Below are 72,089 nucleotides of genomic sequence, written 5' to 3' on the forward strand. Positions count from 1 at the left end.
TTGATACCATTATTACAACCCGTCAACCCGACCAGGAGAACACTTGTTGCCCATACAACCGATGTTTGACAAGTGATCATACTTTGCAAGTTTGCAATGGTTTTAGACTTTCAGTTCGTAAGTCGTCAAAGGCGAATGATATTGAGGGCCAGGGGTGGCCCCGGCCCCTGTTTTTTCGCGCGTTAGTGTAAATTTAGCTTTTTTCGTCCGAAGTATTTTATACGTAGTGTAAATTTACCTATTTTCGACCAAAATTTTAAGCCCGCCCCCCTAGTTTGTGAAATTTTTTATACATTTTGAGTCCCCCCCCCCACCGTTCACGATCAAGCTTCGCCACTGCTTCAAATACTTAACCCGTAACGTTTTGTCTTAATATTCAACACTTGTTTGATCATCTACCATGGAATGTTTGTGTGATTTTATACCGTTTATGTGATCTTATGTTTTACTATTACATTTATATCATAAAAAGTAATCATACAAAAAATGTAAAATATGGTACAACGTGAACAAAAATGATATCATCAACTCATATGTAATTATAATCACAGAATGACAACTTTTATTAAACAAGACTAACTAACAAGAAGCTATGGATAGCCACATGACATCAACATAAATATTAATCTTTTTTAATAAAACCCAAAAACATCATGACATCATAAAAAGTAATTAATTACACACCGCATTACCAAAGTATTTACATCCCAAAACTAATATTACTCGACACCTTATAGCAACCTAAACCTGTATATAATCTTTTCATATATATTTTCCTTTTTATAATAAAAAAGGGATTATATAATAATCAACCACTGGGAAAACCAAGCTGGTTCATGTTGAGAGGCTGCCCCTCTGGAATAAACCTGCAAAGTTTTAACACTTTTAATTAAATCCAACAAAATCATAATATTTGTTTATATAAGAAATTTAGAAATTAAAAACTACAAGTATAGTATTTAAACAAAATATTAATACCTTTGGGTTACATGATCAGATGAATCCAAACCCGAGTTTTCATCGGCCTCGCTCAGTAGCTGATCATGCAGCTTCATCTCCAGTTATATCACAAGCAGTTTAATATCTATTTATATCTTAATACAACTTGAAACAAATATATAAAATTATTAATATATAAAATTCAAGAAAATGCTTACTTTTTTCTGAAGAATGTTATTTTCTTCTTGCAAAAATTTATGCTGCAACAATATATACATGCAAAAATATATAAAAATTGCATACCAAAGATTAAAAAATGTACATTAAACACTAGACATGTATAATTATAAGCTCTTAAGACTCACATTTCTCTTCAATAAACTTACGTGCTCCGATAAGAGTCGCCACTGTCCAAATTCGTTTATTAAATCTTATTAGAATGTACTCCAAAAAAAAAACTTTTACTAGCTTTAAACATAATAAAAGTACATACTTAGTTAATTATAGTAAAATTGTCCAGGTAAAATAACAGTACATACCTTTCTAGCGCGTACACGATCGACCCCAATCCTCAGTTGGCGTTCGAGTTGTTTGAGTTCTTTCATCCCTAATGTGGAAAGATCTTCCCCAGCCAAATGTCTAAAAAACAAAAACAAAAAACAAAACACCACAGTTAATATTGTTATAATATTAACTATTTATTAATAGTGTAACAAAAGTAATTACATAAGTAATCAATATAAAAAAATAATTATTTCATTTATTGTAAAATAATTCATACTTGTGTTTTGTTTCCAGTGTCTCAATTGCTTTCTTCAACTCATCCATTTCATTCTTCCACACCTACACCAAGTCAAATTCTCTTCTTTTAAAATAACTAAAACTGATAAAATAGCATTTGAACATACATATTATCATCCAGGACTATTTTAATCGAACCGATTAGCCGAGAATATAACATGGTTGATCAAAATGTTAGTAAGACCGTACCGGTTTCAGTCGGTCTGTTAATTAATCAGATTTATTTCATTGTTTAGTAAACATTTAGTGTGACAAATATTAATCAAAAGTGTATATAATACCTCCATAGTTCTAACTCCATGGTTATTTATTTTTTGTAGACCCTTTTCATTTCTGTACCTCCTGATTGTTCTATCCATGCTGAAACAATATATATATGTCATCAACTAACTTTGATCATACACACACACACACACACACACACATATATATATAGATACAAATATATATAGAGAGAAATAACATACTCATGGCTAGAGAATTGATAAGCTTTCCCAGAAGAAGAGAAAACAAGAAGTGCAACCTCAGCATCACAAAGAATAGAGAGTTCAATGGCTTTCTTGAAGAGACCATCTCTTCTCTTAGAGAAGGTGACTTGTCGGTTCGTAGGGTTTTCGATTCGCTTGAGCTCTACTTTCCCTCTTCCCATTTTGCTTAATTTTGTCTTTCTTCAATCTTCTATATATATAACTAAATCTAAATAGTGAAGTGCAAACATCACTTGTATAGTTGTATATATCTAGATATATATAATCAGATACTTATCTAGATAATCTGATACAATGGAAAGAGAAAGATAAGATATTTGTTTACATAATTATCATAAGTGTTACAATTAAAACAACTAATATATGTGTAAAATTGTTTATTAAACAATTAATACTTATCACAGACCTATTGGTCTAGTGGTATGGTGTTCTCTCTTACAAAAGGGGGATTTTGTTTAAAAAAATTAAACAATAATCTAAATCCTCACCGAGTATAACGTAAGCATTGCTAGTAAACCTTATAAGGAACCGAGCACAACATAAATCGAAGTAATATAAGAGGAATTCATATGTTTTATTCTCGCTAAAGTTTTCCATGTCGATAAAATCACATATGCATGCATATCATCATCATCATCGTCATATCGTACTCAGTAAATCCCACCAATAGCAAAGCTAGGATGAGACTCTCGACTCGATAGTAGTTTTGCATCAAGCTTTGGACATAAATCATATAACACTCAACTATCGGACATCGGCCGATTGGTGTATGTACCATTGTTTTTTGGCTATCAACGCTACCATATGATGCCTAATTAACCTTCCGCCACTTTTAAGGTTATTTTCACCAGATTAGTAAAATGACATCAAAATTAAAAATTAGTGGAATTTCATTTTAGTCCACCTGAGGGTTTACACATATATACATTATATACGCGCACAACTAGCAGGGCATAACATATGCATGCATATTGTAACTTTATGAAGTTATAAATATTTCTTGATGACAAATGTTTTAAAAACTTATTGTGTCAACTTGTACAATCCAAATTTAAAATTTAGTCATTTTGTTAAGTTATTAAAAATATCATGTTATATATACCCACTTGATGTTGTAATTGATTATGTAAGTTAGAACAGTGTATTTATCTCAGGTTAAACATTGACATGACACCAGTGTTTCTTTTTCTTGTGCCATCCTGACATGATTTAGTTTGGCACTAGATAAGTGGTTTCAGGTGTTTCATTTTACAAGGACCGTACGATTGATTCTAACCAGAATGTCTGACTTGTCATTATTGCTATATGTATATACATGTGTTTTCATAACATCATATTATTTGTAAATATCTATGCGACGTAATAAGTAAAAAGATACAAGTGTGAACTCCATGTAATACATCACTATGAAATAGGATAAGATAACAAATAAATTTAATGTAATCATATCTCATGATGGTTCATGTCTTCATGACATTAAGATAAGTCAATGATAAAACTTATGTATTTTGAGAGTAGGGGTGAGAAAAGCATGTTAACTTAACTGAAACAAAACGTAACCAATAAAATTGAACTAAAATAACTTGCCTATACTAATTATGGTTCAATTTCGATTATGCCTTGTTCCAAAACAAAACTTCACCAAGTGTAGGAACAGAACCTCAACGAACTTGTATGAATGTTTGTTATTGAATTTAAGGCTAGCTAAAATTTTTTATTTGGGCCTAAATTCAATTAGTAAGTATGACAAATACTTTAGGCCGAAAGTTTTGGCCCGAGTTCATTAATTCGGGCCTAAACATTCAAACTTAAATATAAAACTGAAAATCCACCATTAATGACCAAACCTAGTAAAACCGTAAAACAAAGATTTCAGTTTTGAATCGGTTTGAGCCTAAAACGACCCATGAATCTATCTCCTGATTTTCATGTCGCTAAAATGTGTATATATACATACATACACATGATAATAACTCTATGGTTTGTTGTATTGATATCTTATGGTTTCATACACAACATATAATTTGGGGAGTCAATCTTGGATCATATAAGGTATATCTTATTTTACTAATTAATTAATGAAAATGTAAAATAGTTTCATTAAACACTTCCATAAATGCATATATTCATTCTCATACCCACATATTTATTGTGTTGTGCCGTGCATGCATCTAAGATAATAAAATGATAATGGAAAACAAATAGATGTTAATTGTGTTGTAGTTGTATAGATTAAGGGGACATAATTGTAGTTTTATCTTGGAGCATAAGATGCTTACATGGGCCATACATAAATAGTAACATGACAGGTGTCATCCAAAGAGAGGTAACCTCAAACTTAACCTAGGAATATTCGAAGGATGGTGTACAATACCTCCACCCATGATCAAGATTCAAGAATATCTCTAGTACTAGGTTGATTTCACTCTCTTTAAATGTACAAACGCGTCCAATTTTGCCTTGTTGGGTGGGACCCTATGTCTCACACGTGTCAACCTCTTATATGTTTCTTTAATATTGCCAATATATAGCAGACGTCACCATGTTTAGTAAAACTAGCTCCCACCCACCACGTACTATTGGCTTTAAGATAAAGCCTTAAAGGTTAACTGATCCAATTGGAATTTAGGGGTGATTCTATTTTTCTTTGTTTGACAAATGAGTGAATGACCACCACTACCAAGTTGTCACTCTTACCTCATATATTATGTGGTTGAACCACAAATTTTTTTTTGAACGATCAAATAAGTAACTTCGGGTACTTCGTACGCGACCCTCAATGGGTAAAGATAGTCTAAGCCGGCCACTAGTCCGGACGGACGAAGCCTCTAGCGGTCCACCTATTAAGGGATTCACCGGATAAAACCCGACCGCCACGCCCGCCAAATGGCACGACAACGAGGAGCCGGTAAAACCGGGTGAGATCAGGACTTGAACTCTAGCAAGCCAGAGTCATCCCTCATATCTCCCATATAAATTTGTGATAGTGAGGTTGAACCACAATTTTAAACAGGAAGTATTTGTGATCACGAATATTTTTCTAAAATTATTTTTATAAGAGATTCTTGTTATTGGAATCATGGGTTAGTTTTAGACTTTTAGTCCTTAACTATGTGATTGTTTTTAGTCCTTGATTATGTGATTGTTTAGATTCAATCACAATTCAGTTGCTAAAAATTACAAGTGATTATTATAGATTTATGGGTTATAATGTCTCGTTTTCTATAAGGTGATATGTTATTCGTTTCTTTATTTAACTAATAGCCATTTTTTTTATAAAAAAATGTACTACTTAAAAACACACGTACAAATGAAATGATATAAAAAATTATTAAACAAGTTTGTTCATGTATATCTTTATTTTATAACGTATGCCAACAAACTAAAGATAAAAAACGATAAATGTTATATGGTTTATGATTTCAAAATTTTATATATCTTGAAAAAAGGTAAATGATTCCAATGTACATGATCTCGTAATAAAGTGTTACGTATGTTTGATAAATAAATAATTATTCACTGTCATTTGTTTTAACTTTGTGAGTCTCCTGCTTATTTCTGTTCCTTTTATTTCATCTTTCACTCATTTGTAAGATATATATTTTCAACTTGCATAACTAATGAAAATTGATTTCGGTTTGAAACAAATTAGCAGGGTCGCGCAACGAATGTGGAAGCCTGAATCGAAATAAGATTTTGTGGCATTTTCATGACAATTATTAACAATTTTTTTTTTTTGGCATATTACAAGTTTGGAACTCATGACCTATACTTTACTGACAACCAAGCCTACCACAATATCAATACTTTACTTTGAGTTTACTTCACACATTATATTATATCTATAAATAATGTTTTTTGGACTTAGAGCCTTAATTACATGTGGCCTAAAGCCCTAACTTGTTTTCACTGACCTACGGGCCGCCCCTACAAATTAGGTTTAAAAACATATTTGATTTTCATTTCACGGACTCACGTTCAATTATATCTTATCTCAAAATATTGTTTTATAATTTAAGTCTTATTATTAACTATTTATTTTCTTTAACTTGTGTAGTTAACATGTTGATAATCACCCTCATTGCACCAATCAATTTTTTTATTTAATTTTAATGGCATTCTCGAAGACGTTTTATTAAAAAACGTATGCGCAAGCTCTTTTTGGTGCAGACTTGGCTCATTCACTTCCGAGAGCTTCTAAGGTTTCGAGAGGGTTAAAACACCATATCCTACCAACACACACTGTCCACCACCATCCACCACCCACCATTCGCCGCCACCACCGTCCACCACCACAACCAACCCACCGTCCGCCACCACCATCGGCCACCACCCACCACCACTGTTCACCAGCCACCACCACCACCACCAACCATCATTGCCTTCTACCACCACTACCACTATCACCATCCAACACCACCATTCGTACACAACCACCAGTTTATTTCAGCAATATGCAGACGTTAAAAAACAAACAGTGTTCTTCTTGCAAACTGCAGAGTTTTGGTCAACATCTTCTTCTACAAATGTCTACAGATATGGTCCGCAGACTGCAAACATTTTACCTCTTACAAAACAAACAGCACCATAGTTGTTTGTATCTAAGAGAAGACATGACACTCATTTGGGTTAGAGCTGCACAAATCGGGTACACCTTGAAAACCCGAACCGGTTCGGAACCGGTTTTTTTCAACCCGGGTAGAGAATGACACCGGTTCCAGTCAGGAACCGGTTCGGTTCCCGACCCGAACCGGTGCCCAGATATGCGAACTTTTAAGAACCGGGTAGGGTATGAACCGGAACCGGTTTTTACGTAAAAACCGGTTCCACCGGTTTTTTTTGAAATTTAAAAATTAGAGCCGTTAGGAACCGGTTCCAACGGCTATATAGCCGTTTTTGACCGTTGGAACCGGTTTTTTAACTATAAATAGGGTATTTTCTTACTAAGAATAGCAAGTTTCAAAACTATCAAACACACTCCAATTCCAAAACCATAATACACACTACAAACCACAATTAACCTTAAACCGACCACAAATGGCATCCAATGATGACGTTGTTATGGTGATCGAAACAACAAGATGCCCCGATGTTTGGGTCCATTACGATTTGTGTCTCATGACCGACTCACATGAGTTGGCACGTTGCAAATATTGCTCGAAGTTTCTTAAAGCAGGGTCCAACTCGACATTACGAAAACATACGAATAAGTATTGTCGAGAGAAAAGAAGATTGGAAGATAAAAAAAAAGGAAGTGGGAGAGTCGTCCGGCTCTACAACCCAAAAATAAGTATTCCCGGATTAAAACGACGGACTTTGTTTTTTATGTTTTAGTTGTTATGTTTAGTATCGTTTATGTTTTAATAATGTTTGTAATAGTTAGTTTTTAAATAAATAAAATGTTCGTCGTTATTAAAAAAGTAACAAAAATTAATCGAACAAATTATAATAAAACATATAGTACAATTCTTCTTCGTCGAAACAAATAATTTTACCAAAACAAATAATTAGTCGAACAAGTTACAAATAATTTTACCAAAACAAATAATTACAACTCTTCTTCGTCTTCATTCTCTTCACCCTCGTCTTCGTTATCGGAAGAAACCCCGTCCTCCGCCTCCTCATCATGAATATGACGCTCTATTGGTATTTCGTCTTCAAAGTTCGCCTTGTGTTGTACACGATCCACCGCATCCAAATGGTCCTTTAGGCAAATGCAAACCACTAGAGACTCTGGAGTTAGTTTTGTTCTTCGCATAGATAACACCCTCCCACTAAGAGAAAAAACCGATTCGGAAGCAACCGTTGAGGCTTGTACGGCAAGCAAATCACGAGCCATGGCGGATAGAATGGGAAATTCGTTTTGTTTACCTTTCCACCAAGCCAATAAATCAATATTGCGAATTTCGTCTACCGTTGCGCCCTCAACATAGTTTGCTCCACTATATCGACCAAGTTCGCTACTTGGTGTGTTTCCTCTTTGCCTCTTAGATGCGGATTCACGAATCCCATTCATCAAGTTTATAAGTGGGTCATTGCACGGCCTACCACTTGTTGTTTTTTTCACAAAAGACGATCTCGTGCTTGGACCGTACATTTGAAAATAGTGGTCATAAAGGTCTTGAAGATTTTTGTTGAACTTGTCCTTCGCTTCCGTCGACAACTTCGGGTCAATCTCGTGCATACCTAAGTTGTCGAATATTTCCTCAATCGTTGTTTCAACCCCATTAACATTCCAATAGGGGTTTAATGCGGCGGCACAAGTAAAGACCGGCGGTATGATTTCAAAATATTTTATGAACTTTTCTTTCATCACCGCAACAATATTTTCGAAGAGTTTGTTCTTCTCCGCAAAGCTTTTAAAAACACAAGACATATAGTACAATTCTTGCAAAACCCAACAACTAGTAGGGTAATAGACTCCCGATAATTTTGTTGTTGACTTTTTGAACACGTCAAGATACTCCAACATATAACCGACTTGGACCCAAACACTTTCCGGAAACATATCGGCCTCGCGTTGTTCAACAAGATTGTTATGAAAAGCTTGTAAAGTTTGGCGTTGGGCAAAAGCACACTTTAACATATGACAAGTTGAGTTCCAACGGGTTGGAACGTCCCAATTCGGCCCCAAATACTTTATTTCCACCGACTTGCAATAGTTCTTATATTCAAGATGTCTTCTTTTACCACTTTTGAAGACATCTTGTAACATAAGTCTAAAGTATTTTAAATCATCACAAATGTGTTCATTGTCAAGACCTACTTGAACAACCAAGTTGATGATATGTGCAACACATCGGACATGAAAAAAATCCCCGAAACAAGGTGGTGAATATTTAATGATAAATTTTTCAGCCGCCTTAGTATTGTTTGAAGCGTTGTCAAACGAAATCAAAAATATTTTATTTCTCAAGTTGTAAGTCGTTATAACTTCATCAAGTAATTCAAACAATTTTTCGGCGGTATGTGGGAACGGGAAGTTTTCAAAAGCGATGGTGCGTTTCATCAATTGCCATGTCACCGGATCAACCCAATGAGCGGTGACACATATGTATGATTCGGGCAACCCGTGTGGTGCCGACCAAACATCGGTAGTTAAAGTAACCATGGCTTCTAAAGAATGAAAAGACTCGATTAACTCTTTTTTAGCACACTCCCACAACTTGACACAATGACGTCTTAAGGTAGTACGACTTACATGTGTGTATCTCGGTTGTAGAGTTTCGCGAATCAACGACGTCAACTCCGGGTCATCAAAGTGGTTAAACGGCAAACCTCGTTGAATAACGAACTTTGCCATTCTATCTTGAACTTGAGTCGTGTTGTAACGAAATAGTGTACCATCTTTACCCAAGTCAATTTGATCGGTCGTGCCAATCCCTTTCAACGCCTTGCAATATGGCTTCTCGATGTGCTTTCTCAAAGTAGAGTTGGAATCGTGCTTTAATATTGAACCACATAGTTTGCAACGAGCCTTTTGATAACCTTCGTCATCCACAATCAAATCCCAATTCTTCCATATGTCTTGGTTGCGGTTATGGTTGACTACCGTAACAACCCTTGGGTCCTCCGTAACAGGAACGGGGGCAACAAAAACACCCTTCTTAGCCTTGTTGTTAGTTTTTTTGATGGGTGCCATAATAATATTTTGTTGGATGGTCGGGTAAAGGAACGGGTTTGCTAAAGGAGTAGTATTTTAGTTTGTTTTTGAGTTTGGTGGTGAAACAAGTAATGGAAACAAGTTATATATAGGTTTGGCCCAAAAACCGGTTCCAACGGCTATATTACCGTTGGAACCGGTTCCAACGGATATTGCCTCAAAAACCGGTTCCAACGGCTATATTACCGTTGGAACCGGTTCCAACGGCTACTTGGTGTCTAAAAAACCGGTTCCAACGGCTATATTACCGTTGGAACCGGTTCCAACGGCTAGTTTGACTTTTTGTTTGACCCTTGAAAAAAAACCCGTCGGAACCGGTTTTTCCGGGTACGACCCGAACCGGTTCCAAATAAGAACCGGGTAGGAACCGGGTTGGAACCTGTACTGAAATATATATAGTAGAACCGATCCCGATTTTCGGGTACAAAAATACCCAAACCGGGTATTGTTCCAACCGGGTTGGAACTGGAACCGGTTCCGGTTCGGTTCCACCGGTTAGGTTCCGGAACCGGTTTTTTTGTGCACGTCTAATTTGGGTAGTGTGTATGGCTTCCAAACCACATGACAACACTGTCGTCACTCTATGTATGTAAGGTGTATGACTTCATTACATGGCAAATATAAAAAGGTAAGTGTAAATACTTGTAAATAATGATAAAAACCGGGTGAAGATAAGTGGATAAAATATATTACCAAACAAGACGAAGACACGTTAAGCATAACTTTATGGAAAAAGATAAAAGAGAGAGTGAAAGTGGGCCACTTATGTAAGAATAGATTACTGATTACATTAGCATGAAAGGGGCAAGTAACGTTATATCGGACATAATTAACTTAGTGGGTGGACCTTAATGCTAATGGTGGGCCTCCTGAGTTTGACGGCCCAATAGTGCCTCCATATTTCGTTTCTATAGGCCGAGCTATGACTATCACCCATCTAGAGAGTTTTTTATGGAAAATATTCACCACCTTTATGGATGAGATTTTTTTTTTCCAGAATATCAATGTTATATTCATACGGTAGGGGTGTGTATGGGTCGGTTTGGGGCGGTTTTGAGCCAAATTCATAACCATAACCGATATGTTGGTTAATGGATAACCATAATCATAACCGACCCGTTATGGCAGTTATGGTTAATTGCTTTTGTAGATTATAGTGAGTCGGTTATGGGTCGGTTAACCGTAACCAAAAAAATGTAATTTAGCTTAAAAGAGGTGCACAAAAAACCCATACCCGGAACCGGACCAGAAAAAAATACCCGGAACCGGTTTTTTTATACCCAGGTATTCTATACCCGAAACCGGAACCGACCCTACCCGTGGATGGATAGGGTATGCTTTTTGAGCTCAATACCCGTACCCGGAACCGTACCCGATTTATACCCGTAAATACCCGGACCCGGTCATACCCTATACCCGATACCCGGTTATACCCGATACCAATTTTCTAATACCCGAAATGATACATGAGTTTTTATAATATATTTTTATGTTTACTTTGCAACTTTTATGTTTAAGTTTTTGTAAAATGCATATTACTAAGTAAATAATTTGTAATAAAGTGGAATGGTTTTTATAATATGGTTTAATTATTTTTATAAATCACAAAGCAAATTTAAATTTTAAACAAATTAAAAAATGTATAAAAAAATTACAAATTCAAAACCGGGTATTAATACCCGGTCGTACCCGGTTTCAATACCCGATCCCGATCATACCCTACCCGAGTACATAGGGTTGAGTTTTTCTCCTCAATATCCTACCCGAACCCTACCCGAACCCTACCCGATTTCTCACAATACCCGATTTTCCAATACCCGATCATACCCGAAACCGGTTCCATACCCGAACCCGGGTATTAGAAAAAACCCGATTTGTGCACCTCTACCAATTATTACAAAAAAAACAACATAACATAATCTAACAAAGTGTATAATCGTTAATATTAATACCAAATATTCAAAAAAAATGACATTATATAATCCAACAATGAAGTTCAACTTAATTTGATAAAAATCGTTGAACCAAAAACATCAAAACAATATAATCCAACAACATGCTTGGTGGAAGTTAGTCTCAAGTTAATTATTGGTTAAATAAATGGATCCGTTCAGTTATGGCGGTTTTAGAATTATTTTTAACCAAAACTTACCCGTATTTGACGGTTTTAAAATTTCATTAAACCGACCCACCGGTTATGTCGGTTATCGGTTAAAATTGGTTCGGTTAAGTCGGTTATGGTTCGGTTAAACGGTTATGTCGGTTAAGTTGCTCACCCCTATCATACGGTACCGTTAAATATATAAGTGACAGATCTTGAACACATAACATAGGTGGGCCGAAGGATTTTGAACAATAATTTGAATGGGCCAGCCTCAATGCATATAAGTTTATTTTTTCGAAAAAATTGCACTATTGAACGAAAAAGCTAGGTGGGTAGTGACCCGCCTTGACCCATACTAAGATCCGCGGGTGAACCGTATCGATTTAACCTATTTGAGATTGGTATTTTTTTTGGTACTTGAGTATTAAGTACCCATTGGAAAATTTTGAAATTTTCTTGGGTGTTAGGTATCGGTACTAGAATCTTTCGTTCTTGTTTTCCTAAAAAACTGAGAATGCGATAAACGAACAATTGAGAAAACAAAAAGGGAAATACAAAGGGATTAGCGAGGATTAAACTAGATTTTAACTTTATTGTTTTTAAAACAATTTTGATGCGTTTTTTTATACATATGTATTAGTTTTTAAATTATGATTTCTTCATTACCTATGGTTACAGACGATTTTGATATGATCAATAAATATTAGAAAAAAAAAACAGTGGTATCAAAGTAGGTGTCATAACGAATATTGGCATCGATAGCGATACCATACATGTATAGAATTAATGCATTTTATACGCTATTCAATACCTAGTTTTGTTCAAATTTGATATCGGTATTTTACCGGTTGCTATCTCATCCCTCCTTTACTTAACTTTATTTATTTATATTATACTATGCTAAAACTACGTATATTAATCTTCATTCTTCAAATTTATCTACGTTATTTTAAAACTATTATATGTTTGTTTTTTTTTATAATTTATAAATTATGCCGGGATACTGATATATGTCTTGGATATAACTTTTGTTTAAAGATAGATGGTATCATGGTAAATAAATAGTTATGCCGGGTAATTTTCAGTGACGACTGTAAATGAATAAGTTGATGTGGTCTTCTAGACAAACATAAAGTTAATGTAAGTTTGAAATCGAGCAAAATGTTTGAAAATAATGCTAGAATATGTGTCTATAAGGCTATAACTTCATTTAAGATGTTCCATTTTAATGAATACGTTATTACACAGAATATTACATTACTAGTTATTTAACTGCAAATTAACCTATTCGAGATCCAAATACACTAACCACATATAGTATATTTAATATTGCTGTTACAAATATAGTTGATATAGTTGTTACAAATGACATGTAAACCCAAAGTATAGCTAAAAGGTTTTTAATGAATTGTTTATGGAAAAATATTATGAGGATTAACTCTTTACTTTCTTGGCAATTACACCATACATATCAACTTGAATAATTAGACATCACCACAACGTCAAGGATATTGGGTAATAGACTAATAGGGTACTTGAAGTCTATGAAACATCTTTTACGATCAAGTATGAGACTGAGATTAACAATAATCTACGAGAAATGTGAAAAACTTAACTTCAATGTAACTTCATTATTGTTTTGAACATACTGAATGCCAACTTTCCATTACTAATGTCAAATTTAATATATCATACTTTATTCTTATATGTCTACTAATAAATTTACTAGCAAGCAATACCTTGATTACCTTCAAATATATAAACACACACATATATATATATGACGATTTTACTAATTTCACCCGTGTGGTATACACGGGTCATTAACCTAGTATTTTAAAAATATATAAATTATTTATTTAATACAAGTAATTATCTACCAGGATTACAGAAAATTGATGAAATTGTTTTGGTCCGAATCCAATATTCAAACCAGTTTACATTATTATATTTTCCCGGTTTTACCATGTTTAATTTTCCAGCTTCAGCCCCATTCAAATTTCAACCCAATACCTAAAATAACCGAAGCCCAACAATCACGATTTCAAATCCATAATCCCTTAATATGAAATAATCCACCAATTCTGCTCAGTCTAAATTCAATCGATAAGTAGATACTTAAGGTGAATTTAATTCATATAAAACGAGTTTAGGCAATAGCTTGTGGTGTGTCCAATAGAACATTTTTTCATATACTTATTTCTCTTTCATTCACATACCATTGCAAGTTGTATAATTTATCAACTAATATTTTTAACGTAAATCCGAATCATAACTCATTAAAAACTTGGTTCTAGTAATTTACTTTGAAGATAGAAAATACATTTAAACCGACTAAATTTTTATATAAACCTAATGCATACATCGTTTTAAAACCGATTACATAATTGTTGCATCGCGAAACGGTTATTTAAACCGAATGTTTTGTCATAAACTAGTAAGTATTTTATTACACAATTATTTGTTTTTCCACATCTTTTCGTTAATCAAAACAAAGAATTTCTTGTCCTCCGATCAACTCGTTTAAGCATGTTACCAATCACACTCCCGTATTCATACCCTTCTTTTCATTTTTTAATATTTTTTTGGGTTGGGTTGGGGGGTGGGGTTAGCATGCTTACTAACATCAATTCTTCAAGTTTTATCACAATATACAATTCAAACTTCATGTTATTATGTGTTTAGATTACAATTTTTTGTGTTTATGTCTCATGATTATTTGTTTATTTGGTGTATATCTCAACCTCATGTGTATATCTCAAACTCGAGTATGCTCATACACCTACCCATATACATTTAAACTTTACGTCAAACGACAATGACAATGGGTCCACATCTATTTATTTAACATTCTCATATGTGCTTGTATTTGCACAACGACATGTGAATTGTAGTTTTTCATTATTACACATTTTGCAAACTTATGTTTACTTATCAATTACTTGTTCGTTGACCATTATTTTAATGCATGCCACAGATACACATGTTTGAAAAATTGCTCAAGTGAAGATCACCTAGTTTACACTTAGATTATTTTAATAAAAAGAGATTTAGTCTTGTATATTTGTTCATATTTCAAACTTGTTTAATGTGTGAAAATATTAAATTATATGAATATAAATACTTTCACTTTAATAGTGACAATATGCGTTATGCCCCGATGTATATAATCCATCGTCGGTGGGTGTGACATAAGTAACTATCAATATAAATTGTCCCTAATAAATTAGAAAAAACAATTACCATTATATATTGTCAATAACTAATCAATTACGATAAATAATTGTTATAAACATTGTTTCGATGAATAAGTAATGCTCCAAATTTCAGTTAATACTTTCAGTTTAAAAAAAAAAGTAAAACAAAAAACAATTCCACAAAAAATAATAATATTTGTTTACAAATATTTAGTTGATAATATATGTTGGGTTACTTGAATATATAGTCAGGTAAAGGGAGTAATGTTATCGGGTAATTATGTCAGGTAATTGGGCATATTACAAATCTCATACCCGTAACAAACCCACGCAAAATTTCAAAAGCAATCTCAAACTCGTCTCTACCATATGGAACATGTGTTACGTGTCCCAAAAGTTATGAGTTTTGAGTTCCATGAGGTACGAATTTCATTGTCATTCGTATATACTAGTTTTTATTTAAAATATCAATGTATATTATTTGAATTTTAAAATTGTAGTCGTTAGGTTAATCATTAATGTAATGGTATTAACTTATTTAAATGCTGTTAATTTTAATTTGACTATACCAATCATATTTTTTTAAATCTTTCTTTGAATCTCTAGCATATACTTATCTTTTTAATCTTGAAAACTTAGCCTTAGGTTAACATTATGATGTCAACTTATTTAAAGGTCATTAATATTGAATTTTGAATTTTGAAAATTTAGAACATTTACTATTTTGTTTTGAATTTTGAAAATTTAGCCGTCAGATTAACATAATGATAACAACTTATTTAAATGTCATTAACTTTATCCTCTTATATTTTTATTAGTTTTTATTTGAAACAACGTATACTTTTTGAATTTTGAAAAATTAGCCGTTGGTTAGCGTTAATGATATCAACTTATATAAATACCATTAACTTCATCATCCGACTTTACCACAAGTAGTATATCTTTCACTCCATTTGTACAAAAGTTTCTTGATTTTTTTTTTTATTTTCATCCTCTTTCATCTTTGTTGAATTCGAATATCCACTGTGTTCAACTGACGCTTACAACACTATAATCTAATCCCTCCTCCAAATGCAAGTTGTACGAAGAAACTTGCTGATAGAAATCAATCAATGGCCAACAAAGTCTTTAAAGAAAAACTCAATATTCATCTGAATATTGGTCATACACTGGAGTTATACGCATGGACAGAGGCGGATTTAGAGCTTTGCAATGGTGGGCAGGTGCCCACCCCATGTTTGCATCAGTATTATGCTATGCTTCCTTGGGCATCTAAATTTAGAAGAGAAGAAGAAACACATGATATTTATGAGTTTTCCGGCCATCGGAGGCGACGATGCGGTGAACGTCAAACTTCAAAATACTGATTTAAACAAGAAGAGAAGTAACTTTGTTGGGATATGTCAGTATGTTACATTCTAAATTTAATTTTTTAAAATTGATTTAGAGATAAGAGAAAATAGGCTAGTGACTACAAATGGTTCATCTATTACTTTGCTTAGATATATATTTCTTTTAAGTTTTTTTTTGTTTACTCCATGCTTAGTTAAGTAAATATAGATTTTTTTACTGGTTATCATCGGAACATTCAACATTATAAACTTGCAATCATTAATTTATTTTAAAATTTTATTATTTTAAGAAATAATTTTTCAAACATATATATTATTTTATTATTTTCATGTGTTGAAATAAATACTAATACTAATAAAAACGGAGCTCTTCAAGTTTGAGAGTCTGATGACCTAACATACAATAGAGTCATCATTTAGATATAAAAATAGAAAGTATCAAGAAGTTGTTTAATTCTTGAAAAGGGAATATCGATAATATGAACTAGTTACTTAAATCAATTAATTCTTATTTGATTAATACTCAACAACATCTAAGGAATCAATAATTAACAAACGGGTCTATTTACTTATGTCATATAATTGATGCGTATTAATGAAAGAAAAACATTTGATTTTAAAAAGTAGTATGTAAAAATACAAATTTACCCTCTCATATGCCCCGGAAGTTCATTCCGTTTTGGACCTCCAAAACGGTAGGTCGGCACTGCTCTCTATGACCTGAACCATTTTTACCCTGTCTACTTTGTGCCCACCCTAGCAAAAAATCCTGGATCCGCTACTGTGTATGGATATATTAATGGACGATCATTGGAGTTCGGCTGCATGCTTCAAAGGTGCACTGATTAACCTTCGGTATCTACTATCTGAGTCGGACCTTAGTAACACACTAGACGAAAATATAATGAGTCGTCAGTATCGCTATCTCTAGCGTTTAATTCATCTTTTAGCTTTAGGGTTTCATCACAATTGATGAAACTTAGCCTATAGAAGTTTTACATGGTTCTTAAGTTGTATCTTTATATCAATAGTAGTACTATTGTAGGTCTGTAGTTATTTTTGTTATAAATTTGTATTCGTGACTATTTCAAATCTTGCCACATCGGTGAAGATTGGGTTTTAGGTAATAATCACAACTGTAAGTTTTTCACGATTTTAATTGTTTATTTATTTTCATTTGATGAGTGCTTCGTAACATGATGTATAATTGTGGAAGAAGAACACAAAAATCAACAGTGAAGTGATAGTTATGCTAATTGTTCAGAACTATCCGATACCTATATACTTCATTACTGCCATTAATTATCTTTAAATGGAAACGTGATTATCATATTAAGTTTCATAACACATCGATAAATGATATCAATATTAATTGTTTTCAATTTCCAAATATTTTCAAATATTGCTTCACAAACTTTGTGCAAATTGCACGTATCACATATTTTTTAGAATAACGACTTTCTTTTATTTAGGTTACCGCGTTCTTCAAATTTGGATTTTTAGAACGACGACTTTCTTTTATTTAGGTTACCGCGCTCTCCAAATTTGGAGAGTCTTATGCCCCAATCTGGCCAGACTATGTTGTATTAACTAGGCCCACACTAACTTCAGAGTTTGGTTTGGGCGTTCCCCCCGGGAAACCTTACCGCCGACTGCCACTTGATAACCGTTGTGTCACCATAAGAGCAGAACTTTCTGGCGTAACACACGTTGGGACGAAAATCCCGGTGGGCTTAGGGTTCAAACTGACAACCTTTGCACAAGACCCAGTTCAAATTTTTCATTGCCAATATCCATCCAAATGTGACACAAGTAAGATTCACACTTAAGTCTCTACTGGAGAAACTAAGCCTCCTACCACTAAATCACAAGTGAGGAATGTGACTATATCACACTTGCTTTCAAATCAACTGCTTATAAACATAATTGTATATAATTATCCCAATTTTCAAACTCCTCTTTTACACACACACTCACTCACTCTCTCTCTCACACACACACATATATAGAGGTGCACAAAAAAACCAAACCCGGAACCGGACCCGAAATAAATACCCGGAACCGGTTTTTCTAATACCCAGGTTTTTTATACCCGAACCCGTACCCGACCCTACCCGTAGGGTACGGATAGGGTATGCATTTTGGCACTAAAACCCGAACCCGAACCGAACCCGATTTGTACCCGGTAATACCCGAAAACCCGATTTGTACCCGGTAATACCCGAACCCGAAATCGGGGTTTTCCAATACCCAAAACCGGGTATTTCAAATACTCGATGTATACCCGAAAAATACCTTAAAAATACCCGAATAATACCCCTAAAAAGTGTAAACTTTTAAAAAATCCAATCTATACCAAAAAAATACCGGAAAAAAACCCGTAAATAGGGTTTTTTCAATACCCGATAATAGGGTATTCAAATACCCGGTTTTAGAATACCCGGTGCTATACCCGACCCGAACCCGATACATAGGGTATGGTTTTTAGAGACAATACCCTACCCGAACCCGACCCGATTACTACCAATACCCGGTCATACCCGAACCCGGTTCTATTCCCGAACCAGGGTATTTAAAAAATCTGATTTGTGCACCTCTACATATATACTTTCTATGATTGGTATGGACGTATGGCTGCTAAAAGGGCTTATTCTTCAACAATTACTAGTGTAATGTTTAGACATTGGGTGGTTTTTTTACACGTTCACTAATGTATGTATTGTTCGATGTTCCTACTGAACCACCACAACACGCAACATCTACTCTAAACGTTTACACGTGAATATGTTTTTAAAGACGAGACTTTCTAGTTGTCATAATTTTGATTATTAAAATTCAGTTTGCCTTATAAATAATTTTGTGATTCCATGGTATATAAAAATATGGTTGAATTCTCATTACTAACACGAGTAAGCCGGGTAATCATGACTTGCTAATCAGTAGGTGATTTGATTTGCTAATGCGAAATTGCATTTGGGTTCATATGAGTCAACTTAAATTAAACGGGTCATACTGAGTCGACTCAAAGTTAACCAGTCATAATGGGTCGACTCGGATTAAACAACCGGCCAAAATGCGTCGACCTAAAACACTTGATAACTTGAACCACATATAAATAGACAATTAATACCCATGACACTGTTTGTTGTGAGTCATTACCACCTACGGGGCGTCGCCTCCACCTCCTAACATCGGCCACTGTCACCACCGCCGCCACCACCACTAACACAACCACCAACGCATTGCCCTAAGCCCGAAAACTTTTCTTACGAGCCCATGACCCAATCCAACCCGCTCGTTTTAATTGACATATAAGGCTATAAACGAACTGAATGAACACGAACAGGACCTTATTCATGTTCGTTTGTTAAGGAAATAATGTATTCATGAACGGTTCAAGAACACTTACCGAACGAGATTTTATGTTCATGTTCGTTCATTAAGAAAATGAATGTGTTCACGAGCACAAAATAAAATTGACGGAGACTCAAGATTTAGATCGATGTATTAATCAGTGTGGATAATGAGAAAAAAGTGGGAACGATACAAAAACAATGTAAGAATACGACTTCCTATTTTATGTAAGAACTAATAAACTAAAGAATACAAAATGTTTAGATAAAATAAATAAATGCACAAAAAACTTTCATGAACAACATATACAATCGAACATGAATGAACGCTCACGAACACACAATTGAATGGACAAATGTTTATGTTCGTTTGTTTAACTACTTGAACAACATTTGTTCTTCATGTCCATTTATTTATTAAACGAATTAACATAATCGAACTTCACGCCAAACAGTTTACAAACCATTCGCTAGGGGTGCAAATGAGCCGAGCCGAGCCCAGCCCGAGTTCGACTCGTTTAACTTGCACAGAGCTCGAGCTCGGCTCGTGAGTAGATTTTCAAGTTTGAGCTCGACTCGGGCTCGACTCGTTTACTAATTATCAGTTATTTGTTATATAGTTATAATTATTTTTATTAGAATATAATGTATAAAATAGTATATATTATTTTTTAAATACATATTTTAAAAAAATATATAAATGACAGGCTTATTCAAGTTTACGAGCCGGTTCGAGCTTGATAAGTGAAGTTTGGGCCCGAGCTCTTTCACGGCTCTTTCACGAGCCGATCTCGAGCAGCTCGGCTCGTTTACACCCCTACCGTTGGCTGAACGTTTAGTTTCTTCGTTTACATACGGGGAGAGTTGACTAGGCCGGTGTCTTCTGAGATATTTATAATAATTTATAAATAATAAATGTTTAAAACATTATGTAAAACCCAGAGAATCCGTGCGTGGGCGTCCAATCCAATCCAATCAAATCAGAAACAAGTCAGTCCACCATTAACAACCAATTCCGCCCAATCAACCACCTAGGGTTCGTTCTTCCTGTTGTCATCTCATCTGGTAATCAATCAATTATCAATTACTTCATTATTCCAATATTCTCGGAACTTATATTATGTAATTAATTTCATATTCTGTATCAGTGAGACGCCAGTTTTGATTGATCAGATGACGGCTAGTCAATCAGGAGGCTCTTCACGAAGAAGCATGGTTCTGCCTAATTCTTCCAGGAACAAACCGTCCGATAACGGAGCCACCGGTGACTCTATTCTTCGAAGATCCATTTCATCCACTCCGCGTCCTCTGTACGTTACATAATAACTTTAATTATTATTATTATTTTGCTCCTTTACTTTTCAGTTATTATGCTTATGTGCCAATTTTGACCGGTAATGATGAGCACAACGCGTTGACTATTTATCATCATTAAGTTTTATTATTATTATTATTATTATTATTGTTGTTGTTGTTCCGTTGTTGCTTACATTTGGAAGGAGTTAACCGTGAGAAACGAACACATAACTAATTAACTAATTAATTGCTCTATAATTTTTGAGCTAGAGTAATTATTATTATAATTCTACTTCGTTACAATGACTGTTTTTCATTATTAACTTTGATTAGTGTCCACATATTGCTTACATGTGTAAGGATCAAGTACAATCAGTAGTTAATGACTTAATGAGTTAACGTGACAAACGTACAGATAATTAGGCCATGAGGTATAGTCTAACTCCAACATAGGTTAAAATGACATGGCACTTTAAAGATAGATTAAACCACTCCCCACTTGTGTTAAATTTGTTAAAAAGGTGCCTTGGATTATGCTTTTAACGGGTTAAAAGGCAAAGAACAATATATTAAATTAACAATTAATAGGGGTGAGATGAAATCAAAAGGATTAAACCATTTCCTTGGGTGAGATGGAGTGAAAGAGTGAACAATAAGTGATGCTATGCTTATGTGAAGTTATTTGCCTTTTAACTTCACATAAGCATAGCATCACTTATTGTTCACTCTTTCACTCCATCTCACCCAAGGAAATGGTTTAGTCCTTTTGACTTCATCTCACCCCTATTAATTGTTAATTTAATATATTGTTCTTTGCCTTTTAACCCGTTAAAAGCATAATCCAAGGCACCTTTTTAACAAATTTAACACAAGTGGGGAGTGGTTTAATCTATCTTTAAAGTGCCATGTCATTTTAACCTATGTTGGAGTTAGAGTATACCCTATGGCCTTAGAGTAATTACTATCGCACTACAAATTTTTAGCTACTTCAATTATTAATTTTATCATTAACTTTGATTATTGCCCCTTTATTGCTTTCATCATTCAAGAAACCGAGTTTTGGCTTGTGCAGTTGTTTGAGGTACTACACGAGCTCAAGTCAAGCTTAGGCTAGTTTATTTGTTAAATAATTTATATATGTTTTTAAATATTTTTTTATGTATTTTGAGAAAAAAACATTAAGCGAGCCTAAGCTTGGCTCGAGCTCGTGTAGTGCCTCAAACAAGCAAAAACTCGGCTTGAACGCGGTTCGTTTCAAGTTTTTTTTTCCCTAAAGCTTGAGCTCGGCTCGTGAGTCGTATCTTCAAGCCCGGGCTTGGCTTGTTTGTAAATCATTATTTAATTTATTTATGTTTTAATTAATTTTATGTATTTTGAGAAAAACATTAAATGGGCCTAAGCTTGGCTCGAGCTCGTGTAGTACCTCATACAAACCAAAAATCGGCTTGTTTTAAGCTTTTTTTTCTACAGCTTGAGATTGGCTCGTGAGTCGTATTTTCAAGCTCGAGCTTGCCTTGTTTGTTATTAATTAATTAATTAATTAATTTATTTATTTACGTTTTTAAGTAATTTTATGTATTTTTGAGAAATACCTTAAATGAGCCTTAGCTTGGCTCGAGCTCGACTGTAAAGTGTAAAATTAGTACAGAGAAGTACAAAAGAGGTAAAACTTAAAATTACATAAGGCTCGACGAGCCTAAACAAGCTTCGCATACAAAGTTCATGCTCGGGGTTAATAACTAAGCGGGCTTTGTTTGACGTTCGAGCTCAAAAAACTCGGCCTGTTGGCACTCATAATTGTTGTGATCCAAATTGTAACACTCCAGTTTTTCAAAAAATTGTAGTCAGTTGGTTCCTTGATCTTTCTGTTACAAATTTCCTATGATTTCCAAAATATCAGAACACAAATGATCTATTTTATTGTAATCAGTTGGTTCCTTACACGTATTTTGTTGAGTCTCTAACAAATGCAATTAAGACCTTTCAATCATATATTTGTTTACCTATTACACTAATAAAGTGAGTTTTTATTTGAATGTTTTTTTAAATTTTTATTAAACAGGGCGTTAACGGGAGAACGAACGGTGAAACGACTCCGTCTCTCAAAAGCCTTAACCGCACCTGAATCTACAACTATTATCGAAGTGTGTCGTCGCATGGCTGCTCGCAAAGCTGATGCTCTTTTGCTTACCGACTCAAATGCATTACTTTGTGGCATATTAACTGACAGGGTTGTTATTCTTTTAATGTTTTTGGGCCTATAATGTCAATTCTGATTATAATCACTAACTATCTTTTTGGAAAAAAAAACGAAGGATATTGTAACGAGAGTTAGTAGCGCGTGAGCTTGATCTTGAGACCACTCCCGTCTCAGCTGTTATGACACGGAATCCTGTCTTTGTAATTTCAGATACTCTTGCAGTCGAGGCCTTACAAAAAATGGTTCAAGGTTTGCATCAAATTATCAGTCACTGCAACAAAGTTTTTTCCTCTTTTTTGTTGTTTTGAGTTTTGGAAATATGAAATTTGGTTTGCAGGAAAATTCAGACACTTGCCCGTTGTAGAAAACGGAGGGGTTGTTGCTATTCTTGATATTGCAAAAATGTTTATATGATGCGATTGCACGTATGGAACGAGCTGCTGAAAAGGGGAAAGCCATTGCAGCTGCTGTTGAAGGTGTCGAGAAGCATTGGGGATCTTCAGCTTCTGGTTCGTTGACATTTTATTATTTTTCTCTCTTGTTTTAATGCCCCATCTCTATCTTATTTACTTGTCATTATAACAGGTTCCAACACATTTATTGAAACACTGCGAGAGCGATTGTTCAAGCCTTCATTATCGACCATAATATCAGGAAATCCAAAGTAGGTAATATCTTTACTTGTATATAAACATGGTTTACTAGCTCGTTTAAATTGGTTATTCCACAATTATTAATCTTTCAGGCTTGTGACCGTTTCACCCTCAGACACGGTGCTAATGGCAACAAAAGCGATGCTCGAATCTCACACGAGCTCTGCCATCATAACAGTTGATAACAAACCACGCGGGGATTTTAACGTTAGTATCTTAATTATATATAATCTTTAACTCTTTGTATAAAGATATCATAAAAATGCAATTTTTATGTATAATAATAGGTCAAAGGATATCTTGATGAGAGTTATAGCAGTTGGTCTTTCTCCTGAGTCAACTGAAGTGGAAAAGGTAAACTACATTTATCTTTTTTTGTTTAGTTTTAATTGTTTATACTGTTTTTTTTTATATTTTATGATCATTTTCTTATTAAGGTGATGACTCCAAATCCTGAATGTGCTCCGGTTGATACACCAATCGTTGAGGCCTTGCATATTATGAATAAAGGAAAGTTTTTACATCTTCCTGTTATTGACACAGGTAAATGCTACATCTTAATCATTTTTGTCTTATTTATTATTTTCATATGGCTACTTCCATTTTTAAGTCTTATTTTGTACAATTCATATGTAAAAGTGGCTTATTTGTTTGGTCAGATGGTGTTGTTCTTGCTATTACTGATGTACTTCAGATCACTCATGCAGCTGTGGCCTCAGTAAGTTAAATTTTCTCTGGGTGGGTTCATATCAAAATGGGTTGGGGTCGGGTCGCGTTCACTTTTTGCAAAACTGCATTAGAAATATGTGATTTTCACAGTTTCTCTTCTTTTCTGTTTTCTCTTTTGATTATTTATTTCTTTACTTTACTTTATTTCTTTTCTTCTTTGTAATTCTCCATTTTTTATCACTTTATAAAATTCTATTAATTAATCAACTTACTTATTTTTCATAATATATTTATTTTTATCTGCTTGAGTAAGTTATTTACTCTTCTCTTTATTATTATTATTATTATTATTATTATTATTATTATTATTATATATCAAACAAATTAATTAATCATTTTAAGGGTTTACACGAGCCGAGCCCGACTTCGTCTAAGTTCGATTTCAGCACATTTAACTTAAGAGAGATCGAGCTCGGCTTCACAAGTAGATAAATGATAAGTTAGGGATGTAAATGAGCAGAGTCGATCATGTGCTCCTCAAGATCACAAGTGTTTATAGTAGTTTAAAGCATATATAATTATGTTATTTACTTTTTAGTGCGTGGGTTAGGTTGGAAGTACTGCAGGAATTGATAACGAGGCTGCAAGTTCAATGATGCAAAACTTTTGGGATTCTGCAATGGCAGCACCACCTGCAGATGATGATAGTGAAACCAGAAGGTAACTAGATTACTCTGATTTTGATTTATTGTTGGTCAACCTAAACATAACCGATTAGCTGGTGATATTGCAGCGAGAGTTCTTTCAGATTAACTTCTGAAGGCGGGGCAGATATTGGAAGAGCTTTTTTTCCTTCACCTACACTACCAAATACATTTGCATTCAAGATTCAAGATCGAAAGGGTCGAATGCATAGATTCATGTGTGGTATGTCTTTTTGTTTTTTAATTACAGTCGTGATAAAATATTATCTTATAGTAATTTGATTGATTGTTTTTATATTGTTGCGGTTAGAAACTCATAGTTTGACCGAGCTTATAACTGCAATACTTCAAAGAGTAGGTGGTGAGATTGACCGCAACAACCTCCCACAGATTCTGGTATTTCTCGTCAAAGAGTGAATATTCATGATTGTTGACTTTTAAGTTGACATGGACTGTATGTTTTGTAGTATGAAGATGAAGATAAGGATATGGTGATACTTGAAACAGATAGTGATCTTGCTGCAGCCGTGGAACATGCAAAATCAGCTGGCTGGAAGGTGTGTGTGCTATTTTGGGCTGGGCCGACCATCTACACTTTTTGTCAAACGGGCTGGTTGAGTTGGCCCCAACTACAAATTTTGTCAAACATGCTGAGTGGACCGACCCACTTACACTTTTTAGTCAAACGGGCTCACTTGTGCCGATCCACATACCCTTTTGTCCAACATGATTGGTTGGGCCGACCCAACTACAATTTTTGTCAAATGGGCTGAGTTGGGCTGACCCACTTACATTTTTTGTCAAACAGGCAGGGTTGAGCAGGTCCAACTACACATTTTGTCAAATGGGCTGCGTTGGACCCACCCTACAGTTTTTGTTTAAACGGGATAGGCCCAACCATCTACACTTGTTTTTCAAATGGGCTGGATTGGGCCGACCTGGCTACACTTTTTATATCCAACGGGAACTGAGTTGGGCCGATCCACCTATACATTTTGTTAAACGAGCTGGGTTGGGTCGACGCACCTACACTTTTTGTTTGTTTTTTTGTATTTTGTAAATAATAATGTATTAAATATGATTACCAAATATATTTTTTCAAAAAATGAGATAATACTATTTAATAAAATGATGTTTAACTTGTATAAAAGTATTATATATAACATATTAATTACCATCAACAGGGATTAAAGTTGCAACTAGATTACTCCGGTATGCCTAGAACTCGAAAAGGTTCATCACGTGGCGGCAGTGGCGGTGGTGGTTTGGAGCATGCTCATGCAGACGCATGGGCTTCCGCGTACAGTTCGGTTGCAGCCGGAGCTGCATTAGTGGCTGGTTTAGGTGTATTAGCCTTCTTAAGACGAGGTGCCAATTGATACCACTTGGTCCTTGAAAAACATTAAAATGGGGTGACACGTGTGCCAGTGAGAATTTGAGGTAAATTATTATTGATAATGTCGAAAAATATTTTTATATGAACAAGCAAGAATGTTGTTTGTGACTTTGTGTTGGTCTCTACTTGAGACACACTTGTGTTGATGATTGCATTCATTTTGGGTTTTAATTATTGTAATATTATTTTTTACACACATGTAACATTTAATAATGTATTCTCTAGATACATGATTATATATCAATGCATGAATTTTGTTACATTGAACTATTGAAGACCACACGTTGGTTGGACTTTGGATGTGATGTGGGCCCTATGATGAGGTGTCGATGTCGGTGTTTGTGTCGGTGAAGATCTATTGGACCTAACTTTTGTTTAAATGTCACCATGTGACATTGTTTCTCTATTAATTTTAGTTTAAATTTAGTAGTCTAAATAACACAAATTAAAGTTGGTTAAGATCTTAAGGATGTAAATTAAGGGGGTGTTTGACCGAGCTTCTATAAATTGCTTATTTGTTTTTTGAAAAGCAAAAGTTGTTTGGTAAGCTTCATTTTAAAGCTTTAAAAACTTTAAAATTGAAGCTTTTCAAAATTGATTTTGCTTTTTAAAAATCAAAAACAACTTTTAGAAGCTCAGCAAAGCAACCCTACATGTAAAAAAATATAGATAATTTTATGCATGATTTAATAAAAGTTGTACTAAAATATAAAATTAAAATATTTGGATCAATGACATGTGAGTGATGATTGAACCTTGGGATTTTCATGGTCACGGGTTTCTCACAGTAGTGATTTTACTATATAATGATGTTCCTAAGTGAGTTAGACATGAAACATCAAAATCACTATAAATGATTGAAATCTCGGCTCTTAGATAATATTTTTTTATTCAAGTTTATTATTATTCATGAATGCAACATATTTTATATGATATAGTCATAGCAAATATATATATATTATTTTATATAACTTAAGTTGTTGAGATGGAATGTTGCCAAATTCTTTTTGTCAGGCTAAGGGGTGTGGGGGCTCTAATGGGGGCTCCAGTGGGGGCTCCAGCCAATAATATTATGACGTGTAGTAGAGAGAGAAACTGGATAAGGGGTGTGTTGGAGCCCCCGTTGGAGCCCCTGGCCCTGGTGTGGAGGGGCTCCAGCAAGGGCTCCAGCGAATTTTTTTTTTTATTTTTTTATAAATATATTCAAACAACGTATTATTAAAAAAACCTATAAATTATTAAAAAAACACACATTTTTTTTAAAATTCAAATTACAAAAAAAAACATACTAAAAATTAAACAAACAATAATACTTAATAATAACACTATTCTAATACAAGATCATCGGGTCGCTTCGCCCACAAATGTTCAACCAACTCATGTCGAAGATCCCAGTGTATCTCACGGCTCTTGATATTTGCTATGTTATGAAATCTTTGTTGATCACTGATTGTGGACGGTTGTGGCGAAATGTCACCTTGGTAGTTTTGGCAGATAGCTTTGCCCTCGTCTTCTAACGTCATGTTGTGTAGGATCAGACACGTGTAGACGACGTCCGTTATCCTCTCCCGAGTCCAATAACGTATCGGGTTCGCCAGAACATAATATTGTTTTTTTTATAGCTCCAAAAGCTCTTTCAATATCTTTTCTAGCAGACTCTTGCTTCTTCGTAAAATACTTCCGTTTGTTGGCGATTGGATCTGTAAAAGTTTGAACTAACAAAGCCCATTCGTTGTAAATACCATCGACCAGATAGTACCCGTACTTGAAGAGTTCTCCATTTGCAACAAAAGATTGAGGTGGTTCAACCCCCGTCGATAAGGTCGTTGATGGGCTTGATTTTGCAAGAGATCGACCACGGTTGCGGTCAAAACTCCCCCTACATGAAGAAGCAAATCATCCTCTTCGGAGGAGTCGGAATCAGACGAGTACGACGACATTATTTTTTAAAAAAAAGTTGGGAAGATGGGTTGATTTTGGGTTTTATTTTGAAGTTGTGGTGATTGATATGGGTGAAATTGGGTATTTTATAGATGAAATAGGGTATTATTTAGGTAAAAAATATATATTTTTTTAATTTACCCGGGTCCCAACGGCTATTTCTCCATTCCCAACGTCCATTTTCTCTCTCTTCTCCCGCGACCAGGCTCACGCCTGCCTGGATTTCCGCGCTCGCGCCCCGCTCGCGCCCCGGTGGTGTGGGTTTAGCGCCCCGAGGCGCGAGCGGAGGGGCTCTAGCGCCCCGGTTAGCGCCCCACACCCCTCAGCCTCACATTGAATCCAATATATTACTTGATTTATACCTACCATACTTTGGACACACCAATATGACCGTCTATCCATCACCCATTCCCAAAAAGTAAGTAAATATTCTAACTATTTGTCAAGTTTTTATACAAATTTACTCAAGTACATGTTTCTAATGACTTGATTGTTATAATATTTATTATTATTATTATTATTATTATTATTATTATTATTATTATTATTATATACCAAAGGTTTTAAAATCATTATTACTAAGAACTATAAGAAGCCTGTTTCTTATTAACTCTTTATTATGTATAACCGGTTAATTAGTATTAAAAACACAAAACGCATAATACAACAAAACATAAATGTCCTGTTTTGTGGCCAATGGTTATTTGTGTGAGTGCAAAAAGTCAAAAAATTACCTTATCATGTGTAGGTTTTGTGTGCATACGGCAACATAGGTGTCTGCAAATGCTGTGTTAAAGTGAGGGATAAAAAAATCATTTGTTTATTTATCAAGATTTCATTTCATACTCACATGCACACATACATCCATTTTCATCAATTTGCACTTGTGATCATCTATGGCCCCATTTCGTGTCTTTTATTGCTTTAAAAAAGTTAAAATTAAAGACCATAATTGTGTCCTTGTGGCAATCCAAGGGTAGTTTTGTCAAAAGCAAACAAATTTATGTTTAAAGCATTAAACATGTTCTTATACTTTCTTAACAACATTTTTTTTCAAGCCTAGTTGTGACAGGATTTCAACCGTTCCTAGCTATTTGACGTTTCAGATCCGAATCAAAAATTTTTGGAAACCCAAAAAACGTTTCTTTCCAAGTCTACTTCTGACGGGATTTCAACCGTTCCTATCTATTTGATATTTCAGGTCTGAATCGAAAACCACTCGTTGGCAGAATTTTTGGAACCCCGTAACGTTTCTTTCCAAGTCTACTTCTGACAGCGTTACAACCGTTCCCAACTATTTAACGTTTCAGATCCGAATCGAAAACCCCTCGTTGCCAAATTTTCAAAAACCCAAACAACCGAGTAAAACCGCCCCAGAAAAAGCAAGCGAGGTACCGCTAAGCTAACATATTAACAAATTAAGAAACACCATTATTTAAATCTCTCCCTCCATCAAAACACAAAAGCTTCCAGTCACCATTTCCACTTCTTTAGCTTCCATCAAGAAACACAAAAAAGCTTCAATCTTTACCAAAAACCCACCATGAAAACACCTCAAAGAACTCAACTTTTATCCATTTTCTTCATCTTCCTCACTCTTTCATACTTTCTTGACCCGACCCATTTCGCATCAGGCCAAAATATCCAACAACAACCCATCAAAAACATTGTAGTGTTGGTTCTTGAAAACAGATCTTTTGATCACATGATTGGTTGGATGAAGAAAACCTTCAACCCATTAATCAATGGTGTCACGGGTCAAGAATGCAACCCGGTTTCAACCCGGGTCAAAAATCAAGAAAACCAAGAAAACCCAAAAACCCAAGAATCTATTTGTTTCAGTGATGATGCAAAGTATGTGGATCCGGATCCGGGTCATTCATTTGAAGAAGTTGAAAAACAGGTATTTGGGTCCAATGGGTCAAATGGGTCAAGCCCATTAATACCATCAATGAATGGTTTTGTTGAACAAGCATTAACTTTATCACCAAGTCTTTCCAAAACTGTTATGAAAGGTTTTAGCCCTGAAAATGTGCCAGTTTTTGCTAAACTAGTACAAGAGTTTGCGGTTTTCGACCGATGGTTTTCGTCTATCCCTGGCCCGACACAACCGAACCGGTTATTCGTCTATTCAGCCACTTCTCATGGATCAACAAGTCATGTTAAAAAACAACTAGCAAAAGGTTACCCACAAAAAACAATATTTGACTCACTTCATGAGAATAATAAAACTTGGGGGGTGTATTTTCAAAACATACCAACAACATTATTTTATAGGAACATGAGAAAACTTAAATATGTATTCAAGTTCCATCAATATAGCACATTTAAACAACATGCTAAAGATGGTAAGTTGCCAAGCTTAAGTGTTATTGAGCCAAGGTACTTTGATATTAAAGGCTTTCCGGCGAATGATGATCATCCATCACATGATGTGGCGAATGGACAAAAGTTGGTTAAGGAAATATATGAGACATTGAGAGCTAGTCCTCAATGGAATGAGAGTCTTTTGGTTATTACTTATGATGAACATGGTGGATTCTTTGATCATGTCAAGACTCCTTATGTTAATGTTCCTAGCCCGGATGGGAACACGGGCCCTGCGCCCTCGTTTTTTAAGTTTGATCGGTTAGGTGTTCGGGTTCCCACTATTATGGTCTCTCCTTGGATCAAGAAAGGCACAGGTAAAAAATTTCGTAATTTATTTTGCAATAATATAACGTGCGTATGAAGAAATGGATGAGAAAAAATTTGTGGGAGAAGGTAATTTTATGTATTTGTTATATTCCTTTCGTGTTTTGTTTTGATACTTTTTTAAATTACAGAGCTGTCTTTGAAAAGTATATAAACTTATTGCTGTTTATACTTTATACCGAGTTAATTGTTTTTTGAACTACCATGGATATGCGCTAGCGTGTAGCGCGACCTTCTTAGTGGTGGTTATGGTGGTAGTTGATTTTTATTCTTCATGTGGGAGGTACTTTCGTCGGATTAAAAAAATGGAGACAAATAAATAGAGTGCTGATTTATCCTCGGTGCGATGGTCTCACTGTTTAACATGATGGAAATCACCTTCATGAGCGGAATGATTATGGACATGACCAGTCATATATTTGTCTGACTTTTTTGGTTTAGATTATAAAGAATATAATAATTATATAGCGGTGAAGATTCGAATGTGAAGGTTTACGGTTGGTATAGTGCGACGGTGTGGGGGAATGTGGTGTTTTTTTTTCAAACTTTTGAATATCACATTCTCCACACACCATCACACTATACCAACCGTCAACCTTCACATTCGATTCTTGACCTGTATATAAGTTTTACGTTCTTAATAATCTAAACCAACTCAAGCAAATATATGACTGGTCTTGTCCATAATCATCACGAAGGTGATCCCCACCATGATAATTAGTGAGGCCATGGAATCGAGGATAAGCCAACACACCGTTTTTAGTCTCCAATTTTTTGAATCTGACGAAGCGACCTCCACATGAAGAATCCTTACCAAGGATACCATAGCTACTGACAACAAGAAGTTTGCGCTACTCGCCAGCGTATACCTATATGTTCCCAAAAACAATCAACAGGGTATAAACAACAAGAAGTTTGTATATTCGCTTTTCAAAGGCATCCCTGCAATATAAGAAACATAACAAATAAACGTAATATTAAACAAGAAAGGAATATAACAATTACCTTCTCGCAAATATTTTTCTCATCCTTTTCTTCATACGTACGTTATATTATTGCAAAATAAATTATGAATTTGAACATGTGTAATGTGTTATATGTATTATGCAGTGATAAGTAGCCCGAAAGGACCAACACCGAATTCGGAATATGAGCATTCTTCAATCCCTGCTACTATAAAGAAGATGTTCAATTTGTCATCAAACTTTTTAACTCACAGAGATGCATGGGCTGGATCCTTTGAACATATTGTTAGCCAACTAAGCGCTCCACGAACCGACTGCCCAGGTAATTTTATTAATATAAGTATTTATTATTATAATTTATGGACTGCGATAGTGTGAAAATCATTTGGAAATTGAGAACATTTTGGAACAAAAAAAAACCCTTCTAGAAAAAATAAACAAAATTTAAAACCAAAACAAATACGAAAATAAAAAAATTAAAAAAAGCAAAACGTTTATCTAGCATGCCGGTTTCATAAAAAAAATTCTCGGTTTTGCTAAGTTATACATATATGTATAATACTTATAAACACGTATACACATGTTATTTTTATAGACATGTGTACAATTAAGATACATGATAATGTACATATGTGTATATTATGTAACTAGAGTCTAAATGATAATATACATATATGTATAATTTAACAAAACCGAGTTTTTATTTTATTTATTTATTTGTATTTTTTAAAATCCGGGATGCTAAATAAATTTTTTTTTTTACTTTTTTAAAATTTTCGTTTTTTTTTGTTTTAATATTTTTTTTGAAGGGGTTTTTTTTGTGGTCTAAAATGGTTCTCAATTCATAAAGTTCTCTTATGATCCTCACCATATAATTTATAAACACATATGAACTTATTGTTGGTTGCAGAGGTCTTGCCCGAGGCTGCACCATTAAGAAAAACCGAGCCGGATGAAACAAAGGGCTTGTCTGAATTCCAAAGTGAAGTGGTTCAACTAGCCGCGGTTTTAAATGGTGACCATTTCTTGAGCAGTTTTCCGGACGAAATGGGGAAGAAAATGAGTGTTAAAGAAGCGCACACGTACATGAAAGGTGCGGTGTCACGGTTCATAACGGCTAGTAAAGAAGCTATCAAGTTAGGTGCGGATGAATCGGCCATCGTTGATATGAGATCCTCTCTTACAACCCGAACCGTGGTTCATAATTAACGCGTTAAGGATATAGAACATATATGTGTGCTAAGAGGTTGGAACCAGATTAATATGAAGTAAACCAAAATGGTTGTTTGTATGTAAACTTTTGCACCATTTGGCTACAACTTTTGTATCATTACATATTTATATGAATCTAGAGTTGAATGAATATAAGCTACAAGAAACCAAAGTTTTGCTATATATATATATATATTATTCATCTATTAGACATCATTATTTATTATTATTTTTTTAATGAGTAGTTTTATTCATCAAAGAGTAGAGTAGTGTTTAACTGTTTATATCAAAATGGAAGGCAAGCGGTAGGGGTGTGTTTGGTGTGGTTCGGTGCGGTTTTTAACTAAAACCGAACCGAAAACCAAACTTTCGGTTTTATGATTTTTAAAACCGTTCGGTGTTGGTTTTTTTTCCATTTTCGGTTTTTGGATTCGGTTTTTTCGGTTTTGCTAATCAAGCGAAAACTTTTTAGGCCAAAAAAAAAATTTCTACCCAAGATATTAAAATTGGGCATGGCATTTTTTTTCTTTAACCTAATAATTTAATATAATATTGAATATTTTGAACCTCAAATATTAAAGGCTAATCAATGATAGATTTAAAATCAAAATTCAAAATCAAAACTAAAAGTACCAATATAATTAGTTTTTAGCCATATGCAGAAAACTAAATATATTTGTTTTTAACCATATGTTAAAATTAAACTAATAGTCATTGACAGATTTTGTTTTAATGGCTAGGTTAAGATATTATGGTTATTTTGATATTTGGTATTTCGGTTCGGATTTTTCATTTGTTTACAAAATACAAAACCGAACCAAAACCAATTTCGGTTTTTTCTAAAGTTCAAAACCGAACCGCCGGTTTCTAATTCGGTTTGGTTTTTTTTGTTTCGGTTCGGTCTTTTCAGTTTTGTGCAGATCCCTAGCAAGCGGACATGTTGCACGCTATTATTAGGGCTGTTCACGAGCTCAGCCGAACCGAGCGAAGGCTCTCTCGTTGCTTGGCTCGTTTACAACCGAACCGAACCGAACGACTAAAATTCAAACCGAGCGAAAACCGAAACGAGCCAAAATCGAATCGAGCATTTTTTCGATCGAACATTGAGCGACTTCGATCATTATTTATTTCTTTTTTCACTTTGAAAATCTCAATAACAAACAAGTTTAAAGGTTGCAAACTATATATTTTATAAATAAATTAGTGGTGTTTAGACAAACGTGTAATAAATTGTAAATTTTTTATTAAAAATAAGTTTGAAGTGAGATAAAATGATCATGTAAACAAACTTTTAGTATTCTAAAAACTTGAAGGAAACAAATAAAACTATAAAATCGACGGAATAAAAAAAATTAAAGGGGTTAAAAAACTTCTAAACTTATATTTATGTGTTTTGTCTATGTATTTATATATTTGTTCATATATAATTATATATAAAATAAATTAAAAATATTCGAGCCGAACCGAACCGAGCAGACCTTTGCTCGTTGCTTGGCTCGTTTGCAAACCGAACCGAGCAGAGGGGCTCGTTTATAATCGAGCGAAAAAACGAGCGAGCATTTTTCGAGCAATTTCTAAGCGAGCGGCGAGCGAGTTCAAGCCACGAGCGGTTTGGAGGGCCCTAGCTATTATAAATAAAAATAAAAAGTGTTATCGTCGACAGTAGGGTTCGAACCTGCGCGGGCGAAGCCCAACAGATTTCAAGTCTGTCTCCTTAACCACTCGGACATATCGACATTTTTGTTAATTTTTAAGATTTACATATTACATATTTAGTTCTAAACATTAGCAATAGTTCTAACATAATGTAATATGTTAGAAAGGTTAAACATACGGATATTGGTTTGCTACACATACATAATTAATCGACATCAAAATAACGTTTATAGTGATGTGATATTTTACATTAGTTTCGCATAAGGTTTATGGTGTTGTCGGCGAATACACCAACATCTAACATGTCTATATAGACAAACAACCAGTCGAAATGTAACCATATTAGTTGATAAAAAAATAAATATAACACCTTAATGAATGAATCATGAAGGTAGAGTTATAAAAGACATTTTACATCGTTTTGGCGTTAATTAGCCATTTCTTTTATTTGAGTTTTACATGGAACAAAAGTCGCTACAAAACTCTAAATATATATATATGAACTACGATTATAAGATATATGAAAACTGAAAATGTAGCTATTGTGCGAGTTCTATTCAACGTTACTGTGATTCCTCAATAAGAATGACGGTTTTTTTATGTTACATGAATGAAAGATGATGCAAAGGTACTGGTCATATATAACAATTTACGTATGCATCAATGACATAAAGTGTGATATACTGATATGCGAGCTAAATAAATACACAATACCAGTGTCACGTTACTCACGTATCACATGAGTATGAACTTGGTGCAGTTTTTTGTGCTACACAAGTGCAAAGATAATAGGGGATAAAAAGGTGAAATAAGTATCTTTGAAAGATAAGAGGAAAAAAGATATTTCTAATTACTTTACGTTCTCTTAAAATTAAAAAGAACTCAAAAAACAAATTGTGTTTGTTCATTGTGAGCGTGACCAATCTGGTTTAAAATAGGTGGTCTTTTGTCTATGGCTTAATAGATCTTAAACGACCTTGTGAAAGTATATTTAAAAACATTAACTAGGAAACAAAATCATAGAGTATTGTGTTTTTAAATCAGACCTTGTGAAGGAAATATTATTTATGAATAATTTCATAAATTATACTTTTATAGCTTCTATAAAAAAAATACTCTACGAAAAATAAAATAAAACGTCGACAGCAGGATCCGAACCTGCGCAGGCAAAGCCCAACAGATTTCGAGTCTGTCTCCTTAACCACTCGGACATATCGACCTTTTTGCCTAATTCTTAAAATAGCTTTATAAATGTCTCATGTTGCTGGATATTTATGGCCAGATTAGCTATGAATTTATTATTCACGTATCGAATCAACCGGTTTGAGTTTTGGTTTGCTTGTAACAAATCAAATTAAAGTTATAATAAATTGTTTGAATCGGTTAAAGGTCTTCGAAAGTACATGCTTTTATGTTTTAATGCGTACGGCCTTTTAAACCATTCTACGCTAGAAAGTTAGGTTATGACTACCTATTCTTCTCACGTTTAACGTGTTAATTTGGCATCCCCTCCCCCCAATCTTAGGAATTTTTTTTTGTTTTAGTGTTATTTGTAAGTGAAAATCCCGATCGTCTCCTTGTTAGTGTTACACTCCTCTATCACCCTTCATGAACAATATTCCTCGATTAACTATTGTTGACAGGAAGTTAGTTTTGTTTGATTACTTGTTTTTTTAACGGCCAACTAAGTAACGTCGGGTACTCCGTACGCGGCCCCCATTGGCTTAAGGTAGCCCGAGCCAGCCACTAGTCCGGGCGGACGGAGCCCCTAGCGATCTATCTATTGAGGGATTCATCGGATAAAATGCAAATATAAATTTATTTATTTTTTATTTAAGTGATTGAATACATAAAAGTTTCGTTTGTGTTCATTAATGTTCATATCAAATATTTTAATGAATAATTAACATCATAACAGTTGGATTGTGTGAACTTTACGTGCAAACCCAAACTAAATCAGTTTCTTAAAGAACAAAAACAAATAAAAATAATATGTTTATGATTTGGATTACTAAACAAAGCAAAAAACACATGCTAGCATAAAAAATAATCATTTTGATTTAGAAATTTTATATTCAGTTTTCATATAGTTTAACAATTATTGAAGCTAACATTAGTTTTGCTTATTGCAAGCGCAATGGTTGAGAGATATTTTTAGGCAATGAAGATCATAAAGACAAATCTGCATAATTGAATTGGTGAAGATTTTTTGAACGCCAATATAATTTGTAGTGTCGAAAAAGCACTTGCAAGATGAAGCTGTAATCGACCGTTCTTAAAGAATGAAATTAAATTATGTTTAATGAAATTTGTTGCCTATATTTCTATACATTATATTTCTAAACATAATTTATTTAATGTTTTCTTATCCGAAACATTTTGGTTTGACCCGTTTTAGATTTACTTGACTCGTTTTAGGTTGACCCTTTTCAACATCCGCTGACTAAAATTCCCGGATCCACGCCACTGTTACATTCTTTGAATTTTTTTATTATAATTGTTCATCATCCAAAAGGTGACTGAATAATTTGTACACAATCATTCTTGTCATAATAAACACTTGTCAACAACCACCATGTCGATTGTTGATTGCGATTAGAGATGCAAACGAGTTAGGCTGCTCGTGAGCTACTCGAGCTCTGATGGATAAAAGCCTTGAAACAAGCCGAGTTTTTTCGAGTTCGAGTCTTGTATGGGAAGCTCGTAGTTTCACACTGTGCAACTGGATATGTGCCAAACTTTGGCTTGTATAAGGTATTACACAAGCTCGAACCGAGCTTAGGCTCGTTTAAGGGATTTCTCAAAATACATACAAATAATTAAAAAGGTATATAAATTAAATAATAAATGAGCCTAGTCCAAGCTTGAGAAAACAACTCATGAACCGAGCTTTAAAAAAAGAGCTCAAAATGAGCCAGGCCAATTAAGCTTGAGTCTAGTCGAGTTCGGGCTTAGGTTGGTTCACTTACACCCCTAGTTGTAATCACATCGACCAATTTGTATAATTTATCACTCTATTCGAAACAGACTTAAAAGTTTGTAAGTTTGTTTTATACAAACGGGGCAACTTCATTGAATAATAATCACGTTTCAAAAGTGTTCTAATTAGGTCACTCAACTTTAAAAAGTGTTTCAATTAAGTCACTCAATTTTCATATTTTATTAAATTAAAGGTTTTAACATGTTCTTTTAGCTTTTTTCATTTTTGTTTCACATAGGAAATCTTTTTATCTTTTTTTTTATGTTGACGTAAGTGGCGACGTGAATTTTAATTTTTATTTTTGAATTTTAAAATAATTACCGTTTTTTTTAATTATAACTACATATATTGCAAATTCCGACCCCCACATTTTATCCTCCATTTCTTTCTTGACGCACACAAAAATCGGTGAGACTCGATTTGAAGATTTAGTGACCCAATTTAAGAAAAATATCCATGAGTGACCTAATTAGACTAATTTTGAAAGTTGGTTACTATTCTATTAGATATTCCCTGTACGGAACCTAGGAAATTGAAGTATGTGTTCAAAAATCAAACTTGTTACATAAGTTTTATGAAGACAGGTGATATAACTTAATTTGACACGTTATGGGTCCTTTTGGGTCATTGCTTATAAAATGGGCTGAACAAACCTTGGTCCATACCTCTAATTAACAGTTTTTAACACATTAATGTTGTAAAAAGAAAGCTCTTCTAAGTTCTAACACATTTCAGAAGTCACAACTAACAAAGAGTAAACTGTGGTTTTCGTCCCTTCGGTATGTCTAAATCTGCGGTTTTAGTTCAATAGTTTCAAATATGTGATTTTCGTCCCTGTGATTTTATTTCACTTGCAATTAAACCCGACATCATTAACCCCGTCAAGTCTGGTCGTTAAACCCATCAGCGCGTCCCTCACATGAGGGGTAGTTTTGTCTTTTCTTCTCCCCAAATACACCTTAGCCCCTCACGCGAGGGGGCTTGCGAATTTGGGGAGAAAAAAGACAAAACTACCCCTCACGTGAGGAGCACTCTGATGGGTTTAACGACCAGACTTAACGGGGTTAGTGAGGTCGGGTTTAATTGCAAGTGAAATAAAACCACATGGACGAAAATCGCAGATTTGAAACTATTGGACTAAAACCGCATATTTGAACAAACCACATGAATGAAAACCGCAGTTTACTCACTAACAAATAATGTTTTAATTAGAAAATTTGCAATCTTTTAAATTTGGTAACAACTTGTGTATCATTACAGGATGCACAAGTACAACTTAGACATAAAGTATCTATTAACGTCATACTGCTACAAGACTTTGCGAACTTGAAATGTCGTGAATATGCTCTCAAGCATGAGAACTTTTAATTCCTTGCTTGTATCTCCAACTACCTAAAATATACATGTAAAAAACACACGTGTTTGTATCTTCCAAATACTATATATTGCCCATCCATCGGATCATCGTCAAGTTCTTTGTCGATTTCTGACACGAATGCGGGAGGTGCTGGTCTCTTCCATTGATTCAGATTCCTAATAAAGTGAAGTTATGGATAAAAAAATTAAAAATATATCATTCGCAAACCCTAAATGATTTAGAACTTTAGATTGATCCAAAGTTTCAGGGTCAGAGTGCGTAATCGAGATAACATATTCGTCTAGCAAAAACAAAGGAAAAAATTAAAAAAAATATGTAATATCGTTGACAGCAGGGTTCGAACCTGCGCGGGCGAAGCCCAACAGATTTCAAGTCTGTCTCCTTAACCACTCGGACATATCAACATTGATGTTTTTATTTAACATTGATTAAATTTGATCCAAGAAAGAATCTAAAAGGTAACTCAAAAAACTATTATTATATTTCAATTTTTATAGAAATTTGATAGTTTGATATTTGAAAAGCATATGGGTAACTTATATAGATTCAAGGTGAAGATCAACAACATGTAGACGAACTCAAGAATGTAGAATGAAGAAAGAACCATGAAGAAGACGGATCGTATGTGGATCAACCGAATCGAGCCAAGTTGATACATGTGTGGTGGGACTTTAAGAAAGACAAGAGAAACAAAGACTCGAAACCTTTGTTGATTAAGTAAGGAAGTTGAAGCCTAAGTGGTTTGGCAAAGAGTTACGTGGCATCTGGTGTGGAAGCCGAAAGAAAATCATATTTCGTGTTTAGTGGAAGTATCGAAATGTTGAGGAGCGAACAAAGACAAGGAATCCTAAGTGGATTCTTCGGACGAGAATCAAGAATCCTGCATGGTACTTGATTGAATTAGCGCGTAGTAAACATTTTACCCTTTTAAAACAAAATACCCTAGTAATTTCTCTCCAAAATTAAATCGGAATTCCAAACAAACTAATTTAACTATCTCACAACGCAAGAACACACAACGTACAAGAAAGTCTATGTAAATCCTATCTCGTAATACTAAAATTACCAACATGCTACATTTTTCATAAAAGTTAGGTAACACGCATATTATGCTTATGAACCGAGATGGCGAGATGTCTTTCCGTCACCTCAATGGTACTAGCATAAAAGCCCTTGGTCCACTAGACTACTCGTGGCCTCAATATTAGTCATATGTAGTAGTATGTACCATTAATGCATATTTCACGTGTTGTTGGGTGCGATTTTACGAGGTAGGTGGTGTTGAATATTGATAGATTTAGACATTTGGTTATGAATGAATGTGCATAGAATGATAATCTAGCTACATGGTAACGCATAAACTGCTAGCTCTAGTATAAGCCGAATAAATCAAAGCGTTATAATACGTTTCTTAATCATATATTTTTTTTGGAACGACCAATTACATAAATAATCATACTAATAAACATTTTTTTAATTTTATAATCAAATAGTGTTTCAACTTTAATTTTAATTTAGAAAACTAATTTTACCAGTCAACCCGATTTTTTTATTTTGTAATCAGAAGCTATTTCAACGTTGATTTAGCATACTAATTTAACACGACAAACCAAAACCTGAAAATTTTAAATAGATAATTAAACAAATCAAAAAATTGTTCCTATTTCTTACATAAATTTGGTCATGTGTCAACTGTCAAGCAATGACATTAAAAGTTATACACCTAACATTCTAAACATAAAGATAGGGGTGCAAACAAGCCGAGCTGCTCGCAAGCTACTCGGGATCGGTTCGTTAAAAAGCTCGAACGAGCCGAGCTTAATTGAGCCCGAGCCCGAGCTCAAGCCTAAAAGTAAGCTTGTTTAATAAACGAGCCCGAGCCCGAGCTTCACCTATCGAGGCCGAGCCTGCTCGCGAGCCTAAACGAGCCTGCCTGTTATATAACTTTTTAAAATATATATTTAATAATTATTAATATATATATATATTGTTATAAAAAATAAATAAAAGTAACTAAATAATATATATATATATATATATATATATATTATTTTATACAGAAAATTATAATAGAAAATAATATATCTTAATAATTATATTATTTAAAAAATAACTAATAAATGGTAAACGAGCCGAGCTTGAAAAACTACTCACGAGCCAAGCTCGAGCTTTGGAAATAGAGCTCGAAACGAGCCGAGCTCGAGCTCGAGCTCTGTATAAGTTAAACGAGCTGGTCGAGCTCGGGCTCGGCTCGGCTCGGCTCGTTTGCACCCGTACATAAAGATAACAAAATTTATTTATATTTTGGTAGAAACAAATTAATTTAATTTAATATCATTTTGTTTTAACTTATGCATTTTGTACCTACCACCAAACATTTCGTACCTACTCAAGATCAACTTTGAGACCAGGGGTTAGGTAAGCCTTGAGAGACTCGTGGAGGATCATGGCTGCTGAGTATATATCTTTGGAAGTTTAATAATTAATATAATATAAATAGTAAATAAGGTATAATTCATAATTAATTAATTATATAGTGTCCATTATATAATGACCAAATTTGATGTAATCTTTTAATAAAATATATAACCTGTCACATGTGCATTCAATTAAAGAAATCATTATACAAGAACACCCGCAATTATAGATGTAAAGAAAAATTAATATTATTATTAGCAATGGCAAACACGTTAAAGGTTAACATATACTAGTATAGTTTGATCATAAATGAGTTTAGTTAATTCAATTATTTGAAAAGACTTAGTTAACTCGGTTAATCAAGACTTTAGACTAATGCTAATTTTAATTATTATTTTTATATATTCAGTTAGAAAGAAGTGTATAAACCAAAAAAGCATATTCAAACCAAAATAACTATCACCAATTTATATGGGATATATGAGAAATAACCGTCGCTTTCCAGGGTTCAAGTCCTGATCTCACCCGGGTTTACCGGCTCTTCGCTGTCGTGCCATTTGGCGGGCGTGGGGGTCGGGTTTTATCCGGTGAATCCCTCAATAGGTGGACCGCTAGGGGCTCCGTCTGTCCGGACTAGTGGCCGGCTCGGGCTACCTTTAGCCAATGGGGGCCGCGTACGGAGTACCCGGCGTTACTTAGTTTTCGAGTCCTGATCTCACCCGGTTTTACCGGCTCCTCGCTGTCGTGCCATTTGGCGGGCGTGGGGGTCGGGTTTTATCCGGTGAATCCCTCAATAGGTGGACCGCTAGGGGCTCCGTTTGTCCGGACTAGTGGCCGGCTCGGGCTACCTTTAGCCAATGGAGGCCGCATACGAAGAACCCCGGCGTTACTTAGTTGGTCGTTCCAGAAAAAACAAAATAACTGAACATGACCTGGATTTATTCATTTTAAAAATTAAAATAATTGATAATGGTCTAATATATAGTCTAACACACTAACCGAAATATTTAAAAGATTTAGACCTAAATTTATTATTTTTGGTCAAATTATATTTTTGACTTAAAATTTTCAAGTCTAAATGACAAAGCATAAAAATAAAGCAGATAAATCAAACAGTTTTAAAAAACTCAAAAACTAGCATTTCGGTTTTTAGTTCTTGCTCAAAACAGAACCAAAACCGACTCTTCCACACCCCTTTAATGAATTAGGAAACCCAAACACCCCCTTATAATAGACTTAGTAAATTACACCAGTTAAGAATTTGTACAAATTATTTTAAAAAAATTTATGACATGTTTAAAAGACCACATTATTTATTTTAATGTATATCACACGTACTATATTATTTTAACATGTGTTTTAAAATATTTATCTTTCATTGAAGTTACTACAAAATGATTACTAAAGTGACAGGCAAATAGGTAACAAGTTGCGTCACAACCTCGTTTGAAGCAAAGTCAATCCTACTAAAAACGAAGCTTTGGGGCCTAGGAGCCGAAATGGTTTCGTGTACGACACGTTGAACCCTACTCAAAAAATTCATAGCCTCTGGCCAGAAAACCAAATGTATCAAAAGCAAATGGGAGAAAGACATGCTGATTCTTTAAACAAGTTTTCTCGTGTTTAATAACTTTGCCCGATTCAGCCTTCAACGTAGCCTGACCCACAACAAAACCACAGTCCTGAGACACTCTTGTAAGATCCACATAGACGTGTCCCCCCTGCCCACCCGAACACAAAAATACCAGCTGATCGTAAAGTAGACCTTCTTCAAAAGAATCCGTGAGAAAGTTAACATGAGTTTAATTTTGTTTTTCTTTAAAATCCAGGATAATCTAAATATAAAATATAAAAATAAATAATAGTCAAATAAATAATAGTCAACTTATTTCATATACCATCATTTAAAAGACCATAAATTGCATAAACAAGAAAACCCAACACAACTTCTTACATTCAACTCAAAAACCGACTAAAGCTTCAACCTTAATGCAACCTTGATCAAAATCTTGATCCTTAAACCATACAAACATGATCACAATACCAGAAAAAGCTAAGGCTTTTGTGAACAACAGATGGCTAGTGTTTGTAACATCTATGTGGGTCCAATCTTGTTCTGGTATTGGGTACATGTATGGCAGCATATCACCAGTGATTAAGAGCACCATGGGTTATAACCAAAGGCAGATTGCTATATTAGGTGTGGCTAAAGATATTGGTGATGCTATTGGCTTCATTGCTGGTAGTTTGTGTGAAGTGGCTCCCATTTGGGTGGTCTTGTTTATTGGTGTGGCTCAAAACTTCTTTGGTTATGGTCTTGTTTGGTTAACTGTTAATCAAACCTTGCCTCACTTGCCTTTGTGGGTGGTTAGTTTTATTATTATTATTATTATTATTATTATTATTATTATTATTTCACACACACAGAAAGTCAAATGGTCAAAGGGTCAAATTCAAATGTTTTGAACTTTTGATTGATGAGATTTGGATGTTATTTGATTAACATACTTTTGTTTTTGTATTTTTGTTGTTTGGTTTCCTAGGATTATTTTATTGGACAACATATGATCACTTTTGACTTTTATATGACAAATAATGTTGGTTTGGTTCGGTTTGGGGCTAAAACTGAATTAAAAGCCGAAATGTCTGTTTTTAAGTTTTTGAAAAGCGTTCGCCTTTGGTTCTGATTTGGATTCGGTTTGTTCGGTTTTGGCTGTTAGGCTTGAAAATTTTGGGCCGGATATTAAAGTTGGCTAAAAAAATGAACTTGAATTTTAAATCTCTTTGTGGTTAATAATTGCATACAAATTTTACCTTAACTAGATGTAAATCTTGAACTTTGAAAGTAGATGGTTTGACTTTATGAAATCAACCGTTCGGTTTGGTTTTGGGCTAAAACAGAATTAAAAACCGAACCGTTCAGTTCAAATTTTGTCATTTTGCTTAAAAATTTTGGGTCGTAAAAAAAAAGTGCATAAATAATGAATTTGGGCTTAATTTTTTTTGTTAGTTAATAATTTATTGATTATTATACAACTGGGCTAAAAATATTTGGGTTAAACTATGTATTAAACTGTTATAAGTTACTTGAAATTTAAAATAAAAAATTAAAATCTACAAGTTCTGTTTGATTTTTCGCTTTTAGTTACAAGCAAAACTGAAACTACACCGAAAATTCAGTTTTTTCAGAAGCATAAAACCTAATTGTTGGTTTTTATTACGGTTAGGTTCGGTTTCGGTTTAATTTTTCACTTATAGTTACAAGCAAAACCGAAACCGCACCGAAAATTTGGTTTTTACTAAAACATAAACCCAAACTGTCATGTTTTATTACAGTTAGGTTATTTCTGTTTGGTTTTTTCAGTTTCAGATCGGTTTTTTCAGTTTAATGCATGTACATTTCCTATGTTTACCATGTTGATGTTCAATGTTAAATGCAGCTATGTGTTTGCATATTTGTGGGAACAAATGGTGAAACCTACTTCAACACCGGAGCATTAGTCTCCGGTGTCCAAAACTTCCCAAAAAGCCGCGATCCAGTAGTCGGAATCCTCAAAGGTTTCGCAGGCTTAAGCGGAGCAACTAACCCAAATCTACACCATGTTTAACTTCCCAGACGAAGCCTCTATAATATTCGTAGTAGCCGTGGGCCCCACGATAGTGATCACCGCGGTTATGTTCCTCATTCGACCCGTTGGAGGCCACAAACAAGCGAGACAATCCGATAACACGAGCTTCTTAGCTCTTTACGGCGTTTGCCTCATTCTCGCAGCGTATCTTTTAGCAGTATTGATACTACAAGACTTGGTTGAGTTAAACCAAACTGTTCTCACTACATTAACTATCGGGCTCGTGATCCTCGTGTTACTACCCGTTGTAATACCCGTTACATTGGTGTTTTTTACCCACGAGCCCGAAAGCCTGCTTACCGAGGAGGAAAAACAAGAGTTTGTTGAACATGGTAAAACCGAAGTTATATTGAGTGAAGTGGAGGATGAGACTTCGTCTTTGGTTGATTTGCTTTCGAGTGAAGAGCGTGAGAAACGGATAGCGCATTTGCAAGCGAGGCTCGTGCAGGCTGCAGCGGATGGGGCTGTGAAAGTTAAGAAGAAAAAAGGGCCGAGAAGAGGGGATGATTTTACTTTGATGCAAGCGTTGGTGAAGGCGGATTTTTTGCTTATGTTTTTTTCGCTTGTGCTGGCTTCAGGTTCGGGTTTGACGGTTATTGATAATCTGGGTCAGATGTGTCAATCTTTGGGGTATGAAAAGCCGCATATTTTCGTGTCGATGATTAGCATATGGAATTTTCTTGGTCGTGTTGCTGGCGGGTATTTCTCCGAGCTTGTTGTAAGGTGCGTTTATCGGTTTATGGGTACAATTTTGGTGTGCGTGAGTTAAACCCATCCAAAAACCAAATTTTCGGCTCTTGGGTTTTGAAAGCGGTAATTTTTTTGGTTTTCGATTTGGGTTTGGGTTCGGGTTCTTTTTTTTTACCGTTTGGGCTTGAAATATTTCAGCCGAAAAAAAAGTAGTTCTAAAATATTGAATTGGGCTAATTTTTTTTTTTGTTAATTAATGGTTAATTGATTGTGACACATTTGGGCCTAAAATATTCAAGTAACACAATATATTAAATTTTCATAAATTACATAGCATTTAAAATATAAAATGAAAATCCATAAATTCGGTTTTTCGATTTTATAAAATGAAAATATTGAATTTGGGCTAAATTTTTTTTTATTAATTTATGGTTAATTGATTGTGACACATTTGGGCCTAAAATATTTAAAACACAATATATTAAATTTTCATGAATTACATAGCGTTTAAAATATAAAATGAAAATCCATAAATTCGGTTTTTCGGTTTTAAATACATCCAAAACCGGAATCAAACAGGAATTCAGTTTTTCGAAAACATAAAACTAAACCATCGTGTTTCGAGCTCAGGGTTGAGCACCTAAATAAGTTTGATTTTTTTAAATGATTAAAAATTTTTGAACTATTTTGGCAACAGGAAGTATGCATACCCTAGGCCAGTAGCAATGGCTGCAGTTCAAGTAGTGATGTCTTGTTCACTTTTCTACTACGCCATCGGTGCACCAGGCGCAATATACATTGTCTCAGTCGTAATGGGATCATGTTACGGGGCCCATTGGGCCATCGTGCCATCTGCAGCCTCAGAACTATTCGGGCTCAAGAGCTTCGGTGCACTTTACAACTTTCTCACACTTGCTAGCCCCGCCGGTTCATTAATCTTCTCGGGCGTCATTGCTAGTGGCATTTATGACTACGAAGCCAAAATTCAAAACGCTTCAAACCCGCTCACAGACAGTGATGCACTCACGTGCTATGGAACCATATGCTATTCGATCACTTGTGGGATCTTGTCGGTTCTTTGTCTCATCGCGTTTTTCTTGAGTATGACTGTGGTCTATAGGACCAAGAGAGTCTATGCACAACTTTATGGAAGCCAAAGAAGTTAGTATCATACATGTTAGGCTTAATCTTAATGTTTTAATTTGATATGAATGAAGACATTTAGTATTGATTCTTTTGTATACTTGTATGATGTGCTACAAATATAGTGCGTTGTACAAATTTTATTTGTGGAATGAATTGTATTAAATCTTTTAGTGAGAATAATTTAATGTTTTTTTAGTGTTTGTAGTACTATTTCACATAAATATTTATCAAATAGCCAAATTATTCAAAAATTGATCATAGTGAATTTATGACTTCATGTGTGACATTTATTGCTTAACTATTACTCATCCAACTTGATTTTAGCATTAAGAACATGTGTCCATGTGCAATAGGTCATTCATATCTATTTATCGCTTATCACAAGTATTGAGTTGTTATTAACCATTCATTTATAAGGCTGTGTAGCGGGGGCTAAAAAATATTACGACTTTCGTCATGTGGCGTCCAGCCATTAAATTATGAGTTTTAAGGGTGTTATAGTGTTGTAATCTTATATATATATATATATCACACACATATATAATACTAATAAACACAACACACTAGACGACAAGAATTTTTGTAAATTTTAATGATTTACGATCTCACTAAAATGCCCGTCGACATCTTAAAAATCATATGTTTTTTTGTAAATTCTATTACTTTTTAAAAACCTCACACTCAACTCTTTACTTTTATCTCTACTATGCTCACAAACATTTTTATAGAGATGTGTTTTAATTTTCAATATTTTTTTTCTCTATTATGTAGAATTCAATGTAATGGTGTTTTAGTTGTTTTTTTTTAATATTTTACTCTATAATATATTAAAAGTACGAAATAGCAGCTCCAATGTGAATACTTCAACTCAAATGAAGTTATATGAAATCTTTTAGTTTGATTTGATACTTGAACAATCATAGAGCTATTTAATATAATGTATTAATTATAAATGATTAACCACAACGTAAGTTTTTTTTTTCCTCTATTTAGTTTGACCCGGCCTATTCTTTGCCCTTTACAAAAAAAAAAGGGATATGTCACTACGTCGAAATACATGTACCGTTAAGCTTACATGATGGGTTTCACTAACACATATTCTAATATTGGTTTACCGAGGCTAGTAAGATGTAGAGCATACCCAGACTATCCACTCTCATTGCCATAAATCTATATCTATATATATCATATAATTATTAATTACACTAAAAGCCACAAACAGTTATGAGAAGAAAACATGTTCCTGGCGTACTTTTTTGTAGTAAAGGTAAAATGATAAAAAAAACGAGGCAATAACATTGATGTTACATCATATACTTTTAAGAATTTATAATAATTTTAAGAACGAAGTATATTTCTCTTTCTTCAAATTTATATCAAATTGCACTCTTCGTCCTTAAAGTAAGAGATAACAGAATTCATCCATTAGGCTATTTGTGGTGGAGGAGCTACAAATTGGGGCGAATTGTGACACGTGGCGCCCAGTCAGCAAAATGGGCGAATTTGTTTTTGGGGTGTAATGGTGTAGGGGCTACAAATTAGGTCCACAATATCTTTTTTTATTATTTTTTATTTATAATTAAACTAATCAAATAAAAACAATTTTGTTCAAGTAATTAAATAAAAATGCATTAAAATTAAAAAGAAATACAAAAAAAATACATAACTAAAAATATAAAAAAACATATAGCTCGGTTGACGTACATGTTTAGGTTCGGGTCGGGAAATTGAAACGGATAGCTCGGTTGGTTTAGGTTCATCGGGTTCCATTGTAAGTTCACGTTCAGTTGGTTTTGCGAACCATGGTGTTGACCGAAAGAAGGCAATGGGTGGTTCGGGTTGTTTCTAGTATTCATTTTGCATATACATATATATATATACACACAACATATATACATATACGTATACATATATATATCACACACACAACATGTATACATATACATATATACATATACACGCACACAACACATATACATATACATATATATTACACACACAACATATATATATACATATACATATATATACAATAGTAATATAATAATAATATATAATATAATAATAATAACCTTCATCTCCTCTAGGTGACAATTAAACCCCGCCACCATCCCAAATCGCCCACATATCACCGGGGGGAGGAGGGCGGTGTTCGCGCCCAAATTCGCCCCTAACTCACGCCCACTACAGATAGCCTTGTGTACACATTTTGTCATACTTTATGCCATTGCCACATACATTGTGGTTTTCACTTACATATATTCAAAATAGGTTTACCAAGCAAGTTAGATGTCAGTCACCAATGGTTATAAAAAAGAAAGAAAAACATGTTTTTGGACGTATTATTAATAGTAAACTAATGAAAATGTAAAAGGAAACGAGAAAAGAGTATTCATGTAATAACAAATATTTTAAGACATCATAACAATTTAAGAACAAATTGTATTTTATGTCATCCTATATATATATAACATATTTCACTTAATGTCCTTAAACTAAGAAAGTCACACAAGTCATCCTTTATGTTCACATATTGTCATAGTTTATGTCATTTACACTAGTGGACAAAAAAAGTTAACACTTGTTAGTGGAAAGAACGTAAGCCATGACAAAATATGAACATAAAGAATGAAAATTGTCATTTCGTTAATTTAAAAACGAAATGTAAAATTTGTTTTGTACCTGAAGAACAAAACTCGTAACTTCTTCTACATTTAATCATTACATCATCAAATTAGGTTTATATCAAGTTATAGAATTGATTTTTTTCGATAATTGTATTAAAATGATAAAGAATAATGTCATGAACCACATGAATCTTGTGTTGAAAGAAGTGGTTTGATGTAGAGACAAGTAGATAATCACATTTTGATTTCTATCATTTTATTTACGAACGAAAAGTAAATTTTGATATCTACCTAAAAAACGTAAAATGAAATTTGTTCTAAATTTAATAATTACACCATCAAATTATGAAACAATTTTTGTTTTAATGACCACTTTAAAAATGACGATACGACCATGAACCACGTGATCATCATCTTAGTTGTTGTGTTAAAAAAGTGGATAGATGTGAAGACAAGTAAACGTACATATTTTATTTATGTTATTCCCTTACTTTTATAGAAGAAAAGTGAAATATGATATATACGACGAAAAGTGTAAATTAAAAATTTTATAATTATATAATCAAATTAGGCAAATATCAAAATATGATTTTTTTTTCAATAAACGATTTAAGAAAAAGAATATGTAGTCATGAACAATGTTGTCCTCAAGAAGTGGTCCGACGTAAAGACAAGTATATGGTCACATAATCACATTTGATAAATGTTATTCTTTTAAGGACGAGTAAAGAAATTTTTAAAGAAAAGAAAGTGTAATGTGTTCTAAATTTAATAATTACACCTGTCAAGGCCAGTCCAAGGGAATTGCATACCTTGGCCAAGCCAAAAAGAAAAATTGTTAGGTCGTAACGAGTGATGATATATACAAACCAATTTCTTTTAGTTCGATTATTAATAGAAAAAAGTGTTTGGGGCGATGTTTATAAAGTTTTATTGGATCCAATATTTTTTATAAGGTTTCAAATTTATATAAATGTATCCCCCATTGGAGAAAAACGGCCTCGGCTGGGGTGTGGCTCGCCCACCCCCAAGGCTGACCTTGATTGTTGTGTTCAGGAAGTGGTTTAACGAAAGACGAGTAGATGTTCGCATTTTGTTTTTTTTTTCCTTCTCCTTAGTTTAAGCACATCAAATGAAATTTCTCTATATACCTAAAGAATGAAATATGGAATTTTTTCAAAATATCCATTAATAATTACACCATCAATTTAGGTAAATTTCAAATTGCATGATAAGTATAATTTTAAATAACAAACCACGAACCAAGTGATCAACATCTTAGTTGTATTCAAGAAGTGGTTTAACACGAAGACATGAAAATGATCTATTTTGATTTCTGTCATATTATTACTTTAAGTGAAACTTTGTTATATTTCCAAAGGAAAAAAAATGTAATTAGTCATAAATTTAATAATTACATCATCAATTTAGGCAAATAATAAAAATAAATTATGGAATAAGTTATATTTTTAATAACTAATTTTAAAACGAATAAACAGGATCATGAACCATGAAATTAAAATCATCGTAGCTGTTGTGTTCAACAAGTGGTTTAATGTAAAGACAAGAAAATGATCACAATTGAATTATATAATTTTCTTAGTTTGGTTGAAAACTCAAAACTTTTTTAAATAGCAAAGCCAATCCTGCTAAAAACGAAGCTTTAGAACCTAGAAGCTGAAGAGGTTCCGTGTACGACGCACTGAACCCTACTCAAAAATTTCACAGCCTCTGGAGCCAGAAAACCAAATATATCAAAGGAAAATGGTAGAAAGACATGTTGATTATCTAAACAAGCTTTCTCGTGTTTAACAACTTTGCCCAATTCAGCCTTCAACGCAGCCTGACCCACAACAAACCCACGGTCCCTGAGCCCAACAAGAGGAGACACTCCTGTAAGATCCACACAGGCGTGTTTCCCCCCTGCCCACCCGAACACAAGAATATCAGCTGGTCGTAAAGTAGACCTCCCTTCAAGAGGATCCGTGAGAAAGTTAATAAGGGCCTCCTTTTTAGCAGAAATCCCTGCCCGTTTAAGAACATCACAAAGAACATCCCTAACCAGATCATGACTGTATTTAAAGCCAGGCAATTCTTTGCAATGCACCGCATGGTCACCAAAAGAATCCAAACAGACCTTGTGACAAATTGGGCAAGGTTCATCCGTCGGGAACATAGAGATCATTAACCGGTACTTAAGGATAGCCCGATACTCCAAACCCGACATACGTTGGCCTAATCCTTCAATGGGGATGGCCGTTAGAAAATCCTGAGCCCGAGGAGCCCGAAGGCATTCAAACACCGCCTTTTGGCGAGGGGATAGATCAAACTTCACTTCTAAACTCTTGACGATTCCACTAAATAAGGCACTCGCCACAACATGTTGGGCTTTAGGGGGGGCGGTGTCTTTATTAGAGAACCCGCTAAGATCAAAATCTGGAAGTGAAGTACGTAAACAATCCATCGCACACCCATAATCAGGGTCCAACCCATAAATATCACAACCCCGAAGAATATGGTCTTACAAACACCACGACTGTGCTCTCGAAGCCACAAAAGCATATGTAGATACATTCTCGGCCGAACAGAGACCCAACCCCCCATAACGGGTCGGAAGTGATGCCAACCTCCATTGGAGATCCCCAAAAAACGGACCTCCACAAACCACGATGTCCTCAATCGCCCTTCGAAGACCATTGTCAAATATAGAAACAGCTTCCCCCACATACATAGGTTGGCACGTTCTCAAACCGAACAAAAGCTTAGCGACTCCCATACATGAGCGAAGCAAAAGAAGCTCGTATTGAGGATCCCGAAGTCTTGGGAGATAGCTCATCAGTTCCACAGCGCTAGATGCCCTTTTCATAGCCAAACTGCTGATAAACCCCGCATCCTGGCTTACAGCACCACCAAGGAGTTTCACGCCAAGCACCGGCCTTCCAATCCCGCAAGGGAACAACCCCTCATGTGCCTTCACCCTATTGCATGTTGGCCAAAATAACTCTGTTTTCTTAACGTTTAATTCAAGATCCAAACGAGGCCCCTCAGACCTGATAATATATAATGCTTTGGCTACCTCTCTAGTATCCCCGATAATCGTGCCATCATCCAAGTACCAAGCATGAAAGAGAAGCTTGCACCGATCTTTGATTTGGTGAACAAGTGGGTGCAAAGCTAAGGCAAAAAGGAGAGGCCCAAGAGGGTCCCCCTGTTGAACCCCAGTGGTGGATTTAATGAAAGTATCACCCACATATAACCTAGCCGAGTGCCCATATAAAAAACCCACCCAAAGAGAAATGGAAGGACATCGACTCCGGACCTCATGTAGAAGGGTCGTCCTATCTACTAAGTTGAAGGCATTGGAGAAATCAACAGTAAGCATAGCCAATGACCCATCCGAATGAAACTGATTTAGAAACCTGTTCGCGCTATGAAGCACGGCCTCTGCCCCACTGGGGACTCCCACCCCAAATTGAAAGTCACCGAGGTATTTAGCCATCTCCTTCCCGACACCCCTCATAGCCACCTTAGAGACCAACCGCCTCCAAATGGCCCCAACGGCAATAGGTCTAATCACATTGTCCGGTTTAAGCAACGGCGTAAGTGGGGCAGACACAACAAACTCTGCCAACATCTTAGGACACCTTCCCCCCAAAAATAAATTAACCATCGCAGAGATAGCCTTGAGCAAACCATCCGCAATCGGAGACCCCTCTCCGCATAACGCGTCTAAAATGTGTTGGGCTCGCAAACCGTTCCGCCCACACGAAGTCCCTTTAGGGAAAGACTTAATGCACCCAAGCACACTATCAACATCCACGACAAGGGGAGACTCAGAAAGCAAGGAAGCAGGCATAATCGGAGGTGCCATGATGGGATGCTTAGACAACAAAGCGTTCAAAGTATCCTTACCGAAAGGTGCAACCCTTGAAGAGCATAATACCTTGACCGCAGCAGTGAAATGCCCGTCCGCAACTTTTCGCAAACATTGTTTAACATTGGCGCCCAACCCGGCGTTGTCAGACTCGGGTACAAACGCATCACCACCCGGGGCATCTCCTAGGGGTTGGTTAAAAAGCGATATAAGGAGCTCAAAGAAACCGTCACGGTCACCCCAAGCGGATAGCGACCATTGAATAATTCGGCATTGCTCAGACTTTCTATTGCCAGACCTGCGTAGCTGACGATTAGAAGGTCTGAAAACTCGTAAGGTGCAACGTGGTAACAACAACAGTTTAACCCACGCCTCAACAGACTCTAGCATAGCCGCCACCTTACCCAGAGCACCCACTAAGGCTTGGGAAAAAGCCATACGACAACTATGAGGAATGTTTTTAACAGTCGTAATAGGAAGAGTGAAGACACGCTCAAGGAGAGCTACATCCACCTCCACCATTCCCACCGCGACAACTTCCCTCCCAACATGTGGCTTCGCAATCCCCACTATATATTCCTCCACATCTCCCGTGACACACTTGTACCAGACCGACCCGTCATCATGATGGCACCCCCGATGGAGAGCATGTGACTCCATACACGCTCCACACATCCACCTACGCGAGACCTTTAAAGCCTCACCAACCGAAATAAACAAATCCAAATTTGTCGAGATCGCCTCCCGTAATGTCTCTTTCTTGTCATCCGATGACAAATGAAGCCGCTTAATATGTGCGGCCAATCGAACCCCCTTGGACCCCGGTAATCCATCCGGGCAACAGTGGAAGCCTCTAAACGGACACGGCCAAACAACTCCTCAATAGCCCCGGTCATACCACCCCCGACCCACAAAACACCCCGGTAGCCACGTACCACACCAAGAAAAATAATAATAAAACAAAACTCGAGTTGAGTTTGAGGAATGAACACCCGAACCAAAGAGGAAGGAGGAGAGCAACCACCTGTTTCCCTCCTCTCCTCAAAACACCAAAAACAAAGATTATTTCATTGAGGCATTTTGTCGAACACCTGGTGGGCAAACTATTTTCTTCGAAATTTTAGTTGATGATGATTCCTTTTTGAATGTACAAAGTGAAAATGGGATTTGAGTTATTTTAGTTGAATAAACTCTTCCTGTTGTTATACATTTAAAGAATAAAAGGTGTAAATTGTTCTAAATTTTAATAATTACATCATCAAATTAGCTAAATATCAAATTATGGAGTCTTTTTTAAAAACCCACTAAAAAACCCACTAAAAAAATAAATATTAAATCATTAACCACGTAATCGACATCTTAGTTATGTTCAAGAAGTAGTTGACGTATACACTAGTATTTTGACTTACGTATTTTCCTTAGTTTACATGAAATCAGTGACGAGGCTTGGGCTTAGTCACGGGGTGACCAAAGTTACGGACTAAAAAATTTTCAGGTCGACGATTCGGTTCGTGTCGGTGATTCTGGTCGGGTCGGAGCAAACAATATGACATCTATGTATCTAATTTTTCTTCATTTATTCAAACAATTGTTCTTACAATAAAGAAAAAAACAAAATAATTTTTTAACCAACAAAGAACTAAAAGGCTAAAATATTCATGATGGTGCGAGAGGAAAGGTGAGTAGGGATAAGCAAATTCGGTATTGATACCGATATCAGTACCGAAATCGGTACAGATTTGGTACCGTCGGTATCGAATAGATACCAAAGTTTTGAGTTTTGGTACCGGTATATCTCAAAATTTACATTCAATACCGGTATCGAACCGAATAGTTTGGTACCGGTACCAGCACCGACACCGACACCGGTGCCGTACCGATCTCATCCTTATGGGTGAATACCTAGAAGAAGAATTGCAAGACCTAAAATATTTATAAAAACAAATCTTTTACTATTCGACTACTATTTGTAACTTTTGTTTATAAATATTTCGAGGTTTTAGGAAAAAAAAAACAAATGATGGGGTATTATATTTAAAAAAATCGATAGTGACAAGTAGCATTTTGGAAAATACATCGGGGTGACCGCGTTGAATACCTACAAAATTTTCGAGAAAATCATGAAATTTACCCTACTAACAGAGAAAACGACAGTGGCCGGGGCCACCCCTGATTCTCACATAGCTTCGCCCACATGAAATGAAATTTTCTATATACCTAAAGGATGAAAAATATAAATTTTTATAAATTTTATAATTACACCAACAAATTAGGTTCATGAACAGGATCATGAACCTGGTGATCAACATCTTAGTTGTATTTAAGAAACGATTTAATGAAAAATAAGGTAAATGGTCATATTTTAATGGCAAATTGGATTTTAATAATCACAATTCAGTTTATTTCTATTGGTCGTCCAAAATTTTAAAAAAAAAATTAGCTCTTAATAGTCTCTGGTTAAAAAAACTTTATGGCGTTCATTTAATCTTTTTCTTAAATTTCAAACCGGTTTTTTAGGGTTTTTGTTTGGAAGGAGGATACTAAACTTAGTTCGAAATGATGCTCCAAACAGCTTATTTTTTGTAAATTTGAAGTTCAAACACCCAATTTGAATCACAAATCAAGTTGTTTGGAGCAATGATGCTCCAAACAGCTTATTTTCTTTTTGCTAATGTGAAGTTCAAACACCCAATTTGAAGCACTAATCAAGCTGTTTGGAGAATCGTTTCGAGCTCAAGTTTACATCAATCGACTAACATCCTCTTTTCGATCAAAAGCCGTAAAACATCAAATTGAAATTCGGAAAAACTTAACGTCGTTTATTTTTTTCTAAAGAGGGACCACTGAGAGCCAAATTTCTTAAATTTGGGACCACCAATGGGAATAAACTAAGTTGGAATTATTATCAATCAATAAAGTTAGATGAGATTATTATAATCCAATTTGCCTATTTTAATTTCTGACACAAAATTTATTATTTATCTAAAGAACGAACAATGTAATTAATTCTAAATTTAATAATTACATCAACAAATTAAGTAATGGAATAAGTTTTTTTCAATAAGCGGTTTAAAAAAAGAATAAATTTCAACGAACCACGTGATCAACATCTTAGTTGTTGTGGTCAAGAAGCAAATCGAGTCATTAATGTCATTAAGTTTTTTTTAAAGAGGGACCATTAAGAGTCAGATTTTAAGTTTTTTTAAGAGGGACCATTAAGAGCCAAATTTCTTAAATTTGGGACCACCAATGGGAATAAAGTAAGTTGGAATTATTATCAACCAATAAAGTTAGATGAGATTATTATAATCCAATTTGCCTATTTTAATTTCTGACACAAAATTTATTATTTATCTAAAGAACGAACAATGTAATTAATTCTAAATTTAATAATTACATCAACAAATTAAGTAATGGAATAAGTTTTTTTCAATAAGCGGTTTAAAAGAAGAATAAATTTCAACGAACCATTTGATCAACATCTTAGTTGTTGTGGTCAAGAAGCAGATCGAGTCATTAATGTCATTAAGTTTTTATAAAGAGAGATCATTGAGAGTCAGATTTTAAGTTTTTTTAAGAGGGATCATTGAGAGCCAAATTTCTTAAATTTGGGACCAACAATGGGAATAAACTAAGTTGAAATTATTATCAGCCAATAAAGTTAGATAAGATTATTAAAATCCAATTTACCTATTTTTTAATTTATGACACAAAATTTATTATTTATCTAAAGAACGAACAATGTAATTAATTCTAAATTTAATAATTACATCAACAAATTAGGTAATGGAATAAGTTTATTTCAATAAGCGGTTTAAAAAAAGAATAAATTTCAATGAACCACGTGATCAACATCTTAGCTGTTGTGGTCAACAAGCGGATCGAGTCATTAACGTAAAGAAAGTAAATATTCACATTTTTTGTTTTGTTCATTTGATTTTTTTTGGGGGGCAAAAATACATATAAAAGGGGGCTAATGTGAGGGGAAGTTCTAAAATTCTAAGACTTTTGTTCTGTATAATCAAGATTTAAGGTGATTTTTCTAATTCACTATGTATATGTCTATACAAAGTTTTCATTTTTTGTTTATTCCTTTAGATATTTATAGAGTTTGAAAAAATATAGTTAGTTCATATGTGAATTCTAATATTTTTGCATATGCAATTTCAGTGAATATGTCTCTCTACAAGAATCAAGCTCTTAACTTGAAGAAAATGGCTGAACTTAAATTTGAAAATGAAGATTATGTTGAGGCAAGGAAACTTGCCCAAGAAGCACATGCTATCTTTCCATGGCTAAACATTTTTTTTTCATGATCATCGACATTTATTTGTCCTACAAGAAAACAGTCGATGGTCAATCTGATTGGTTCGGAGTTCTCGGGCTTGAAAACACCGTTACACTCGAGAACATATATGAAAAATATTTCAAATTATATGAACAAGTTATGGGTGGAAAAAATCATAATGTTATTGGTATAGATGGAGCCCTAAACATTTTGTTAGAGGCTTTTAGCAAGTTAACAGGAGAATTTTGGACCATGTGCCCTAGGTGTCAGGTTAAGTTTCATTATTCTAATGACATACTTAACAAAGAGAGTGTTTGTTCTAATTGTGGCAAGCATTTTCTCGCGATCCCGCTTTCGTTTGGGACCCCGCCGATAAACCCAAGATTTAAGGCGTTGGAAAGGAGCGTTATTATTGCATTGAGGGCGCCGTCGAGGCATGTTGGTGGAAGCGGGCCTTCGAAAAGAAGATGAATAGGGAGGATGGTGATTTGTTTTTTTGAGTGATGTGTTTTGAATTTGTGACTGAAATTTCTTGTTATTTGCATTTGTGTTTGTAATCCCGATGATAGTAATGTTTTATTATGGTTTTTAGTTTATTTTGTTTGTCCACATGATGAAGATGTGTCTTTTTAATTTTAAAGGTTTTGGTATTTTGTTGTGGTTAAATTATTGTTTTCTTTCAAATCTAAATAATAATGGGCTTAAGAGACTTTGATTAACATGTTATATGTTACCCTTGGTTTTATAAAAGCTCGAGGGGTGTTAACCCTTCACGTGACATTCAAAACCACTTAGATCATGTGTAGTGGAGCGCTATATCTACCTAAAATGCGCCCATAGTGTCGGGAACAACCCCTCAGACGCTATAGGCTCTTTTGGGGTGGGGGACGTTCCTCACAAAGCGTCGGATGGAAGAGGGGGGGGGGGGTTTGAAAGTGATTGTTGACTAGTGGGTTGGTTTTAGTTATATTATTTTTAATAATAATAATGATTAATAGAGACTCCATCCACTACACCTTTTTTTGTCAAAAAACTCCTATTGTGACGTGGAGTCACATGACGCAAACCATCCACTACACACGGTTTTATAATTGAATTCTAGATAAAACAAATTTACATTCTTAGTCCTTCAAAACGCAAAACTAAGATAATAACATAACTAAACTTTTCTAATATTCTTGTGATAAAAGTAAAATTAAACCATTAACAGATCTGTAAACAAAATTTATCAATGCAATAAATCTAAACAAAGACTCGCAACTCTCATAACAAGAATAGGAAAATCGATATGATATATCTTATGAGCACACTTTAATCAAAGTGGTGAAACCCTAGAATATATATCGAGAGCTAAAAGACTAGAAACTAGATACTACATGATAGCGAATTAGCTATTTGATTAAATGATGGATTGATATGTTTTGATTAAGCTAACATAAATATGTTTTTAATATCGATTCTGGGCATGGAACTGGATTTGAGTATGCCCGGGTATTGGTCATACTTAGGTCAGGGTTGGGTTCGGGGTTGAGTATTGTCAAAAATATCTCTATGTACCCGGGTTCGAGTCGAGTATACTCGGGTATTCTAAAATCGGGTATTTGAATACCCTATTTTCAGGTATTGAAAAAAACCTGTTTTCGGGTTTTCCTGGTATTATTCGGGTATCTTTCGGGTACAGGTTCGGTCTTTTAAGAGGCTGCACTTTTTTGGGTATTGGAAAAACCCGATTCCGGGTATGGAACCGGTTCCGATTTTCATGTATTACGTGGTACAAATCGGGTTTGGTTTCAGGTACGAGTTTTGGTACTGAAATGCGTACTCTATGTGTACCCTACATGTAGGGTCAGATACGGGTTCAGATAGTAAAAACCTAGAACCAGTTTTTTTTTTCGGGTTCGGTTTTTTTTTTTTTTTGCACATCCACAATTTGTGCAAAAAAGGAGTTGTACTGTACAAGCCGAAACATTAAAGGCCCAAACTGCTACCTGAGAGCTGCTGCAAGCCCAAAACACTTCACTAAACTTCAAGTCCAATAATATTTTCGAACTTCAAGCCCAAACTCTCATATGACCAGCTCTCACATAATGTGCAAATAAACAACAAATTATTTAAGCAATATAACAATTAGACAATTCATATTATTCCAGAAAATATTTGTTTATTGAACTGATGAAAAACTATAAGCATGTATTTCAACAATACTAATAAAATGATATATAAGACATGAACTAATGGAAACCAAATGAGATAAAACTCAATGAAGGTAAAAAAAGCACAACACGCATCTCTCTCGCATCTTAATATATCCTTTACATGAAGAGTTGCTCAAAACTTTTGTAGTCGGTGATTTGCCGCTTGTTCATTTGATATACTTCTTTTTATGCCGAGCAATTTTATATGATCTTTACTTTGAACTTTCACATCCTCGTGTAGTAAACAAACATCCATGACGGTTATGTCTTGTTATGTTCCTTGCATTTGCACCAACCTCTCATCCTTACCTTGAATTGTAGTATGCAATTTTATTATAAACATATAACTATAAATTGTTATATAAATGTATAACCCTTAAAGTAAGTTTAGGGGTTAAACATGATTTTTAAGTGGTAATGTGTGACATAGTAATTTGTTGGTTTTAAACATTATTAACCCTAAAGCATATTGTGAATGTATTTTTTATTTCTTAACTATAATAATAATAATAATAATAATAATAATAATAATAATAATAATATTTATGGCATAATAAAATACATTAAATTGGAAAAAGAAATAACAGAAAAAATCTTCCACGCCTATATTGATTTTTGTTGGGAAATAATGATGAGGTGGTCCAAGTATCAGCAGTGGACGAAATCTATTCAAATTAATGTTATTTATATTTAAGTTATTTTTTTAAATAACAAATTTTATTAACCCCCCACCCCACCCACCATTGTTTGGAATCACCTTCAATACGTGAATAAGCCTTTCTAAAAGGGTTGCCAATCGATCATATCTATACTATATATAAAGCATGAATTAGGGACCTTTTAAATTTTAAGAGGTACAAAACTCATTGCTTTATATACAACGCATAATGCATCAAAAATTTAGAAATTATGGGTAATTAAATCTTTACTCACAAATATCATACTTACAACTTTAGTTCCTCATCTTCACTACCTTTCTTGTAAAGTTTAATAATAGTGTATATATGTCCCCTAATTCAAAACTAACTACCCCACGATTTTTTAACGGCCATAACTTTTTCACACGTTAATATTTTTTCAAAAAAATTAGATCATAAAAACGAACATATTTTTCTCTTTAATTTGGATATAATATTGCTATAGTTTTTACTTTTAAAAATTAGCATGTTATGCACTTACCATTTAGAACTGGGTAATAGGTCGAGTCGGACGAGTTCGGGTCATTTGTAAAAGTACAATAGGGTCGGAATGCGTTGATACGAAAAAATGGTCGTGGTTCAGGTTCAAGTAGAAAGGGGCCAGGTCAGAAGACTCAGAACGATGTTGAGTCGGAACGGGTTTGAGGCGGTTAATTTTAAAAAAAAAATATTTCAAATTACTGTATATTTCAAATTAATGTATATCGGTTAAGCATGTTTTAATGTCGGTAACGTGCATTCCCGTCCAGTTACACGTGTTCAATATTCGATTACACGCAACTATCTTTGCACGAGTTACACGTCCAATTTTAGGCTACGTATGCACCGTCATTAGGTGACGTATGTACCGACACGTACTATGTGTTCAATGTGGAGTTGCGTCTGTGCCCCGCTGCATAGCGTGGGCACCCTGCTAGTTAATTTTAATGCTCTACGTCTGACTCATCTAACAACACCATAAATAATGAAATTCATCACTATAGAATAACGTCTTTGAGATGAGTTTCGAACTTAGAGACCTTAATACCCCCAGTTTTAGACATCACCTCCCCCACCCACACCCACCACCCACCATTGTTTGGAATCATCTTCAATACGTGAATAAGCCTTTCTAAAAGGGTTGCCAATCGATCGTATTAATTTTAATGCTCTACGTCTGACTCATCTAATAACACCATAAATAATGAAATTCATCACTATAGAATAACGTCTTTGAGATGAGTTTCGAACTTAGAGACCTTAATACCCCCAGTCTTAGACATCACCTGCATACCATTTGACGAAAATGCTATTTTTAACTAAAACTACAAATAAAATTAAGACTAACGAGCACTTACAATAGAATTATAAGGTCATAAGGTATACTCTAACTAATCTTAATTCTACATAAGCTCCACATTTTTTCTCAGTCACTTCATGTCATCTAAAGGAAATGGTTTAACTCATTTAACTTCATCTCTCTCCTATTAATATTTAATTCAAAATCAAACATTTAGTTAGTTACAAAAATAAATAATAACAAATCAATTAGTAATTAATACATATTTAATACATAATGTTCCTTTTAACCCATTAAAAGCATAATCCATGAGCCATTTTAACACAATTAACACAAGTGGGGGAGTGGTTTAATCTATTTTTAAAGTGTCATGTCACGTTAACCCATATAGAGGTTAGAGTATACCCCATAGCCTAAGAATATAACATAAAATTTTCTTTTTATATTTTTTTGGGAAGGGCTACTCATTAAGTATTTATCTGGCTTTGATTACCCAAAAGTTTTAAAGGGGATGTTGATTGTCACAAATTCTTTTTTTCTTTTTAATTTTTAATAATAATAATAATTATTATTATTTATGTATCTATGACCTAATGGTCTAGTGGCATGGTTTTCACTCTTTAAAAATAAAGATGATGAGTTCAAATCCTTACAAGTGCAAGGTTATAGAGATTTAGATGAAACTAGGTTTGCTTTTAATGGTGTAAATCCTTGCAAGTGCAACGTCAGAGAGATTTAAATGGAACTAAATTCGCTATTAAAATTGTTTTTTCTTTTGTTTTTCTTTCCCTTTTTTCAATAATATGTTAATTCAAAGGAATTATTTTTTATTTAGTTTCGGTCTCTTAATGAACATAACCGCAAACGAGGGAATCTCTTCAGCTCGCCGCTGTAACGCCCTGGTTTTACCGGCCGAATATACGTAATTTTAAATATGTTACTTTTTATCATAATTTATACGGGTGTCATTACTATTCTAGCCGTTTACTAAGTTATTGTTTGGGTTTAATGCCGGTACCGTGACGAACATAACCGATACCAATGAAATTCATGTCACTTTGGTCATATATTGTATGCGTGTCAATACCGTTTTGGGCATTACAAATTTTTATTTTAATTTTGTGCCAATGTTGCAACATATTTAGCCGGTACCAACCAAATTTGCATCGTTGTGCTATCGCAACATGACAGGTTTAGTACATGACAAGTTTGCATTGTTGTGGTACCGCAACCGAATTTTGTGCCGATGTAGCAACATGACAGGTTTGGTACATGGTTATTGATTAAAGCCTCTATATATAACTTGAGAAACTTTATTATTTTTTGAATGACGAGCAACTTAATTACTATTCGGTGAAGTAAATTTTGGTTAACTTGTAACCTTTTGATTAAGGTTCGAGTGTAAATTACACAGTTGGTCATTGTGATTTGATAAAATTATATATTTTGTTTCTATGATTTAAAAAATACAGATATAATCCTCAACCGATGTAGTTAGATTTTATCAATCGTCCATATGGTTAACATGGATATTTGGCCAATTAGCCTCATGGGTAGGCTGGTCATTAATTTAATAAAATTAAATTAACAAAAAAACCTAAAAGGAACAAAATTAAAACTCATAAGAAAAAAACAAATAACTTTAAAGAAACAAATAAAGAATTTAAATGACTATTAAAACACTTAAAAAACTTAACCCTTATAAAAAGATACTCCGTAATATTGATGATTATTTTGTCTTTACATGCAAAAATTCAATACTAGTTCAAGTTGATCAAACTATTATTTTATGTTTTTATCTTTCATTACATATTAGGCTGAGGGGTGTGGAGCGCGAGAAAGGGCGCGTGAGGCCATCCGCTCGCGCCCCGGGGCGCGAGCACCACACCACCGAGGCGCGAGAGGGGCGCGAGAGGGGCGCGAGCGCGGATTTCCAGGCGGGCGCAAGGGTGATCGCGGGAGAAGAGAGAGGAAAAGCTGGTGGGCCCACCCAAAAGAGCCGTTGAGCTCGGGTTTTTTTTTAAAAAAACCTTTACAAAATCCTATATAATACCCCTAAATCAACCCATTTTAACCATATCAAACACAACTTCAATCTCCAAACTCATATATAATATCCCAAACTCCTTTATAAAACCCAAAATTTTTTTCCTATATATAACCCATTTCATATAAATCAATTACCACAACTTCAAAAAAAAAATCCAAAAACAACCCATCGTCCCAATTTTTTTTTTAAAAATAATGTCGTCGTACTCGTCTGATTCCGACTCCTCCGAAGAGGATGATTTGCTTCTTCATGTAGGGGGAGTTTTGACCGCAACCGTGGTCAATCTCTTGCAAAATCAAGCCCATCAACCCCGACTCCCGAGGGTTAGAGCACCACCTCGTGATCGTGATCGTGATCGATCGGGTGCTAACGATACTTTGATGAGGCATTATTTTAGCCCTCAACCGGTATACGCGGAGTCGGATTTTCGAACTCGTTTTCGAATGAGCAGGCAATTGTTCACGCGTATAGCGAGTGATTTAGAGGCACGGTATCCCTTTTTTCAACAAAGGGAGGATGCTAGGGGTCTTCCCGGTTTTACCCCTCTTCAAAAATGCACGGCTGCTATCCGTCAATTAGCGTACGGCATCTCGTCGGACGCTTTGGATGAGTATTTACAGATGTCGAAAAGGGTTGCACGTGAATCCCTTCATTTTTTCTGCCAAGGTAAAAAACATTAATTTTACTTTTTATTAAATATTTATTACATTTTGTAATATATATTGTACGTAGGAGTCATATCGACTTACGCTCGGAGATATCTGCGTAAACCTACAACGTATGACATCCAACGCATATATGAGGTGCACGCAGAAAAACATGGTTTTCCTGGGATGCTAGGTAGCATCGATTGTACGCATGTTGGATGGGCTATGTGTCCAACGGCCTGGCGAGGTCAGTTCCACCGTGGTGATCATGAAGGGCCGACCCTCATACTTGAGGCGGCGGTGTCACAGGATCTTTGGTTTTGGCATGCTTTTTTTGGTGTTGCTGGGTCAAATAACGACCTTAATGTTATCGATCAGTCACATTTGATCAACGACCTTATCGACGGGGTTGAACCACCTCAATCTTTTGTTGCAAATGGAGAACTCTTCAAGTACGGGTACTATCTGGTCGATGGTATTTACAACGAATGGGCTGTGTTAGTTCAAGCTTTTACAGATCCAATCGCCGACAAACGGAAGTATTTTACGAAGAAGCAAGAGTCTGCTAGAAAAGATATTGAAAGAGCTTTTGGAGCTATAAAAAAACAATATTATGTTCTGGCGAACCCGATACGTTATTGGACTCGGGAGAGGATAATGGACGTCGTCTACACGTGTCTTATCCTACACAACATGACGTTAGAAGACGAGGGCAAAGCTATATGCCAAAACTACCAAGGTGACATTCCGCCACAACCGTCCACAATCAGTGATCAACAAAAACTTCATAACATAGCAAATATCAAGAGCCATGAGATACACGGGGAGCTTCGACATGAGTTGGTTGAACATTTGTGGGCGAGGCGACCAGATGATCTTGTATTAGATTAGTTTTATTATTAAATATTATTGTTTGTTTAATTTTTAGTATGTTTTTTTTTATTATGAATTTTCAAAAAAATGTGTGTTTTTTTAAATAATTTCTTGTTTTTTTAATAATACGTTTTTTTAATACATTTATAAAAAAATAAAAAAATAAACCGCTCGCGCCCCCTCTCGCGCCCCTCCACACCAGGGCCAGGGGCGCGAGCACCACAACCAACACCTATCTTATCAAGTTTCTCTCTCTGCCACACGTCACAATATTATTGGCTGGAGCCCACACTCGCGCCCCCTCTCTCGCCCCCCACACCCCTCAGCCTTATAAGATGTGGACTTCAGTCCACCAATACTTTTGTTGGAAGTTCATAGCCGACATAAAACATTATTTATTTAGACTAACAACATTTTGTAAACATTAATTATTTTTAGGATTCGTTCAATCATTTTAAAAGCCTAAAACGAAATTGTATTTTCAGGCCTTTTACTAGAATTTCATTGTAGCGTGAAGTGACGTTTTCTTATTCTCAATGGTACTTTCGGTATCAACTTTTTTTAACGGAAAAACACAAATATATTATTTACTATAAAACGATTACAATAAAGTAGCAGGTAAACGGGCAACAAGCTGCGCCGCAACCCCCTTTTGAATAACAAAACCAATCTTGCTCGAAGCTTGGGGACCTAGGAGCTGAAGAGGTTCCGTGTACGACACGCTGAACCCTACTAAAAAAATCCACAACCTCTGGGGCCCAAAAACCAAATGTATCAAAGGTAAATGGTAGAAAGACATGTTGATTATCTAAACAAGCTTTCTCGTGTTTAACAACTTTGCCCGATTCAGCCTTCAACGCAGCTTAACCCACAACAAACCCACGGTCCCTGAGCCCCACAAGAGGAGACACTCCTGTAAGATCCACACAGGCGTGTTTCCCCCTGCACAGCCGAACACAAGAATATTAGCTGGTCGTAAAGTAGACCTCCCTTCAAGAGGATCCGTGAGAAAGTTAACAGGGGCCTCCTTTTTAGCAGAAATCCTTACCCGTTTAAGAACATCACACAGAACATCCCTAACCAAATCATGTCTGTATTTAAATCCAGTCAATTCTTTGCAATGCACCGCATGATCACCAAAAGAATCCAAACAGACCTTACGACAAATTGGGCAAGGCTCATCAGTCGGGAAAATAGAGATCATTAACCGGTACTTAAGGATAGCCCGATACTCCAAACCCGACATACGTTGGCCTAATCCTTCAATGGGGATGGCTGCTAGAAAATCCTGAGCCCGAGGAGCCCGAAGGCATTCAAGCACCGCCTTTTGGCGAGGGGATAGATCAAACTTCACTTCTAAATTCTTAGCGAGGGGATATCAATTTAACATTCTAAAGACAAAAAAAAGAATAAACAACTAATCAACAAATCAAGTCTCAAGTTATGTGAAATTAAATCAACTAATCAGTCCGATCAACATTATCAACTAATTAAACCTCGAGTTGTGAACTAATCAAGACCATCAACATTATTCTGTTAAATCAACGGACTAATCAAGATAATTTTAGTTGAGAATTTGGCACGTTTAAAGCAAGTACATGACAATATGGTCGATTCTTTTAAGTGAGTTTCGGTTTAGGCATTTCATCAACAATTGGCGGGCAAGAAAAAAAAACTCAGTATTATGATTAACATCGAACTGTACATGCCATATACACACAAAATGCACAATCTTTTATACTTATTAAACTAACATGCCATCTCAACTAAAAAAATTTGACATGCTAGCATTTGCAGCAGTTTTTAAACCATTTGATCATATATAATTTTTTGGAAGACCTCACGCCTTAGCTTTACCTTAATTTTGTAGCCGATAGAGAGGAGCAAACTCTTTAGGCAAGATAAGCGGTAGGAAGAGAGCCATTTGAAAGAAATTCAAAATGTTTGGGTCTGGATTAGTACGATACCGGTACAGTTCAATTCCGATAATATTTGAATTTTTGCCTACGACACCGATATTGTACTTGTACCTAACCAACATTTTTTGTACCGGTACTGTCAACACCAAATTTTGGCGTTATCAGATCAGTACGATACCAACTACTGTTCAATGTCGATATTTTTCAATTTTTTTTGTCTATGACATCGATACTATATCGGTACCAAACCGAGATTTTTGGTACCAGTTTCGTTAATACCAATTCAGTTTGACTTTTGATGTTTATGGATTGGTACGATACCAATACCAAGATTTTGGAAAAATTGGGATTGGGATTTTCGGTGCTGGTACTAGTTCGGTACCGAGTTCATTCCTAGTAGCCGAGGCGGACTCTTTTTAACAAAGAAGTAGTGGTGTTAATGGTCCGGTTTTCGTGGTTTTTAGGTGAAACCGTGAATCAAACTGTGAGTAACGGTTTTTTATATTTTAAACCGCAACCAACCCGTTCGTGCGGTTTGAGTTTTTTGAAACTAACCGATCGAAAGTTAGGAGAAAAAACCAACCGTGAAACCAAACCAATGACCGGTTAAGATAGTTTCGAAAAACACCCCTACAAAACAATATGAAAAACTTAATGGAATTTACATTTATAGTAAAAGGACTAAAAAAAACTTGTACCTTTCATATTTTCAACACAGTGCTTAAACAGTGGAGAGCTCAAAACCAAAACCAACCACATGTTTTGTGTTCCTTGAATCCTTTCCATTCACTTCCTTCCTCCTATATTATTATTATTATTATTATTATTATTATTAACACCATTCCTAGACACAACAATATTATTCTTCTTCGCTTCAAACATGGCGGCTCTCTCTCCTTCAAACCCTCCCATCACCACCACCACCACCATCTTCCACCGCCATCCTCCACCGCTTCACATTCCCAGTCCACCCTACACCCCCAAAACGACACCGTCTTATTATCTCCAACGTCCTCTCCAACTCCAAACCCACACCCACCACTATTCATTCCCCTACCACTACCCCTACCCCGTTGCCCGCTCGTTTCGCCCCTGACCAGCCCCGTAAAGGCTCCGACGTTCTCGTCGAAGCCTTGGAACGCGAAGGCGTCACCGACGTCTTCGCCTACCCGGGGGCGCATCAATGGAGATTCACCAAGCCTTAACCCGCTCCCAAATCATCCGAAACATCCTCCCGCGCCACGAACAAGGCGGTGTCTTCGCGGCCGAGGGCTATGCCCGCGCCTCGGGTTTACCCGGGGTGTGCATAGCCACTTCTGGCCCTGGAGCCACCAATTTGGTCAGTGGCTTAGCTGATGCATTGTTGGATAGTGTGCCCATGGTTGCCATTTCCGGTCAAGTCCCGAGATGAATGATCGGGACCGACGCCTTACAGGAGACGCCTATTGTCGAGGTAACCCGTTCGATCACTAAACATAATTATCTTGTGTTAGATGTAGAGGATATTCCTAGGATTGTTAGGGAAGCCTTTTATTTAGCGAGTTCAGGTCGCCCGGGTCCGGTTTTAATTGATATTTCTAAGGATATACAACAACAGTTAGTGGTACCGAAATGGGATGAACCGATGAGGTTACCGGGGTATCTTGCTAGGTTACCGAAAACGCAAAGTGATGATAATAGTTTAGAGCAGATTGTTCGGTTGGTATCCGAAGCGAAGAGGCCGGTTTTGTATGTGGGCGGTGGGTGTTTGAATTCGGGTGATGAGTTGAGGCGGTTTGTGGAGCTTACGGGGATTCCGGTTGCGAGTACTTTGATGGGCTTGGAGCGTACCCGGCTTCGAATGATTTGTCGCTTCATATGTTGGGGATGCATGGGACGGTTTACGCGAATTACGCGGTTGATAAGAGTGATTTGTTGCTTGCGTTTGGGGTAAGGTTTGATGACCGTGTGACCGGGAAGCTCGAGGCGTTTGCTAGCCGGGCGAAGATTGTGCATATTGATATTGACCCGGCGGAAATCGGGAAGAATAAGCAGCCTCATGTGTCGGTTTGTGGTGATATAAAGGTTGCGTTACAGGGGCTTAACAAGATTTTGGAGGGTAATAATAATCTTGATTTCGGGAATTGGAGGAAGGAGTTGGATGAGCAAAAGGTGAAGTTCCCGTTGAGTTTTAAAACGTTTGGTGAAGCGATTTCACCGCAGTATGCGATTCAGGTTCTTGACGAGTTAACGGGCGGGAACGCGATTATTAGCACCGGGGTCGGGCAGCATCAGATGTGGGCTGCTCAGTTTTACAAGTATAACAAACCGAGACAATGGTTGACTTCGGGTGGACTCGGGGCGATGGGTTTCGGGCTGCCCGCTGCTATCGGGGCAGCTGTTGCAAGACCGGATGCGGTAGTGGTTGATATCGACGGTGACGGGAGCTTTATAATGAACGTTCAAGAGTTAGCGACTATCCGTGTTGAAAATCTGCCCGTTAAGATATTATTACTTAATAATCAGCATTTGGGTATGGTGGTACAATGGGAGGATCGGTTTTACAAGGCGAATCGGGCTCATACGTATTTAGGTAACCCGTCAAACGAGGCTGAAATATTCCCGAACATGTTGAAGTTTGCTGAAGCGTGTGATATCCCGGCTGCGCGTGTGACACGAAAGGCGGATCTTCGGGCGGCTATTCAGAAGATGTTGGATACACCCGGGCCCTACCTGTTGGATGTTATTGTGCCACATCAAGAACATGTTTTGCCCATGATTCCGGCTGGTGGCGGTTTCTCGGATGTGATCACTGAAGGTGACGGCAGAACGAAATACTGAGGTTCGAAGTCGCATATAGAGTGTTCTGTAAGCAGTTTGTTTTTAAGTTAATGTTTTGTTGTGTAATGTAGTTTCTGGTTACGTATGTTCTGGATCGGTTTATCGACATTTCTTTTTAATACGTTTCTCGAATAAATTTTCATCTTTTATCTCTTGCCTTATGTTTAACATATTATAGACCAAAGTTATGTTTATATTAGTTATTATGTTTTTTTATTAAATGTTTGTATATTTTCTATAATTCCAAAAGAATAGTTAGTTGAGAATGTGTTTGGTGAGCTGTTGAATGTCTAGTTTTTAAGGCCTTTTCTGTTCTTGTGTAGATATTATTATTAATATTTTTAACTGTATGAATCTGACAGTGACAATTTCTGATATATTTTTAGTTAGTCGAATTGTCCTTCGTATGTTCATTGTTTGGTTTGAAACCGGTTGTTGCTTTTGTTGTGTTCTTGGTCTTTTTGTTGGTCTGTTTTCGAAGTTTCTAACCAAACTAAACGTTTGGTTTATGGTTTATACTCTTAGCAGACCGGGAAAAACCCGACTGTAGATTGAACGGGTAAAACTATTTTGACAGACTGACAGGCCCAGCCCATGGGCTAGCCAAATAAGGCAATGGCTTTGGGACTCCATTATTTCTAGGCCTCTAATTCTATATGGGTTGTATATTGACGCGGTGGCGACAATATACAACACAATACTCGTTTTCTGTTATTTATCGATCCTCACGTGATGTATTTATACAAAATTGGTCACGTGATAACATTTTAAATAAGGAAATTTAAACATAAAAAAATGCAAAGTTTTGAAACACAAGGTACATCAAAAGGATTAGGTTTGTCTTGCTTTGAAGTAGTTTTCTGATCATAACTTTAAGTTGTGTTTGATAGCATTTAATATCATCTGATTAGTACCAAAAGTTCTAAAATAGTCAAAATTGACCTCCTTGTGTTTCTTTTGCTCGGCTTTTATCTTCTCATGTTCTTGGCATAGACGATGCTGAAGCACTCACCTAGGAACAAGAGGCACATTTATTGAGCCTCACTTGAAAAATGGACAATCGAGTAGCAGTTCCCTTTTGCAAAAGCTGAACAGAATTCGTTAGAAAAAATATAATTAATATCAATATCACACACAAATATAAAATTTCAAACATAACAGACGAGTAAAAGACACGAAGCGCTTCCATTTACCAGTTGCATCTAGTTGTATTTTGAAAATCTACTTTTGTCTATAACAGATTGTTCAGATTTATTATAAGTTGCGAGTTTGGGAATATTTCTTGATTCAAGTTT

At 35.3% G+C, this 72,089-nt stretch overlaps 2 protein-coding genes, 3 non-coding genes and 3 pseudogenes across 7 annotated transcripts; 4 read left to right on the plus strand and 4 right to left on the minus strand.

Moving 5' to 3' along the window:
* Nucleotides 1-798: 798 nt before the first annotated feature.
* LOC143543336 (protein VERNALIZATION 1-like) lies at nucleotides 799-2,462 on the minus strand. Its single transcript, XM_077035682.1, has 8 exons — nucleotides 2,208-2,462; nucleotides 2,022-2,100; nucleotides 1,721-1,782; nucleotides 1,479-1,578; nucleotides 1,305-1,346; nucleotides 1,158-1,199; nucleotides 979-1,055; nucleotides 799-866 (listed from the first exon to the last, which is right to left on the minus strand). Exons 1-8 carry the CDS (start codon nucleotides 2,387-2,389, stop codon nucleotides 809-811), a joined length of 642 nt encoding a protein of 213 aa, XP_076891797.1. The 5' UTR covers nucleotides 2,390-2,462; the 3' UTR covers nucleotides 799-808.
* Nucleotides 2,463-21,057: 18,595 nt separating this feature from the next.
* On the plus strand, nucleotides 21,058-27,159 carry LOC143543362 (CBS domain-containing protein CBSCBSPB5-like; annotated as a pseudogene). The gene is made up of 14 exons (XR_013137061.1): nucleotides 21,058-21,207; nucleotides 23,256-23,424; nucleotides 23,509-23,642; nucleotides 23,731-23,902; nucleotides 23,979-24,057; nucleotides 24,139-24,253; nucleotides 24,334-24,400; nucleotides 24,484-24,589; nucleotides 24,706-24,764; nucleotides 25,326-25,435; nucleotides 25,509-25,642; nucleotides 25,730-25,815; nucleotides 25,887-25,976; nucleotides 26,604-27,159. The product of XR_013137061.1 is annotated as a CBS domain-containing protein CBSCBSPB5-like (transcript).
* Nucleotides 27,160-30,134: 2,975 nt separating this feature from the next.
* On the plus strand, nucleotides 30,135-33,651 carry LOC143543337 (non-specific phospholipase C6-like). Its single transcript, XM_077035684.1, has 3 exons — nucleotides 30,135-31,440; nucleotides 32,561-32,737; nucleotides 33,326-33,651. Exons 1-3 carry the CDS (start codon nucleotides 30,300-30,302, stop codon nucleotides 33,622-33,624), a joined length of 1,617 nt encoding a protein of 538 aa, XP_076891799.1. The 5' UTR covers nucleotides 30,135-30,299; the 3' UTR covers nucleotides 33,625-33,651.
* A 1,630-nt stretch (nucleotides 33,652-35,281) lies between these two features.
* TRNAS-UGA (transfer RNA serine (anticodon UGA)) lies at nucleotides 35,282-35,363 on the minus strand. Its single transcript has one exon. It is a non-coding gene; the product is annotated as a tRNA-Ser (tRNA).
* A 1,057-nt stretch (nucleotides 35,364-36,420) lies between these two features.
* TRNAS-CGA (transfer RNA serine (anticodon CGA)) lies at nucleotides 36,421-36,502 on the minus strand. Its single transcript has one exon. It is a non-coding gene; the product is annotated as a tRNA-Ser (tRNA).
* Nucleotides 36,503-39,963: 3,461 nt separating this feature from the next.
* TRNAS-UGA (transfer RNA serine (anticodon UGA)) lies at nucleotides 39,964-40,045 on the minus strand. Its single transcript has one exon. It is a non-coding gene; the product is annotated as a tRNA-Ser (tRNA).
* Nucleotides 40,046-44,014: 3,969 nt separating this feature from the next.
* Nucleotides 44,015-47,615, plus strand: LOC143543338 (protein NUCLEAR FUSION DEFECTIVE 4-like; annotated as a pseudogene). The gene is made up of 3 exons (XR_013137057.1): nucleotides 44,015-44,426; nucleotides 45,500-46,411; nucleotides 47,076-47,615. The product of XR_013137057.1 is annotated as a protein NUCLEAR FUSION DEFECTIVE 4-like (transcript).
* Nucleotides 47,616-68,854: 21,239 nt separating this feature from the next.
* LOC143543363 (acetolactate synthase 2, chloroplastic-like) lies at nucleotides 68,855-70,950 on the plus strand (annotated as a pseudogene).
* The last annotated feature ends 1,139 nt before the right edge of the window (nucleotides 70,951-72,089 follow it).

The sequence above is a fragment of the Bidens hawaiensis genome, unplaced genomic scaffold (assembly GCF_021521415.1).
Source record: "Bidens hawaiensis isolate Kalapana, Puna unplaced genomic scaffold, B.hawaiensis_p1.1 tig00013117_1, whole genome shotgun sequence".
Classification (NCBI taxonomy): domain Eukaryota; kingdom Viridiplantae; phylum Streptophyta; class Magnoliopsida; order Asterales; family Asteraceae; genus Bidens; species Bidens hawaiensis.

What these genes read in the sequence shown, in the direction of transcription:
- LOC143543337 (XM_077035684.1), top strand. Translation starts at nt 30,300, where the DNA reads ATGAAAACACCTCAAAGAACTCAACTTTTATCCATTTTCTTCATCTTC. An exon ending in TTGGATCAAGAAAGGCACAG is followed by an intron (nt 31,441 to 32,560) that starts GTAAAAAATTTC and finishes TGTATTATGCAG; the next exon opens with TGATAAGTAGCCCGAAAGGA. An exon ending in TCCACGAACCGACTGCCCAG is followed by an intron (nt 32,738 to 33,325) that starts GTAATTTTATTA and finishes TGTTGGTTGCAG; the next exon opens with AGGTCTTGCCCGAGGCTGCA.
- LOC143543336 (XM_077035682.1), bottom strand. Translation starts at nt 2,389, where the DNA reads ATGGGAAGAGGGAAAGTAGAGCTCAAGCGAATCGAAAACCCTACGAAC. An exon ending in ACACTGGAAACAAAACACAA is followed by an intron (nt 1,579 to 1,720) that starts GTATGAATTATT and finishes TTTGTTTTTTAG; the next exon opens with ACATTTGGCTGGGGAAGATC. An exon ending in ATAACATTCTTCAGAAAAAA is followed by an intron (nt 1,056 to 1,157) that starts GTAAGCATTTTC and finishes ATATAACTGGAG; the next exon opens with ATGAAGCTGCATGATCAGCT.